The sequence below is a fragment of the Capricornis sumatraensis genome, chromosome 14, assembly GCF_032405125.1.
Source record: "Capricornis sumatraensis isolate serow.1 chromosome 14, serow.2, whole genome shotgun sequence".
Taxonomy (NCBI): domain Eukaryota; kingdom Metazoa; phylum Chordata; class Mammalia; order Artiodactyla; family Bovidae; genus Capricornis; species Capricornis sumatraensis.
The window spans coordinates 73,577,472-73,649,560 of NC_091082.1; the positions used below are offsets into that span (position 1 = coordinate 73,577,472).

Here is a 72,089-nt window from a genome sequence, read left to right on the forward strand (position 1 = left end):
GGGTCTTCATTGCTACGCATGGGCTTTCTCTAGTTTCAGTAAGTGGAGGCTCCTCTCTAGTTGTACGCAGGCTTCTGTTCCAGAGCATGGGCTGTATGGTATGCGGGCTTCAGTAGTTGTGGCTCTTTGGCTTATTTGCCCCTTGGCATGTGGTATCTTCCTGGACCAGAAATTGAACCCAAGTTCCCCTGCATTGACAGGCAGATTCTTAACCACTGGACCACCAGGGAAGTCCTCAGTCAGTCAGTCAGTTGTTCAGTTGCTCAGTCGTGTCCAATTCTTTGTGACCCTGTGGAATGCCTTGGGAAGGCATGCCAGGCCTCTCTGTCCATCACCAATTCCCGGAGTTTACTCAAACTCATGTCCATCAAGTACGTGATGCCATCCAACTATCTCATCCTCTGTAGTCCCCTTCTCCTCCTGCCTTCAATCTTTCCCAGCATCAGGGTCTTTTCCAATGAGTCAGTTCTTCGCATCAGGTGACCAAAGTATTGGAGTTTCAGCTTCAGCATCTGTCCTTCCAATGAATATTCAGGACTGATTTCTTTTAGGATGGACTGGTTGGATCTCCTTGCAGTCCAAGGGAAGTCCTGGAGTATGTTAATTCTTGATAACTATTTGGGGGTTGATTATATAGGGACAGGAAGCAACAAAACAATTATAAAATATTGTTTTGGTGGTCAGGCCAGATTCCCTTCCAGGACAAATTTCTAAGAGGGTAATTTGGGCTTTCTCTTTCAGAGGCAAGTCCTAGGAGTGTTACTGCTGGGGTGTGTGTGTGTGTGTGTGTGTGTGTGTGTGTGTAGGTTCTCTCATGTGGTTGCAGTTGCAGTGTCTTCCAGGGCAGCAGTTATCTGAAGGCTTGGCTGGGGCTCAAGGGTTTACCTCTAAGATGGTGTATCACTGGCTCAAGGTAGATCATTCACACGGCAATTGGCTGGAGGCCTCAGTTCCTTACCTTTTGCCTTCAACCTGTCAGTGGGCCTTCTTGAGTGATCTAACAAGATAGCTTCCTTCAAAGTAAGTGATCTAAGAGAGAAGATAGGACTGTCATTAATATGGCTTTTGGAAATGGATTTTTGAGTTTACATGATCTTGGTAGTACTAAGTTACTTCATTTCTTCATGCCTTAAAACCACAATAGTTGAAGGTAGTGTGGATTTCACAGGAGTGACTAAGTTGCTTTAACATGGGAAGCAGATGAATCCATGTTGAAAGATGTGGAAGGTGGAAGACAGCTCTGGCACTGAGACCCAGAGGAGTCTTTTATTTATATATATATTTATCTATATTTTGGCTGCCTTGGGTCTTTGGTGCATCTTGTGGACTTTCTCTTGCTATGCAGCATGGGCTCTGGAGGATGAGGGCTCAGTAGTTGTGGCCCGGGCCCTCTAGTTGCCCTATAGCACATGGGATCTTAGTTCCCTAATCAGGGATGGAACCTGCGGTGTTCCCTGCACTGACAGAAGGATTCTTAACCACTGGATCACCAGGGAAATTCCCCAAGAAGTCTTTTAAATAAATGACTCCTATATTGCTGAAAGCAGTGGTAAATTATCCTTTTTTAATATTTGGAATAGACGGATTTGAGCACATGGTTAGCCCAAACCTTCCATTTCAAAGATGGTAGTTGAGGGCATGAAAAGGATAATTTTACATAAATATTTCAGAGCATTTGTATTTGAGTCATTTTCTTTAATTAACCTTTGTTTATGGTAGAATGGAACTTCCCTGGTGGCTCGGCAGTGAATGATCTCCTTGCAATCCAGGAGCCACAGGAGACGTGGGTTCGATCCCTGGGTCAGGAAGATCTTCTGGAGGAGAGCATGGCAATCCACTCTAGTATTCTTGCCTGGAGAATCCCATGGACAGAAGAGTCTGGTGGGCTACCGTTCATAGGGTTGCAAAGAGTCGGATATGACTGAAGCAACTTAGCATGCACACATGTGGGTAGAATATTTTGTAGAGTATAGAAAAGCCATCTCTGGACTTTCTGAGTTCATTGTGAACAAAGACAAAGTAGTGGCTAGCAACGAGGAAACCAGAACTACCATTCTTAGCAACCTTGATTCATGTGAATCTGAATGTAAACAGAGCTCAAGATTTTAAACCCAATTCTCCCACGCATGAGTGGGACAGTGGGTTGCTGAAAAATTGTAAAGCTTCGTCTGAGTCTTAAAGGTTTTTGAAAAAGTAATGGAACACCTTAACTGGCTTAATGTTGTTAGCAAGACCTATTTCTTCTTTTGCCAAATGAGGCTGATGATAGCAACCTTGTAGGATTATGGTGATTAGAAATAACCTAAACTGAGTGAGTGCTCAGTAAATGGTAGCTGATTTTATAATTATTACAATCATATTTTTTCTTCAAGGCATTAAGCTTATAACCAATAGGCTTGGAGAACCTAGGAGAACCTTTATCCCTTTGGTTCTCAAAACTATATCAGAGTATCTGATAAGTGATGGGGGGAGAAGGGGAGAATGCCTCAGTCAACTGCAGCCATGTGGCATAGTGCTTGCCCCAAGGCCACTTGTTGTAGAATTACCTGGTTGTTTGTTAAAAATACAGATTCTTGGATCTTGCCACAGGTCTACGTCAGTATATCTGGGGTTGAAACCATATAATGTTTTTTTTTTTTTTTTAACCAAGCCACCAAAATGATTCATGTGCCCACTATGATTTGAGAACCACAGGAAAACATGTTTTGAAACTCTTGTGGGGCTCACAGAAGGCAAAACCACTGAATTGATCTCGACCAGAAGTTTCCAACTTTTACAAAATTATGTACCTCCATCAATAAAACCTTTTGTATAATGATATCCTAATGTTTATATGCTCATACTTACACCTTAATTCATAAATTTTTACATATACCACTATGCTAAATATCCTATACATTATAAGGCAACATAAACATTTAAAAAAAGATGATATAAAAACTTTCTGTATAAATTTTAATATTTTCTTTTCATATCCTACTGGATCATATGGTTTAACCCCTGGGATTCATACTGCCTAACCTGGAGACCTCTGGTTAAAGCAAAGTGGTCCCTATGCTTGTGTTTATTCAATCACTTATTTAAGCAAACATTTACAATGTTCTTTCCAAATGTGAAGCCTGCTGTAAACTCCAAGGGCTCACGGCGAGTGAGTGGCTTCTTCTGTCATATGGAAGTGCTAATAACATGACTACCTCATCGTGTATAAACACTTTATTTCCAGGGTCTGTGGGTGGGAGCGTTCAGTTCATCTCCTTCGGGCAGTAGAGTGGTGCTGCATCTAGTCACAAATATATAGTTTAACAGACTATTTGGGAATAGGGGGAAGAGTTTTTCCAAGAGAACGCACTGTCATAGCAAACACCCTCTTCCAACAACACAAGAGAAGACTCTACACATGGACATCACCAGATGGTCAACACTGAAATCAAATTGGTTATATTCTTTGCAGCCAAAGATGGAGAAGCTCTATACAGTCAGCAAAAACAAGACTGGGAGCTGACTGTGGCTCAGATCATGAACTCCTTATTGCTAAATTCAGACTTAAATTGAAGAAAGTGGGGAAAACCACTAGACCATTCAGGTATGACCTAAATCAAATCCCTTATGATTATACAGTGGAAGTGAGAAATAGATTTAAGGGACTAGATCTGATAGAGTGCCTCATGAACTATGGACAGAGGTTCGTGACATTGCATAGGAGACAGGGATCAAGACCATCCCCATGGAAAAGAAATACAAAAAAGCAAAATGGCTGTCTGGGAAGGCCTTACAAAGAGCTGTGAAAAGAAGAGAAGCGAAAAGCAAAGGAGAAAAGGAAAGATATACCCATTTGAATGCAGAGTTCCAAAGAATATCAAGAAGAGATAAGAAAGCCTTCCTCAGTGATCAATGCAAAGAAATAGAGGAAAACAACAGAATGGGAAAGACTAGAGAGCTCTTCAAGAAAATTAGAGATATCAAGGGAACATTTCATGCAAAGATGGGCTCGATAAAGGACAGAAATGGTATAGACCTAACAGAAGCAGAAGATATTAAGAAGAGGTGGCAAGAATACACAGAACTGTACGAAAAAGAGCTTCATGATCCAGATAATCACAGTGGTGTGATCACTCACCCAGAGCCAGACATCCTGGAATGTGAAGTCAAGTGGGCCTTACAAAGTATCACTACGAACAAAGCTGGTGGAGGTGATGGAATTCCAGTTGAGCTGTTTCAAATCCTGAAAGATGATGTGGCAAAAGTGCTGCACTCAATATGCCAGCAAATTTGGAAAACTCAGCAGTGGCCACAGGACTGGAAAAGGACTGTATTCTTGCCACCTCTTCTTACTATCTTCTGCTTCTGTTAGGCCCATATCATTTCTGTTCTTTATTGTGCTCATCTTTGCATGAAATGTTCCCTTGGTATCTCTAATTTTCTTGAAGAGATCTCTAATGTTTCCCATTCTGTTGTTTTCCTCTATTTCTTTACATTGATCGCTGAGGAAGGCTTTCTTATCTCTCCTTGCTATTCTTTGGAACTTGGCATTCAGATGCTTATTCAGATTCAGATGCTGCATTCAGATTCAGGTTTCATTCCAATCCCAAAGAAAGGCAATGCCAAAGAATGTTCAAACTACCGCACAATTGCACTCATCTCACACGCTAGTAAAGTAATGCTCAAAATTCTCCAAGCCAGGCTTTAGCAGTACATTAACTGTGAACTTCCAGATGTTCAAGCTGGTTTTAGAAAAGGCAGAGGAATCAGAGATCAAATTGTCAACATCTGCTGGATCATGGAAAAAGCAAGAGAGTTCCAGAAAAACATCTATTTCTGCTTTATTGACTATGCCAAAGCCTTTGACTGTGTGGACCACAAAAAACTGTGGAAAATTCTGAAAGAGATGGGAATACCAGACCACCTGACCTGCCTCTTGAGAAACCTATATGCAGGTCAGGAAACAACAGTTAGAACTGGACATGGAGCAACAGACTGGTTCCAAATAGGAACAGGAGTATGTCAAGGTACATGTATACAAGGAGGAGTACGTATATATTGTCACCCTGCTTATTTAACTTGTATGCAGAGTACATCATCAGAAACGTTGGACTGGAAGAAGCACAAGCTGGCATCAAGATTGCGGGAGAAATATCAATAACCTCAGATATGCAGATGACACCACCCTTATGGCAGAAAGTGAAGAGGAAATAAAAAGCCTCTTGATGAAGGTGAAAGAGGAGAGTAAAAAGTTGGCTTAAAGGTCAACATTTAGAAAGCGAAGATCATGGCATCCGGTCCCATCACTTCATGGGAAATAGATGGGGAAACAGTGGAAACAGTGTCAGACTTTATTTTGGGGGGCTCCAAAATCACTGCAGATAGTGATTGCAGCCATGAAATTAAAAGATGCTTACTCCTCGGAAGGAAAGTTATGACCAACCTAGATAACATATTGAAAAGCAGAGATATTACTTTGCCAACAAAGGTCGGTCTAGTCAAGGCTATGGTTTTTCCAGTGGTCATGTATGGATGTGAGAGTTGGACTGTGAAGAAAGCTAAGCGCTGAATAATTAATTGATGCTCTTAAACTGTGGTGTTGGAGAAGACTCTTGAGAATCCCTTGGACTGCAAGGAGATCCAACCAGTCCATTCTAAAGAAGATCAGTCCTGGGTGTTCATTGGAAGGACTGATGCTGAAGCTGAAAATCCAATACTTTGGCCACCTCATGCGAAGAGTTAACTCATTGGAAAAGACCCTGATGCTGGGAGGGATTGCGGGCAGGAGAAGGGGATGACAGAGGATGAGGTGGCTGGTTGGCATCACCGCCTCGATGGACATGGGTTTGAGTGAACTCTGGGAGCTGTTGATGGACAGGGAGGCCTGGAGTGCTGCAATTCATGGGGTTGCAGAGTCGGATACGACTGAGCAACTGAACTAACTAACAGGACGGTCAAGGTGAGCCACAAGTGAAGTGGGTAGAGCCCTCCCTGAATTAAACAGAGCCTCATCTTTGGAGATGTTGTGTGACACTGTGGATACAACACTGCATTTGGTTCTGGAAGTCCTGTATGTCTGCACTTCATTCCTTACAGGCTGCATGGCCTTCTGTAAATTACTTACCAGTTGAGCTTCTGTTTGCTCTTTGGTAAAATAAGGATAATAGCATCTTTTCTGCTTACTTAACACAATTGCTATCACAACCAAACTCGCCTCATCTTTGATAATAATCCTATTGAATGCCAGGTTTGATCAATCAGCTGTCAGTCACTGTTTTATTGAGTGCCTGATGGGTATTCCAAAGCACCACCAAGTAATTAGAATTTCACTTTCCTGATTTTACTAGAACAAGCAAGTTCTTATTCTCTTGAATTTAATAACTAACTCACCTTCCATCTCTCACCCTTCTGCTCCCACAGAAGTTAAGAGAAGTGACTTCAAAGCTTGGCTTTGCTACTTTGACATCTCATTTCCTTCAATATAGCTTTCTTGGGGTTCCCTAGTGGCTCAGATGGTAAAGAGTCTGCCTGCAATGCAGGACACCCAGGTTCAATCCCTGGGTTGGTAAGATACCCTGGAGAAGGAAATGGCAACCCACTCTACTATTCTTGCTTGGGAAATGCCATGGACGGAAGAGCCTAGTGGGTTATAGTCCATGGGGTCACAAAGAGCCAGACACAACTGTAAAATGAGGATAATGATATTTACCCCCTAAATTATTGTGAGGGTTAAGTGAGATAATTTATGTAAAATGTTTGGCACAATTGGAGCATAGTAAAAATTGAATAAATGATTGTTACTTAAATGGCAAATATGATGAGGTACTCTTTTAACATTTTGGTAAATGCAGACTACAACCTGATACATGGTTCAGAAATGGATTTTACATGGTGATTCTGAAAGAAAAAAGTGATTTGCCCTTATATTTTGTGTATGATTAACCTTCTTAACTGGTTATTGAGGATGAAGCTAAGAGATAGATTTCTTTTAAGATTCAGTTGGAGAATGAATAATGACTAGTTTGTCAGAATGGAAATTTTTACTGTTTTAGACTGGCCTGGATTTAAGAACTGCCCCAAACATGAAGACTTAATATTTACTAGACATAAAAATAAAAGGAAAAAATTTTACTAGTAATCTTATTTCAGAGAGATGTGCTCAGGAAATAATGAACTGGTAGTCTATAATATGGGCCACAACAAGGCTTTGAGTCAGACGTTTAAATTATGTGATACAAATCTTTCCCTATTGTTTAATAACAGTGGATTTTTTTTTCTTGTTACACAAGCTATTGATATAGCTTAAATCACTTAATGACTCATGATGTAACAGACTGGCATTTCCTTCATCCGTACTTATACACAGATGATTTGATTATACAGGAAAATTTTAACCTACCTTCATAATACACCTGCAATTTAAAAAACACACAGAGGACAGACCAGTATTTGTTCCTATGTGAATTTATATGCCAGTTTCCCTTAAATGGCCTAACCATAAACCTAATCTTTAAAATGGGGGTTCTTCTCCTTTTGCCGGAGTTTGAAGCTGATCTTCTGTGTTCTGTTTTCTCTTGATAGCTTAGAGTGCTGCCCTAATCATTGTAGACTCATGAGACCATCAGGTATTTGAACAGGAGAGAACCTTGAAGGTTTTCAACCTCTATTTTCTCATTTTTTTAGATGTGAAACCAGTGAAAACCATGGCAAGTCAGTCATTTTCATCAGTTTTAGAGTAGAGAACTGATTCTGGGTCAGGACTCTCAGCTCTGTTCCTGGTTTATTTCTCCTCAACTCAGCTTCTTTCCATTTCTCTGACTTCTGGTATGATTGTTTCTTTCAAGTATATAAAAGTGTGGTAAAATCAGATTTGTCTGAAACATTGTGTGCATTTCTTTCCCTAGAACAAGCCTTGGTATGTGAGTGGAAACACTGGTATTTCCAGGTTTTAACCAGTGAGGTGTGGCACACTGGAACGTGGATGTGCCCCTGGATCTGGTTGTATTCTTTCCATTATGTCTTTAGTATTGTGACTCATAAATTGAATATAACATTATCTACATTTTTAGTGAACATTTGCATGGAGAAATCACGTTTATTTCTCCTTTTTTCACTGCAGTATGACTTAGATGAAGTACTTCAGGATTTTACATATCCTAAATAGGTTTTTGAAAACCTAAAGTATTGATTAATACATTAGATATTGAAGAACCAAAACTCATTATTGAGCTTTAATTGAAGAGAACCATTATGAATGTTAATCTGATATTCTTGGAGTTGTAAATATTGTTTAATAATGGTATGTTTTACATTATTGAAACAGAAAATCTATTTAACGCAAGTAAAAGTAATTAATTTAGCTGAAAAGGAAAAGTAGTTGTAAGAGATGTCATCAAAATAATGTAAGACAGGCTCCCAGAATTATCTGTGTTTATAGAGAAAAACAGTATAATGGCAATTTGGATATACCAGAAGGACATAACCAGAAATTGCAATTTCAGGATGCATAATTGTGAACAAAGACATAATCCCAGAACCAAACATGCGTTATTATATATTAGGGAGAGGAGTGAAGTGTGAGGAATCTTAGATTTTTAGAAATATGTAGATTGCATCCATTCCCTTATTTCCTTAGTCTCTGTGTTTAAGTTTCTGCTCCACCAGTCTGCTGAAATCACTTGAAGGAAAGTCTCCAGTGAATTACAATATGTCAAGTCAAGGAATATACCTATCTCAAGGAATACGTCTGTTATCCATCTTCCTGGACCTACTCTTCTTTTTAGCGTCCATGATGATGCCATTGAAAGTTTTCTGCTGCTCCTCCCCCTTCCTTCCCTTGTTCCTTGAATATCAATATCCAATATTCCAAAATCAGTCCTTTTCCTTTTCATACTATCAGAAATGATGAACATACAGTATGGTCCAAATCACGCATGCCCATAACAGACATTGCTAATTGATTTTGGCAATTTTCTCTGATCCTGGATGCTATCCTAAGGATTCTCAAAAATACCTCGGGCAACAATCACATGATCAGAGTTTGCAGATGAGAAGAATCTTTTTATACAAGACTTTATAATTATTTTCAAATAAGTAAACTTAACATCTACTCAATAATAAGAAACACCCAAAGGAACTGTGGAAGCTTTCATTTGGGATTTAAGGAGTTGGTAGCAAGTTAATCTATTAGGGTATTTTCCTCAGTGTTATAAATTTCAATTCAATGGCTAGTGAGAATAAAATGTGATTTCTATTTATTCCTAGACAAGGTTAAAGTGCTGCTGTGCTGTGCTTAGTCACTAACTCATGTCCAACTCTTTGCAACCCCATGGACTGTAGTGGAGCCAGGTTTCACTGTTCATGAACCCACTGGAGTGGGTTGCCATTTCCTTCTCCAGGGGATCTTCCTTACCCAGGAATCAAACCTGTGTCTCCTACAGTGGCAAGTGGATTCTTTACCAGTGAGCCACCTGGAAAGCTCCAAAGTTAAAATAGTAGCACATAATTTTGTACTGTACTTTGTAACTGTTTGAAATAATTATAAATCCTCAATAATCAGGGTTGCAGACTGCTATGTTTTCTGAAAATTAATAAAGTCAACAAATCTCAACTATTTACTACAAAGATGCTTTCAATAAAAATTGTTTATGAAAGTAGAAAACTTTGAGCTTGATTTTTCTCCTTCCTCATTTTTTAAGATCCAACCAATCCATTCTGAAGGTGATCAGCCCTGGGATTTCTTTGGAAGGAATGATGCTAAAGCTGAAACTCTAGTACTTTGGCCACCGCATGCGAAGAGTTGACTCATTAGAAAAAACTCTGATGCTGGGAGGGATTTGGGGCAGGAGGAGAAGGGGACGACAGAGGATGAGATGGCTGGATGGCATCACGGACTCGATGGACGTGAGTCTGAGTGAACTCCGGGAGTTGGTGATGGACAGGGAGGCCTGGTGTGCTGTGATTCATGGGGTCGCAAAGAGTCGGACACGACTGAGCAACTGAACTGAACTGAACTGATGAAGGAGAATTATTAAGCAATAGGGAAGTATTTTCCACTAATGTAACACTGCCTAGAAGTTATTTATTTATATATCACTGTTACCAATTTTTCTGTATTCTTATAAAAATACAATAGTACCTAGCATGCAGTGCTAAATAAATGTTAGCAGTTATATAATTGTATACTATCAAAGATGCTTGGCTTAAACTGAGGGTAAGAAGTGTACATTTTTCAAGGCATGTAATAATGTGATTCAAAGTGTGATCTATCAGCTCATACAGCATTTATGGCAGTGCACATTCAATTTCAAGGTAGAACAGGAAACAACAGGACAGGAGGGCCAGCTTGTTTATAATGGATCTATTTTCTCGAGCAGGTATTGGCCCCCCTTAGTAAATATTTGGGCTTTTTAGCCACATGGATTTGTTGTGACTACTCAGCTTTGCTGTTACAGCGCAAAAGCAACCACAGATAATACATAAATGAATGGATGTAACTGTGTGCCAGTAACATTTTATAAAACTATGTGGTGTCCTGGATTTGTTCCAGGGATCATAGTTTATAGACCCCCCCCCCCCCCATACACTATGGTGGTAGTTTTGGCGCTCAATTCGTTTTTTTAACCCTGCAAGTTCTTCTTTCATCGTATTTTATTGTTTCATCCTCTGTGAATGTGTTTGTGTATTGGCCATTGCAATGTGATTCATTTTTATCTCATTCATTTTTAATGTGGACTGAACTTCAGTTTGCTCTGATGTAGGTAAGCTCTTTTGGACACTTGCCACCTTATCTGAGATTTGTTTTTCTTCCATCGAGTATGGTTTATAAGCTGCATATTGAGATGGGAGCTACATGCAGTCTTTATTGGAAGACCTGAGCTCTGTGCTCTAATATAAGATTGTGTTCAACATTCTATAATAAAGAGTAAACTCGTTAGGAATGTATTTTATTTTTGAACATATTGTCTCAGGCTTTAATTCAACTTCCCCTTTTTCACAGAGCCCTGGAAAATGGTGAAGTCAGGAATGTTACCTCCTCCTGACATTGCCTCTACACTCCTTTGTTTCACTAATCACCAGCTTTCTTTGTGGGGGTGTGAGCAATAATTTTCCGGATTTGTTTGATTCAAAATGTTAATTCAGTATTGTTTCTGGTAAGTGGGAATAGGATTAGTGCATATTCTCAATCCTTTTTATTTCTTTCTTAATTTTTTTAGATGCCTCTTTTCAAAGTTTATGGCATAAGCTTAGATTCTTTCCTTGAATGGCAACTGAGGACTCTTTTTCCTCTTGCTATCACATTGCTTGTTCACCCGGTTTCTCTGTTTGTGAGGAGAATAGTATGGTGGTTAAAGACAGAAGCTCTGGATTTAGACTGCCTGTGATCATATCTGAGGCCTACCAATTACTAGTTAAAATCTGTACTTCAGTTTCTACATCTATAAAATGTGGTAATAATAGTATTTTTTCATAAATGTATTATGTTACAGAATAAGATAATATGTATGAAGTTCTAAGAATAACACCTGGTACATACTAAGCACTATTTAAATTTCAAATATTATTGATATATGTTTTTGATTTTTGTTTTCTCAAATATTGGGATAGGTGCTTTTGCTATTTGGTTTATTTTGCCATATTGATCTTCAGCTATACAATTTTTATAGCTCTATAGTCATTTTTTATTAGAAATTAAACCTAAAAGGCTTACAACAAACTATTTATAATCACTTATGGACAGCAATAGAAGCAGAAAGAAAGGGGCATTTAATATACTTAACAAGTAAATAAATATGAATGAGGTAGCCTTGCAGCTCTGTTTGCAAATGAAATTGGTTCATTTTCAGCTCCATGTAGACTTGACTTATTCTGCCAGCCTGGCTCATATATGACTTGACTCACTTCAGACCATACACTTTCTACTTTGTTTGTCTCAGATCAACTCTCTTCCAAATCCTCTTTTCTGACCTTGTCTTTTGGCCACAAATTTCCTTTCCTCATCTCTTGCCACCTGGAATGATGTTGTTTCCACTTTTCCCATTATTTCCCCTGAAAAGGAAGCCTCTGTGCTCCTGGCTCTAAACAGCAGAGAGGTTGGTCATTGCTCGCTTATGTTTTCACCTAGAATGTTAGGTACAGACTCTGTTCTTCCTTGGGCTTCCTTGGTGGCTCAGCTGGTAAAGAATCCACCTGCAGTGTGGGAGACCTAGGTTTGATCCCTGAGTTGGGAAGATTCCCTGGAGAAGGGAAAGGATACCCACTCCAGAATTCTGGCCTGGAGAATTCCACGGACAGTATAGTCCATGGGGTCGCAAAGAGTCAGATGCGACTGAGCGACTTTCACCTTCACTTTCTGTCCTTCATTAAATTTGAACGTGGTGAATGGATTCTATCCAAATCAGGGGCACTACCTCCTTAGAAATCCTTTAACTTGTAAAGATTAATGAAACTTTTTTCAACTGGTTGCCCTGGGGCTAGGGATTTATGGATAGGCCTAGTTTTGTGCAGATTTTTTTAAACAATTCCTACAAGAATCACAAAATATTCACTTAACATCCAAATTCAACATATTTAAAAACAGGTAAAAAACTGCACAATATTTGATTACTCCTGATTCTGTTTAAAAATGGTAGTTTCACTTCTCCTGAGACTTTCATTGTCTCCAAAAGAGAGGAGTCCTTGCAATTTTGGAGAGTTTTGGCTTCACTGAAATGGCACAGAATGAGATTTTTTTTTTTTTTCCATTCCAAGTGACTGTATACAAATTAGGAAAAGTGATAAGGCAGAAGTTTGGCCTCAACTTCATATTTCAAAGTTAAATCATAAAAGGCCTTCCTTCTAATTTAAGTTAAAGTTTTTTTCTCTTTAACTTTTAATTTTGTATTGATGTATGCTGCTGCTGCTGCTAAGTCACTTCAGTTGTGTCTGACTCTGTGCGACCCCATAGACAGCATCCCACCAGGCTCCTCTGTCCACAGGATTCCCTAGGCAAGAATACTTGAGTGGGTTGCCATTTCCTTCTCTTGTATTGGTGTATAGCCAGTTAATAATGTTGTGATAATTTCAGGTGAACAGTGAAGGGACTAGGCCATACATACAATATGCATTTTTTTTTTTTTTAGATTTTGGAATTATATTGCAACAAACTGAAAATAATTCTGTTCAATAGAAGCAGCATCACTGGATGGGATGCACAATTAATTTTTTGATAAAGTGAAGATCAGCTAGAAACACATTTTATCTCAGTCTTTGATGAAAATATTTCTCAAAAGTGTACAGCCATTCTCCTATCTTAATATTGGTGCCAACCCCAGGACTTAATCTAAAAATTAAAGAATATCTTTGATAATAGCTTGTTTTAGTTTTCTTTTAAAAATAGACTTTTTCCATGAAAGAAAATTTGTTTCTTGAGTTCTGATTAATTGAGGGCTTGATATTTTTCTTAACTCTTGTTTATATGCTACCACAGATGAGGTGTAACCATAATATTTGGTCAGTCTGAGTTAAATGGCTCATGACGTCAATTACAAAAGTCTAGATCTAATATTTCCAAATTTCTGTGTAGCCAGTCTACATGAGAACCACATGATGAACCAGATCTTTTAGTCATGTCTCAGTTCAGTTCAGTCGCTCAGTCATGTTTGACTCTTTGTGACCCCATGAATTGCAGCATGCCAGGCCTCCCTGTCCATCACCAACTCCCAGAGTTCACTCAAACTCATATCCATCGAGGCAGTGATGCCATCCAGTCATCTCATCCTCTGTCGTCTGCTTCTCCTCCTGCTCCCAATGCCTCCCAGCATCAGAGTCTTTTCCAGTGAGTCAACTCTTCGAATCAGGTGGCCAAAGTACTGGAGTTTCAGCTTTAGCATCATTCCTTCCAAAGAACACCCAGGACTGATCTCCTTCAGAATGGACTGGTTGGATCTCCTTGCAGTCCTAGGGACTCTCAAGAGTCGTCTCCAACACCACAGTTCAAAAGCGTCAATTCTTCAGCACTCAGCCTTCTTCACAGTCCAACTCTCACATCCATACATGACCACTGGAAAAACCATAGCTTCTACCATATTCATATGACAAAAAAGGAAAGAATGGTAGCATGCTTCTTTAAACCAGTTAGGCAATATTTCAGATTAATTCTAAAACTAATATAACAGACCCCTGTGTTACTGTTGTCCAGATTTATCATAGGATTTGAGGACTTCTAAATCCTGAAGAAAGTAAGTGTAAAAGGTGAAGGTGTCTCCCTCCCCTTCATAGTCTCCCTTTCCCTCTCTCCTTTGAGGTCATTATACTGAAGATAACATATGCATCCCATATTTACTGCTGTACAGAAAAATTACCCCTAATTCTTAGTGATGTAAAACAACAACCCCTTGTTATTGCTCATGAGTCTACAGGTCAGCTGGATGATGCTACTGACCTGAGATAGGCTGGGCTGATCTGACCTAGGCTTGCTCATGTGTCTGTGGTCATTTGGCAGGTCACATGGGTTCTTGTTTGTCTTACTACAGCTCTACTCTTGAGTCTAGTGGTTAGCTGATTGTAGCCGAGGGTGATAGGGCTGACTGCACCATGGAGTGCTCATCACTCAGCAGGCTAGACCAAGTTTATTCTCTAGATACTAGGAGGTTCTGAGATGAAGAGCAGAATGGAAGTGCGTTTAGCCACTGGCAAACTATTGCTTCTACTGCATTCTGTGGGTGAAAATGAGAGTCACGATGACATGAGATTCAAGGGGTGGGAAAACAGACTTCACTTCTTGGTGGAAGGAATGGTAAAGTAGCCCTGTAAAAGTGGATCTCTAGGAGGGGTGGGAAGTTATGGCTATTTTTATGATTCACTGCAAATCATATGTATTTTATCTATTTATGTAGATGTATTTATATTTAAAAATAGTATTTCCTATTTTTATAAAAATTAACATAGTTAAAAAATTCATTAAATATATGGCTTTATAGATAGATTTTTTTAAAAAATTGTAATTATGTTTTTGAAATTTGCTGTTTTGATAAATTTATTACATCACTACTTATCTATACCTTCTCTTGCTGGGCATTTAAATTATTTCCCTTTTTTTTTTTTTGCAATCACAAGCAAAGCTGCAATGAACATGGTATACACAGTGTTGTGTGCATATAAGAGGGCTTCTCTAGGTTAGTTTCTAAAAATGGTTGGATTGTGTGGTACAGTACATAAGTTTTCAACTTTATTGGCTATTGTCAAATTGTTGTCCAAATTGTTACACACCATCAGGGAGTATAACAGTTTCATTTCTCCTACATTCTTATGAATTACAGTTTGTATTTTCAGACTTTATATTTTGTGGAGCCACTAGGAGAGTATCATCATTTTAATTGCATATTCATTTAGCAAGTTTGAATATATTTCATATGTATACTGGCCAGATAAATTTCCTTTTCTGTGAATTAATTGCCCATTTATATATTCCAACATTTAAATTTTATTTTGAACCTTGAAAGTGTTTCCATAAAAATTCTTTGTTTTTTAATTATTACTTATGGTTAAAATACATATAAATAGTGGAAACCAGTCCTTTCATTTGAAAGTGGTTTATTGTATCTACTATTATACAGATGCTTTTATATAGTAGAATAGTCAAATATTCCTATATTTTCATGGTTTGTATGATTTTTTGTCTTGTTTATAAAAACTTTTCCTACCAGGATGTCATAAGCATATTTTCCTGTATTTTCTCTTAAGGTTTAAGTGTTTCTGTTTAGTTTCTTAATCCATCTGGGATCTCTTTTGTGTGTAATGTAAAATAGGGGTCTAATTTTATCTTTTTCCAACTAGAAAGCCAGTTGTCCTGGTACAAGTTATTAAATATATAATCTTTTCTTTCTCAATGATTTGTGATGCTAGCATGTCATATCCCGAGTTCCTATGTTGATGTACATTTATTTATGGGCCCTTTATTCTTTTTGATTGGTCTCATTTTTCCATCTCTGCACCCTTTTGCATTGATATGCCCTTTTAATGGCTGGCTGGTGGCTCCCTGGTGGCTCAGATGGTAAAGTGTCTGCCTGCCGTGTGGGAGACCTGGGTTCGATCCCTGGGTTGGGAAGATTCGCTGGAGAAGGAAATGGCAACCCACTCCAGTAATCTTGCCTGGAAAATTCCATGGACTGAGGAGCCTGGTGGGCTACAGTCCATGGGGTTGCAAAGAGTCGAACATGACTGAGCAACTTCACTTTCACTTTCACTTTTTTTTTGTTTTGTTTTTTGAATGTTGAGTTTTCTTGGTTTTTTTTGTTTGTTTGTTTTTAAATTTTTATTTTTACTTTATTTTACTTTACAATACTGTATTGGTTTTGCCATACATTGACATGAATCCACCACGGGTGTACATGCGATCCCAAACATGAACCCCCCTCCCACCTCCCTCCCCACAACATCCCTCTGGGTCATCCCCATGCACCAGCCCCAAGCGTCCTGTATCCTGCATCAGACATAGACTGGTGATTTGATTCTTACATGATAGTATACATGTTTCAATGCCATTCTCCCAAGTCATCCCACCCTCTCCCTCTCCCTCTGAGTCCAAAAGTCTGCTATACACATCTGTGTCTTTTTTGCTGTCTTGCATACAGGGTCATCATTGCCATCTTTCTAAATTCCATATATATGTGTTAGTACACTGTATTGGTGTTTTTCTTTCTGGCTTACTTCACTCTGTATAATCAGCTCCAGTTTCATCCATCTCATCAGAACTGATTCAAATGTATTCTTTTTAACGGCTGAGTAATACTCCATTGTGTATATGTACCACAGCTTTCTTATCCATTCATCTGCTGATGGACATCTAGGTTGTTTCCATGTCCTGGCTATTATAAACAGTGCTGTGATGAACATTGGGGTACATGTGTCTCTTTCAATTCTGGTTTCCTCGGTGTGTATGCCCAGCACTTTCACTTTAATGGCTGCAGCTTTACAATAAGTTTCCTGTTCAGTGGGGATAATATCCTTTCTCATTCTCTAATAAAATTGTTTGGCTCTTCATGGCCCTTTGCTCCTTTATATTAAATTTAGAAGCAGCCCTTCAAGTTAAAGGGTGGAAAGTTCCGTATAACAAGAAAAAGCAGAATAAGGTAAAAGGAGAATAAGGTAAGAGGGATTAAGACTGGAGGGGGAAATTTATAGCCTTAAATAGGGTGATGAAGATAGGATTCATTGAGAAGTAGGTTTTGAGGGAAGACATGTAGGAGATAAAGAATTTAACTAGTTTTCTGGGAAAGAATCTTGTAGGCAGAAGGAACAGTCCTTGCTAAGATTCTGAACTAAATGCGTCAGAAAGAACAAGGAGGCCGGTGAGACTGAAGCAGAGTGAACAAGGAAGAAACTAGTAGGAGTCAAAGTCAAAGCAGTTATGGGGGCAACTGAGAAAGCTGAGCACCGAAGAATTGATGCTTTTGAACTGTGGTGTTGGAGAAGACTCTTGAGAGTCCCTTGGACTGCAAGGAGATCCAACGAGTCCATCCTAAAGGAGGTTAGTCCTGAATATTCATTGGAAGGACTGATGTTGAAGCTGAAACTCCAATACTTTGGCCACCTGATACTAAGAACTGACTCACTAGAAAAGACCCTGGTGCTGGGGAAGATTGAAGGCAGGAGGAGAAGGGGACAACAGAGGGTGAGATGGTTGGATGGCATCACTGATGTGATGGACATGAGTATGAGTAAGCTCCAAGAGTTTGTGATGGACAGGAAGGCCTTGCGTGCTGCAGTCCATGGGGTCACGAAGAGTCAGACACGACTGAAGCGACTTAGCAGCAGCAGCAGCTATAGCAGGAGTAGTGAGGACAAACAAGAAGTTCCTTGGCTTGCTCACTCTCTGGGGGAGGGCGAGCTTGTTTCTCACGTGGGGCGAGGGTAAGAGTGTGGCCAGGTGTCCGGCAGAGGAGTGGCTTGGGTGTTTTGCCCACCCCTCTCGTGGGGTTGAGTGCAGAGGGCATGCACTGTACCCTGCTTTTGCTCCCAACATTCAGTTTTTGCCCCTGGCTTTTCAGAATCTTCAGAAGCAGCAGCAAAATTTTTTTTGTTTTTTTGATATTTTTTGTCCGAAATTTGCCCCAATGCTTCTCCTCAAGCAACAAAATACAAAAAAACTATATGGGACTAAAAATAGCTGCACTGTAGAGTTTTGAGTAGAGTTGTGACACAATCTGAATAAATTTTAAAAGAATTACTCTGGCTTCTGTGTGGAGAATAGAAGGCAGAGAGTAAGCACAAGGGCAGGAGACCAGTCAGGGAACTACTGGCAATAACCCAGGTGAGAGGTGTGGTGGCAATTAGACACCTATTAGATGTTTAGGAGATGAGTCTGGAGTTCAGGGGAGAGGTTCAGAGTGGGGATGTAGATTTGGGATTCATTAATATATATCTGATATTTAAATTGTAGAGACCAGATGAGATCATCCAGGTAGTAGCAGTCTGGGTATGACAAGTAGCTGGATTCTGCCTCTGTTTTACAGGTAGAGTCAATAGGATTTCTTGATGGATTTTGTGTTGGGGTGTGAAGACAGTCAGGAGTCGAAGATGACTCCAGGGGTTTTGGCTTGAACAAATGGAATAAAAAATTGCTATTACCTGGCTAGGGAAGACTGGGAGGAGCAGTTTTAGGGAAAGATCAAAACTCAGTTTGGAGCATACTGAGTTTGAGACGCCTGTTAGATGTTTAGGAGATGAGTCTGGAGTTCAGGGGAGAGGTTCAGAGTGGGGATGTAGATTTGGGACTCATTAATATATATCTGGTATTTAAAATGTAGAGACCAGATGAGATCATCCAGGAAGTGAGTATAAAGACAAGTGGTTCAAAGACTAAGCTCCCTGCTAAGTCAAAGAAATACATACAAGGGACCTTTTTGAGGAAATGGAAATGTTCTAAAACTGTATGGCAGTGATGTGGTTGTGTGACTTGGTAAATTTACTGAAAATCTTTGAACTGTGCACTTAAAACGTGAAGTTTGTGCATAGTCGCTCAGTCGTGTCCGACTTTTTGCCACCCTATGGACTGTAGCCCACCAGGCTCCTCTGTCCATGGGGATTCTCCAGGCAAGATCACTGGAGTGGGTTGCCATGCCCTTCTCTAGGGGATCTTCCCAAGCCAGAGATTGAATCCAGGTCTTCCACATTGCAGGCAGATTCTTTACCAACTAAGCCACCAGGAAAGCCCAGTGAAGTTTATGGTATGTATATTATGTCTCACTTTAACAGCCTCATTAATATACGTTTTCTAAAAAAAAGAAGTCAAAGAGATGAGAAGGAACTAGTAAAGGCTATTTGAGGAGTGGCCAGTGATAAGGGAAAAAAGCCAAGAAATTGTGGGCAAACCAACTCACTATAACTTCAATTATATTTGTTTGTTCTTCCCTGTATTATTTCTCTACTGTATTTTTTCACAGCTAAAGTTGGATAAAAGAAATGAAAAGTCATTTGCTTGACTACATTCTTAATCCAGGTTCACACCCCTGTTCTGCCAGCTTCTTCTTTTTTTTTTCTTTTTTTGGATCAAGTAGCAAACTTTAAAGTTTTGCTAGACAGTTCTTTTTTCTCTGCTAAAAGAACTGATGAATATTGGAGAACAAAGGTAAAGACAAGGAGAAAAGGTGACTTCACACAGAAGAATCTTTGCTAAGATGAGCTCTGCAGGTGTAGAAACAACAATGTGGAATGAAGTCATCTGGTCCTGAGTCCCGAGCCCTGGGCATTCTCCACAGGTGGTGGGCTTCTTGGTAAGGTGAGAAGCAAAGTTCACAACTGGTTAAAATGACATTAAACAAATGTGAAAATCCTGTGGCTTTTCATGCTGTGATATGGAGCCTAAGACGTGGGTCGTACTTTGTGGCTTTAGGAGCTGATTGTGTAAGAGGCAATGGCAGATGGCTATCTTCTAATATAAGGGCTCTGGTCGCATTATACAGAGCAGTGTAGGGTTTAGTCATCATCCCATGGAAGCCTCCCCTTTATTTAAAGGGTGTGGTGTGTTGCAAGATGCATGAAGTCACTTCTTAGAGGTGTACTTAATAAGGGAGGATTAAAGAGAAGCAAATACAGTTCTCAGAATCAGAAGAAAGACTTGTGAGCAATTAAAACATATTTTAATCATTTTTTTTCTTCATGCTGAGAAATTATGTAAAATCTGAGGAAACTGAAAAATTAACTCAATATATTGAAACATAAAATGTAGCAGGTGAGGGAGTAACATCATAGGTAGCAAATGAAATTAGAACAAATTCATGGCAGCCTTTTATATCTTCTGCTAGATAATGTGCATCAATATGTTTCTTGAGGATGAAAATAAATCAGTTAAAGATCTCGAGTAGGAGTTGGATAAAATACCTATGATAGATTGGAGTTTGGGGCATTTTGCTTTCACTGCATTAGCATGAAAGATAATTATTTGTTTTAGCATGTCTCATCCAAAAAGCTCGTAACTAATATATGTGGATCATTTTGGTTAGAAAAAACACATTATTTTTTCCTAATAAACAACAGCTTATTAGACATGGCTAATCCACAAATCACAGAAACCTTTTAAAATTACTCTGAACACATTGCCATTTCATTTTTTTCTGGTGAAGAGGACCCACTATCAGGAAGGAGCAGGCGAGGTGGTCCACTGGCCTCTTGGGAAGGAGTTGGAGGGATTAAAATGCTCAACAGCGTTTCTGATAGAATGGTGGGAGTTGCAGAGAGTGGGTTCCCTCTGGCACGTGGTGAGTTCACTCCTGTTTCTGAAGCTGAGAGAGGGACAGTCGCCGAGAGGCTGCCCAGAGATGTGGCCCTTGGTTTCCTGAGGCAACAGTCCTTCTAGTGGCACTTGACTCATAAGTAGAATGTTTCCTCTGTGCCAAGCTGTAGGAACAATGAATAAACTGTCCTGTTGTGCAGGCTGCGGCTGACCACGAGTGAGTCGCCTGAGGCAGTCAGTGAGATCAGGCAGCATGAGCAGCCGGGTGGATGGGGATAGTAGCCATTTGCCCACGCATCCATTTAACACGTTTTACTGCGTGTCATCTAGATGCCAAGAATGGTAGTTTGGTAGTAGATGCTGAAATGTGACCATGAGCTCAGTAGACATGAATCCTGCCTCCATTAGTTTAGTAAACTGATACAGAATTAGAACCTGTGCTCAGTATAAAGGAAAGGCACAGGAGTCTGTGATAGAGTGGAACAGGGTGGAGTGGAACGGACAGGAGCCGAGGGAGTAGGGTGGTTAGGGTTTAAAAGGAAAGAGAAAGGGAGCAGTGAAATGGCCTGCTGGTCCAGCAGTTATGGTGGCATTGCCCAATTTTCCAGGAGCCGGAGGCCTGCCCTGAAGGAGCAGGAGGCCAAGAAGCAGGGCCACTTTGAGAGTGGAAGCTCACCTGGGCCACTGGCAAAAGGAGCATGGGGCTGGGAGTAGGGTGGTGCTGGTGAGGGGTTGGGTAGTGGGGATGGAGGTGAAACCCGGTCCTCAGAACAAAGCTAAGGCTCAGATGCATGGGGCAGGAAGGAGTGCTGTCATCCATGCAGCCTCGGGGATATTATGAAATGAAAAAAGCAATTATATGCTTACTTAGAAACAAAACCAACCCTTAACAAAATCAGCAGTCCCCCCTTGTCCACGATTTCTCTTTCTGCATGTTCAGTTACCCATCGTCAATTTCAGCCTGAAAATATTATGTGGAAAAATTCCAAAAGTAAACAATTCATAAGTTCTAAATTGCGCACTGTTATGAGTAGCATGATGAAATCTCTCGCTGTTCACTTCATCCCACCCAGTGTGTGAATTGTCCCTTTGTCCAGCATATCCAGTCCTTTAGTCACTTAGTAGCCATCTCTGTTTTCAGCTCGACTGTCTCAGTATAGTAGTGCTTGTGTTCAAGTAACCTTCATTTTGCTTAATATTGGCCCTAAAGCACAAGACGAGTGATGCTGGCAGTTCAGATATGCCAAAGAGAAACTAAAGTTCATTCTTCAAGTAAAAAAGTGGAAGTCCAGATAGAAATGAGTCCCAGTGTCTCTCTCCCTAGACAGGGCAGGATCAAATCAGATACACCCTTACTCTTGGGTTATCATTTTCTTTAACTCATCACGAATCACCATCGTTCAGTTAGCACCTTTATAATACATTTCCCATTAAAATGACCAAATACTTGGCTTTGTGGCTCTGTAAGGCAGTTTTAAAAAGTCAAAAGTAAGCAATGACTTGAAATCCTTTCTTTAAAGAAAAGGAATAAAAAGTTGTAGTTGTTGTTGAGTCCCTCAGTTTTGTCTGACTCTTTGTGACCCCATGGACTATAGCAAGCCAGACTCCTCTGTCCTTTACTATCTCTTGGAGTTTGCGCAAATTTATGTCCACTGAGTCAGTGATGCTATCTAACCATCACATCCTCTGCCTCTTCCAATGAATATTCAGGGTTGATTTCCTTTAGGATTGACTCATTTGATCTCCTTGCAGTCCAAGGGACTCTCAAGAATCTTCTCCAGCACCACAGTTCAAAAACATCATTGTCTTTTTAATTTTAACTCTTCACCCCCCTTTCTTTCTTCACTTCCTTCCCAGCTTTAACTGACTGCTATTTTTATGCAGGCATTTGGTTGGTAATAGACAGGCGTGCTGCAGTCCATGGGGTCACAAAGAGTCGGACACGACTGAGTGACTAAACTGACCTGGACTGCAAAACTCAGTTGGGATGTTTTCCTCTTTATTATTTAAATATTGTACTGTGATTCCATCTTTGGCTTGTATTTTTGCTCTTATTTTTCATAATTTGTCTCAAATCCCTTTGATACCTCAGGCCATTCAGGACTCTCACCCTCTCACTCTCCCTTTTTACTTTTTGAATTACTGAATGAGGTTTCACCAGTCACTCCTTCTTCCTCCACAGTGGTTGTGGCACCAGAGTGGAGTTGGACTTCGAAGAATTCACTGGTGCTTGAGTGGCAGCTCTCCTGAAGGGCAGTGGTCATCTTGCGCACTTCTTGTAGTACTCAGGTGTAGAGTGAGGGCATAGTCTTTCTCGTGTTTTATTGACAGATTGAAGTGATAAGATTAAACAGTTTCCTCAGGAGCAATGAGTCAATGATAAGTGATTTGCCAATTATCTATTCATTAGAAGTTGGTCCATTGCCAATATTCTTCTTCTATAATAAATCTCAAATAAACATAATAAATACTCTTATAAACACAAATAACAGCTTTGTGAAGATCTCAGTTGCAGGCTCTTAGAAGGGGTCCCTGTTGCTCTGTGCTCTATCCCCCTGAAGCACGCTCTTTTTCTCAACAGGCTCAGGTGTTCAACCCGACTGCTCTCCAGCCAAGTCTCCCCTCTAAGCTGAGATCCCGTGAACTATTTCTCCTCCCCTTTAACAAATGAAATATCAGAGATTAGAGTTTCCCAAAGGTTACTGAGCACTTAACTTGTTCCTACATGCTTTGCTTAAGGTCTCTGCTATTATCTCTAGTTTATTCATATTTAATACCATATATTTAAGGCCTGATTCAATCCCTGGAACTGTATCTCTTGGTCTTCTTGTTCAAATGTATAAAATCCCATAGAATACACCTTCATTTAACGTGTTTCTGGTTTAGATGTCTTGACTCTTGGTTGAAGTCAGTTCTGTTATATCTGGACCCTGGATATTTATGTGTGGCATGATGGGAATGTTGTCTAAGGGCTGGATGAAGCCTTCTCTCCAAACATCTCTGGATGGTTCTCTGCAATAAATTATCTTCCTTTCTCCCCAGGAAGCCCACAAAGACATTTTCCTTTTCTGTTCACAATGCTGGATCTATTTCTGCTGCATGGCATGAGGTTGTTTTATAAACTTAAAAATAGCCTCTTCCTTTTATTCTCATTCTTCTGTTACTCCACCCGCTGTTTGTTTTATCCTTGTTTCTTCTCTTAGTGAGTTGTTGTATTTGCTGAAGGATACAGAAGTCCCACCATGGGGGTGGGGGGCAAGGAGGTGGGACTCTAAATTGGAAACAGCTGCCAAATGGAGGGAGGTGAGGACAATGCTTTTGTCTAATTAGAAAAACAAAACCATTTCAAGTTTTCGATGCTCAGATGGCCTTGCTTATTAATCACCATCACAATGCAAATAATAGTTAACAAAGTGCCATGTGGTTTTACATGTATTCAATACTATATGATATTTAAACCATGTTCTTCCTTTTTTTTTTTAACCTTCACTTTACAGGTGAAAAAACTGAGGTTAGAGTTTGTACAGGTTGCCCAAGGCTACACTGGCAATAAATAATGCCCCAAGCTTCAGACCTAGGTCAGGATGACACCCAAGTCCACACGTGCTGCTTCTCTACATTCAAATGTGAGAGGTCCAGTGGGAAGAATTTGTTGCTATAAAATAAAACATACCTGATAAAAAAAAAAAAACAAAATCTGTGCAGCCTGCTGTGTTGCAGTACAAATGTAAATGGAGCACGCACAAATGGTTCTAATCAGTATCACTCTTATGCAGTCGAACCAGTTTTTTGCGGCTTATTTCCTCATCTTGCCAGTTTTCACATATCTCCAACCGCTTTTCCCTCATGCCTAGAAGGTCATTTCCTGTCCTCTAATGATGTGCATGTAATGATGAAATCAAGAGGTCCTTATGTTTGGGAGGTCCTGGGTGTTGCCAGCAGTTCCCAGTTCATCCTTTCTAAGATCAAACTGTAAATAATGATCATCCCTATCCACATGTATTAGGTTTTTCATGCTACCAGAATTTTATAGTGCAATGATTTAGAGGTTGAGCTTTGGCATTTCTTTTTTTTTTTTTTTTTGGTAGGTCTATTTTTAATATTTATTTATTTATTTATTTTTAATTTTTTACTTTTTTTTTTTTAATTTTAAAATCTTTAATTCTTACATGTGTTCCCAAACATGAACCCCCCTCCCACCTCCCTCCCCATAACATCTCTGTGGGTCATCCCCATGCACCAGCCCCAAGCATGCTGTATCCTGCGTTAGACATAGACTGGCGATTCAATTCTTACATGATAGTATACATGATAGAATGCCATTCTCCCAAATCATCCCACCCTCTCCCTCTCCCTCTGAGTCCAAAAGTCTGTTATACACCGCTGTGTCTTTTTTCCTGTCTTGCATACAGGGTCGTCATTGCCATCTTTCTAAATTCCATATATATGTGTTAGTATACTGTACTGGTGTTTTTCTTTCTGGCTTACTTCACTCTGTATAATCGGCTCCAGTTTCATCCATCTCATCAGAACTGATTCAAATGAATTCTTTTTAACGGCTGAGTAATACTCCATTGTGTATATGTACCACAGCTTTCTTATCCATTCATCTGCTGACGGACATCTAGGTTGTTTCCATGTCCTGGCTATTATAAACAGTGCTGCAATGAACATTGGGGTACATGTTTCTCTTTCAATTCTGGTTTCCTCGGTGTGTATGCCCAGCAGTGGGATTGCTGGGTCATAAGGCAGTTCTATTTGCAATTTTTAAAGGAATCTCCACACTGTTCTCCATAGTGGCTGTACTAGTTTGCATTCCCACCAACAGTGTAGGAGGGTTCCCTTTTCTCCACACCCTCTCCAGCATTTATTGCTTGCAGATTTTTGGATCGCAGCCATTCTGACTGGTGTGAAGTGGTACCTCATTGTGGTTTGAGCTTTGGCATTTCATAGGTCATTGTTTTAGATTTGTTCTCTGCCATTTTCTAGTTTTGTGACCTTGGCTGTATGCTTTCTAAATTTCAGTTTTCCTCTCTATAAAAGGGATATAGTGAGAGGACTTGGTGTGGTTATTAGGATTAAATGAACTAAAGCTAAAAAGTACCTAGTACAGTCCTTGATGTAATAAACAATAAATGTTAGCTGGTACTATTAAGAATAAAATACTAATTTCATACTTTTCTCTATTATGCAGTGAGAGAACACAAGAAATGGCTTAATGAATCCTCTGAACTGTGTAATGTTAATTTAGATTGTTTTCAGGGACAGTACAAAGTTCTATAAATCTTATAATCTTTCTAATTTAGGAGACTGAATATATTAGAAATGGCATTTAGATGGATTCAGTTCATTTGTTTTTTTGTATTTGTTTATAATTTTATTTCTATTCATTTCCCCCCAGTTTTAATATGCATAGTTGACAAATAAAATAATATATGCTATTTATTATATACTACAGATACAATGTGATTTTTTACAGCCATAAATTCATGTTATTTTTTGTTCATATTTATTAAGGTTTAGTTGACAAAATAGTAAGATATTTACAGTGTAATCATGATGATTTGGTATACATGGTAAAATATTAACCACAATTAGATTTATTAACACCTAATTACCATTTTGTGTGCATGTGTGATGAGAACGTTTAAGATTTATTCTCTTAGCAAATTTCAAGTACACAGTATAGTATTAATAACTTTAGTCACCATGCTATAGGTTACATCCCCAGAGTTTATTCATCTTATAGCTGAAAGCTGGTGCTGTTTGACAGCATCTGTCTGTTTTCCCCACCCTCTAGTAACTAATGTTCTGCTCTCTGTTTCTATGAGTTCAACATTTTTTTAAATTCCACATATAAGTAGAATCATGCAGCGTTTGTCTTTCTCTGGTATGTCTTTCTTATTTCACTTAGCGTAATGTCCCCTACGTATATCCATGTTGTTGGAAATGACAAGGTTCCTTACTTTTGTATGGCTGAGCAGTATTACACTTTATACATGTGTGTCTATATATCTTTGTCACATCTGTATCGCATTTTCCTTAGCCGCTTATCTGTTGACGGACACTTAGGTTGTTTCCATATGCTGGCTACTGTGAATAATGCTTCAATGACTGTGGCAGTGCAGGTGTCTCTTTGAGATACTGATTTTATTTCCTTTGGATGTATATCCAGAAGTAAAATTTCTGGATCATATGATAGTTTTTATATTTTTAATTTGTTGAGGAACCTTCATACTGTTTTCCATAATGACCAATTTACATTCCCATAAGCAGAGTACCATCTTTCTGGTGCGTGTGTCAAATATTTTCATGTGAATGTAAGAGGATTTAAACTCCGTTTTTAAGTCTGACTGAGCACTGCTCTTCTTCCCAGAGTTTAGGATTAACATGAGAAGAAACTGTATTTTCTATTCTGGATAAATTTTTTCTTTTTGGAGATGTTTCCAGAACTTGTTTCTGTGATTCAGAACCAGCCACAAATGTTGTCTTTCTACCCTCACAAACCAGCAGACGTCATTTCCCAGGCCACCTCTAAACAGGGACCTAGTGGACAATTTTGATGAATAGCTAAGCTCAGCTTATTAGTGTGGAAATATGCCTGAAGCTTTCAGGATGCTGTAGGAGGCACTTAAAACACAAAACTTGGATGACTAACGCAATGAGAAGAAGGCTGGCCCTTAAGCAGAAAAGGGAAATCTCTCTTCTAAATTGCAGTGGTTGTTTTCAGTGTTCTTTTTTTTTTTTTAATTTTGTTTATATATTTTATTTTTGGTCACATTTGGTCTTCCTTGTGGCTCTCAGACGTTCTCTAGTTGTGGTGAGCAGGGGCTACTCTTCCTTATGGTACTTGGCCTTCTCATTTCGGCAGCTTCTCTTATTGCGAAGCACAGGCTCTAGGTGCACGGGCTTGGGTAGTTGCTGCTCGCAGGCTGTGGAGCACAGGCCCAGTAGTTGTAGTGCATGGGCTTAGTCAGTGCCCAGCGGCATGTGAAGTCTTCCTGGACCAGGGGTCAAACCTGTGGCCCCTCTGTTGGCAGACAGGTTCTTATCCACTCTACCACCAGGGTAGTCCCTCAGTGTTCTTTTAATTTTACCATCCCAGATACTTGAAGTCTGTAAGTTCTGCCAGTCTAATACCTGAAAACGGCCGTTATAAGGATATTTGTGTCTGGTAAAAGATCACAGGCAGATCTTGAGATGAACTGGCAGAAGGGCATAACTCGATAAATTCTTTTGAGATGTTTGTTAAGAATTGAACTGGTTATCTAAAGTTGTTTTTTAAGGAAACATGGGCAACAGTATTCTGTAAAGTTATGTACTCTGTAAAGTTATGAATAACTCTTAAAATATGCTGTAAGATGGTCTTAGCCTTAAATAAATGATTAGACTTATTCTGAATAATCTTAGGGAGAACGCATAAGACTAATGAGAGAGAAAACTAGCATGGCCGAGATAGGAACTCTATAGAAAGGTTTTGGAGGGAGCAGTGGGCTTTCTTGGGAACTAGTGAGTTTCCAGTCACTGAGCATGTTTAAGCATGATTGTGCGTCTACATGTCACGGGTGTTACAGAGAATGCTGACAAGGTCAGTGACTTTCATTCTTACTCTCTTACCAGGGTATAGTGGAGTTTACAGAAGCTATAAGATCGGTAGTTTCACAAGTGTTTAAATACAAAAGTCTATGTAAGAATAGAGTTATCTTCCATTAAAGCAAACATAAAAAAAAGATTTGTAAAAATGTAAAGTGATGCCATTCTTCTAAACAATTTTTGTTTGGAAAAATATTTTTCATAAAATACTATTTATGCTAACATACTATATTTATTAAGATTATTTTAAATGAATTAATACACAAATATTTTGAACTTCTCACTTTTTATTTCTAATACAGTAAATATAAAGAGTTATGATTCACATAAATACAAACTATCTGAGATCCTCATACTTGTTATCTGTTGCTATGTAACAAATCATTCCAAACTTAGTGGCTGAAAAACAACAGATATTTATTATCTCGCAGTTTCTGTTGGTCTGGAATTTGGGAGCAGCTCAGCTGGGGAATTCAGGGTCTCACGAGCTTGCAGGCAAGATCTTGACCATAGTTGCCATCATCCAAAGGCTTAACTGGGGCTGGAGGGTCTGCTTCCAGAAAGGTCCCCTCACTGGCTGTGGGCAAGAGGCCTCCCTGCATTGTCTTATGTGCATGCTAAGTCTCTTCAGTCGTGTCTGACTCTTTGTGACCCTATGGACTGTAGCCCCCCAGGATTCTCTGTCCATGGCGTTTTCCAGGCAAGAATACTGGAATGGGTTGCCAATTCCTACTCTAGGGGATCTTCCTGACTCAGGGATTGAACCTGTATCTCCTGCATTAGCAGGCAGGTTCTTTACCATTAGCACCACCATATCCCAGAGATGGAAGAGCCTGGTGGGCTGCCGTCTATGGGGTTGCACAGAGTCAGACACGACTGAAGTGACTTAGCAGCAGCAGCAGCAGCAGCGCCACCTGAGAAGACTTGTCTTATGAGTCCTCACAATATGGCAGCTGATTTCCTCCAGAATGGGCAATCCAAGATAGGATAAAATGGAAACCATGGTGTATTTTGTGACCCAGCCTCAGAAGTCAGGCTTTATCATTTTCCCACATTCTCTTCATTAGAAATGACTAAGTTAAGCCCACATCCAAAGGGAAATGCATTAGGCTCCACAGAAGGGATGAGCGTCAGAGAGTTTGTGGACGTATTTTAAAACTGCAGCAGTCCTCTTTAAAAACTGCTGGACTGGATGATCCTAAAGGGTATTTTTAACCCCAAGTTTCCGTGGCGAAGGGAAATGAGGTAAATGTTTAGGTCAGAATAATGATCCAAGAGGCCTTCTTGAAAGGATTTCCCTTATTAGCCACCTGGCAAATTTCCATTAATTCTTTAAAACTAAATTGGGAAATTACTTCCTTCCGAAAATATCTAGGCCTCTTCCTCTGTACTATCTCTGCACTTATGTATTATGTCTGATATTATGCTTTTCACACCGTATTGCAATTATTTTGTTTCTTATTCTCTCTTCTTATCAGATGGTGAGATTTGGAGGTCAGAGATGTTATCCTATGTCATTCTTTCTCCGATATTTAGCACCATGTCATCCTTATCATCTTCTGAAGTCACATTTATTCTTGTTTGTTCATTTATTCTTTAATACCGTTTCATCTTTAGTGTCTTATACTGTGTTAGGTGTTGGAACAAGATTCCTGTTCTTACGGTAGGAAGACAGACAATAAATAAGTAAACAAACCAAGCCAAAAGATAGTTTCAGAAAGTAACCCATGCTATGAAGAAAATAAATGCAGACTTAACTATGTGGGTTGCGTGGAGTGGGGGTTACTTTAGGTAGGGTGGTTGGGGAGCACTCTAAAGTCTACATATCTGGCCCTCACTGTCCCAGCCCAGTTCCCCCAATATGAGACAGACCTCAGAGTTCTGGGTGTAGTGGCCTTAGGACGTTCAGAAAATGTCAAATCCAAGCTGCCATGTAAAAGCAAGAAACAGATCTGAGGTGAAGACTCTGTAGGGTCAGTGTGGCCAGAAGGGATGCATCTGTTACTCACTTGTGGCTGTTTCTTCACCCACAGAGTTAGCAAGTTTCCTTGGGCAGAAATGTGAGGACAGAGAAGGTTGCCAGTCACCCAGGGTCACTCAGAGCCCACAGTATACGTAGTGAAATTGAGCCTCAAACCCTGATCCAGCCACGGATTCAATACAATTACATTCTTGCTGGGAAGAAATGAATTCTTCTCAGTTCCCATAAATTCTGGGAACTTACTGGAGGGAGAGGAGATTGCCTATTTCAGAGGACCAGAGAGCACAAGTGGAGGTGTCGTTGCAGTGCGTGTGGGACACAGAAATGCAAGGCAAGGAGATGAGTGTGGGAGTGGCAGAGATGGTTCTGGCCTTTCATGCTCACACTTGCCCCATCCCTTCAGGCCAGGTACCCTCATGTTCTTTTCTTCCCCATCCAAAGTTGCTCTTGGGAAAAAATTCCCAGACCAGGAAATACTCAGTTGGTGTGTAATTCAGGTGTGGTTCAGCAGGTTTCTACACATCAGACTTGCTCAGTTCTTGGAATTTACTGGGGGAAAGATTCCAAAGATTTCTTGTGAATTTGCAAATATTTAAAAAATTTAGTCTTAATATCCAAAAACCCAGCAATTAACAACGTAACTAACAAAAAACGCTCCAAATTCTCAGATGTTGACTCCTCCATGAAACTTCCCCTGAGTGGTCAACACTGTCTACTTTTTATGGTCATAGCATTTTGTATATGCCTCTTTTTAAATCCTTATCATATTTTATGCAATTAATTGTTTACAGGTCTCTCTTTTGAGGGCAGGGACTGCCCTGTACTCACTTCTGGTATATTTCACTTGGGTCATATTCTTATTTTTCTTTTTTTCCTGTGCTCATTTTATCAGGCGTACGTACTTGTGTGTGTGCTTAGTCACTCAGTTGTATCTGACTCTTGGTGACCCCATGGACTGCAGTCTGCCAGGCTCCTCTGTCTGTGGGGATTCTCCAGGCAAGAATACTGGAGTGGGTTGCCATGCCCTCCTCCAGGGAATCTTCCCAAGTTCAATAAAGGAAAAGGGAATCTAAAGCCATGAACATGAAGGTGCAAGGGGCTGGTGACTTCTTGTGATATTGTCCCTTCCCCCAGACAGTATCAGTGTACTGCAACAGTGGGCTTGTTGGCTGAATGATGGCTTATCTTTCTTACAAAATATCCCTAATAAGGGAAATACTTATAATATTAAATGATAATAGAGCCAATTGAATTGAATGTAATATATAATAAGGCTTAAGAAGAAGATCTGGGAGGAAATGAACCAAAAGACTGAAATAGTAATCTCTAATTAGCAGCATTATTTATTATTTTATTTTCACCTCTTTAATTTTATGTACTATCTGAAGTTTCTAGAACAAGTATGTATTAATATATGTGATATAAGGGAATTTGATGCCCCCTCCCAAATATCGCTCAGTAAAGCAGGAGTCTGTTTACATTCTAGTCCTTCCAGAATCCTTTGCATTGTGGAATGCTCTCTCTGACATTTTTTGATCCACAAAATACTATCTGGGGAAGACACATTAGCTTTAAATGACCTCAAGAAATAATAACATTTTAGATGATTATGGTGATATTCTAAATAAAAAAAAAGAGCAAATACATTTAACATCAATTTAATGAATTCTTCCTTTGGGATCAGATCCCCAAATTGCAAGGCTTAGATGTCATTTTAAGTCAGTTTTCTAGAATTCCCTTTACAAAGCAATACTGTAAGTGGTTAAATTATTAAGATTATGAATATACACTTGTACAATAAATGGAAAAACAGTTGTCATAGTGTTTTGTGAATAAGTACTTGTGGCTTGAGATAAAAATTCCAGTGGCAGCATCATAGTTAAAACACACTAGATGAAAGAAAAGATTATGTCTGGAAAACTGTCAGATGGCTCAGGAGTGTCTCTCATAATATGAAGGAGGCTTGCCACTAAAGACACATACACCAACTTTCAATCTATGCCTTAATGAACGGAAGAGTAGGAGAAACAGTATTTCTAAATCGAATGTTATTTATACGATTTTAAATATGTATGCTTAATTAAATTAATTTAAATATTTAAATTAGATACATAACCATTTCATCTATATCCCTAAATGTTTATATTTAAGTTATTCAAAACCATTCAATTTTTTTTTTCCTCTTTGGGAAAGTGACCTTATGTTAAGGTCACTTTCTATTCCTGTACACTTTTATAATAAGAGGAAAATCAAAAGCACAAACTTGTTATCCCTTCCAGGTACTCTTAAAATTTAATAGGCATTCGTGCTTTTATGTAAGTAGTTAAACTTTAATGGTGAGAGCTCAGTCATCAGCTGGTGGATGGGGAAGGGATTTAGGGACACAGCTGGGTCTCAGTGACTGCAGAATAACACAAGATGGGGCATTGACTTAAACCTAAGAGAGGCTGGCTTTGCAGAGAAAGTTTCCACCAGGGGAAACTGGGAAACTTGTTGGAGGAGTGGCTTTGGAACTCACTCTACAAGTGGATGGAGGACTTATAGAAAGAAAGGAATAAAAAGGTATGTGTTAGTGATCTACTGCTGCATTACAAACCACCTAAAACAATACTCATTTATTTATCACTGTTCTTTGGCTTGGCAATCTTGGCAGAGCTCAGCTGGGACCACGTGTCTCAACTCTGCAGCCTCTGGTAGTTCAGTGGGTCATGGACAGCCTCGTTCACCGCTCACAGCCTGGGGCCTTGGTAAAGAATCCTGTGATGGCTGGGGCGCTGGGCTTCTTTCCCCATGGGGTCTCTTTCAGCCTCACAGATGGGCTTGTTCATATGGCAGCAGTGTTCTAAGAGCATGAAGGCAGAAGCTTCAGGGCTTTTAGAAGCCAAGGCTTGGAATTCATAGGATGTCACTTGTGCCACAAACTATTTGGTAAGGCAAGTCACAAAAATCAGCTCAGATTCAAGGCACTGGGGAAATAGTTTCCACCTTTCAATGGGAGTTGCTGTAAAGAATTTGTGGCCATATTTAACTTATTAGAGGGTATTATATGGGCAAGGGAAGCTTCTAGAAGGGAATAGAGACAAGAAAATGTCAACTGTGTAGTAGGAATTTTAAGAGGAAGCTTTTTAGTGAATCAGTCATAATGATACCAGGTAGGCATCCTGCAGGGCCCAAGGGCTGCAAACTCAGAACCAAGACTTTGGTGTGAAGGTTAGCAAACCTCAGTGCATGTGCTCTGTCCACTGCTTCAAATGATCCCTTTTGTAATTTGTTGTCAGTATTGTTTTCGCTTGAGAAATACTTTTGCTTTGAGATCTTAGAAGACCCTATGTCCTTAAAGTGCCGTGTCCAGGAATGGGCTTTTTGTTTTTAAAAAAGGTTAATTCTTTGTTTATTTTTGGCTGCACTGGGTCTTTGCTGCTAGGCAAGGGTTCTCCCTAATTGCAGCCAGTGGGGGCTACTTTCTAGTTGCAGTGCAGGGGCTTCTCATTGTGGTGGCTTCTCTTGCTGCAGAGAAGAACTCTAGAGAAGAATGGGTTCTAGAGCATGCTGGCTTCAGGAGTTGCAGCTCATGGGCTTAGTTGTCTCGTGACACGTGGAATCTTCCCAGACCAGGGATCTATCCAATGTCCCCTGCATGGGGAGGCAGATTCTTAACCATTGGACCACCATGGAAGCCCCAGGAATGGACTTGACCAAAGCCCTTATGAACTTTCAGAAGACAAGAGAGCACAGAAGCAGTAAAGGACCTGAGCTCTGGAGCAAAACAGACCTTGGTTCCAATCCTGTCTTCACCACTTGGAAACCATATGACATTTGATTTGTCATTTAACCATCTGAGTTTCCTCCAATATCAAATAACATAGTACCTACCTCACAGGATGGCTGTGGTGATTAGATAATAGGTTTGCAGATTTTCCTTAGGGTTTTAAGCATTAAATATGTAAGTTCTCAGTTACTATCAGCTGTAATTACTGCCTTTGGATTTTTACTCTTCATCTGTAAAATGAGATACTACCTCTGAAATTCTAGTCTTATTCTTAACACAGCTAATGAAATTGAGCATGAAGAGATTTGCAAATATAAGGGGAGGAGAGTGCTCTTTATTGTGATCTGCATTTGAAGAAGGTCTGTTCCAAACTAATTCCTTCTCCTCCCTGAAAGAAAACTGAAATTATGGCAAGTGTGTTTTACACAGAGTTGATGCTTTGATGAATAAATGCATTTATTCTCTATTTGAATGTATTATATAAGATGATCAGGATGCTGGAGCCTGCTTACTTTTAACCAAATAGGTTTCCCCTATTTAACAAATATTTAAAATCTCCTACTATGGTACAGGCACCATGCTGGGTTTTGAAGATAAAACGGTGAGAGAAATCAAAATCATTTTTCTCAACAGTGCTGCATTAAATAAAGCTTAAGTGAAAAAAATATGCAATTTTTCCCCCCCAGGGAATATTTACAAATAGATCCCTTAATTTTTTTGTCCTCAATCCTGGGCCATTGTTCATATTTACTAGAAGTAAGTTAACCTATTTTGAAAAAACCACAGTTATTTTGATAGAAAATTCTAGAGCCATCCCCTAGTCAGACAGTCCATCTGTTTGGCAAGTAGAGTGAAAGCTCTATTGACTAAAAAGTGTATGGCTTCCCTGAGTCCATTAACCAGGGAAAGAGAAGTTTTCCCAAGGCTGCTTGGACCCCTTATCATTTTGGTGGCACAACATATAGTAAGGAAGATCTTTAACTACAGGTACATTAAGAAAAATAATCCATACTCATCCAAGTCAAATCAGTGTCTCCCAGACCATGTGAGTTGGAATTTATGCTTGGTTGTATTCATGTTTTTCACATATCTACAAACATGAATAACCTTATTGACTCAATAAATAGAAATCATCTTAGTCATATGTAAGAGGCCCAGTTTAGGTTTTAGAAGACTTAAAAGTCAAGCTCAATGTCAATGAAACATAAACCATTTGATTGATTGTGGAACTAGCTCCAGCAGAAAAATATGCCATGTCTGGCTTCATTTCTGTTCCAGGAAAGCACATGGTACCTAATTGTGGATGAATCTTGGTCCCAAACTGGAGGTCACAGCCAGAGAAAAGCGCTCCACTTCTTCCTGATTATTTCATTTGGAGCATCTGGAGAAGGCATGTGAAATACCTTGCCTGTCCACTCTGTCTCACTATCACTTCATTTTCCAAGCATCTGTGTGTGTGTGCTTAGTTGCTCAGCCGTGTCCAACTCTTTGTGACCCCATGAACTGTAGTGCACTAGGCTCTTCTGTCCATGGGATTCTCCAGGTAAGAATACTGGAGTGGTTGCCATGCCCTCCTCTAGGGGATCTTCCCCAACCCAGGGGTCGAACCCAGGTCTCCGCATTGCAGGCGGATTCTTTACCATCTGATACACCAGGGAAGCCCTTCCAAGCCTCTATTTAGAAGCATATACTGACCATTCTTCCATTCTTTCCTGTACTCCTGATTTACCCCTATAATTCTCCTTTGAACCACTACCCAGGAAAATAGTTGAATCAGTTACATTATCTTATGTCATATGTTTTAATTATAATCCCAAAATCAGAAAATGGAAAGTTTTGGGATACAACTAATTATCAGACAAAAGAGGAATGTTTCTTCAAATGTGGTGAATAGAATAGCATATAATCTACTGTCAATTAGCTATGAATGTGCCCACTCCAGCACTTTTTAAACGAGTCCCACAAGAAAACCGAGAAATACATTTTTAATGAAGCCATTTGTGCCTCCAGGCCTTGGGAACTTTAACAAGGATCACTCTATGAAAAAAAATTGCTATAGGCATGTATAATAAATTAAACATGAACTTTAAATTATCCACTGAGTCTTCCTAAGGGATTGAGAGGCTGTAGGGATAATGAAAATGCAATGTTAATAAGCAATCAGTAGTGATTTTAAAAAGGGACTGAAAAAGAAGGGCCCATATAAATTTCACCTTTGCTGAAAAATGAACTAAAAGGATAACTTCAAACTAGTAGTACTAATTAATGTAAGCTTGCAATGCAAGGAATTACTTTATTTTATCTATTAGTGTAGTTTCATTGATTCGTATTGTTACATGTTTAATCATGTAAACAATTTTAAGAAAGAAAATAATAATAATAGTATTTATGAGTTACTTTGAGGGACTTTTTGTAAATTTTCCCCAGATTGTATAGGAGACAACTGAGTATAGAGAGATTAAATAGCTTGCCCCATGGTCATTGAGCTAGGATCTGAACTCTGGCTTCTGTAAATATTCCTTGTGGTTCCTTCCAGCTTTGCTATTCTAGCCAAATCCTATTGCCTCTTAAAGGTGGATTGATGAAGAGAAGTAGGTAAGGGCTCTGGTGTCAGAGTTCTTAGTTCTCATACAATCTCTTACTCTTGCTAGCTGTGTGGTCTTGGATAGTTTCTTCCTATTTAAAATAAAGCTAATAATGTAAGGGTTGCTGCTGCTGCTGCTGCTAAGTTGCTTCAGTCGTGTCTGACTCTGTGCGACCCCATAGACGGCAGCCCACCAGGCTCCCCCATCCCTGAAATTCTCCAGGCAAGAACACTGGAGTGGGTTGCCATTTCCTTCTCCAATGCATGAAAGGGAAAAGTGAAAGTGAAGTCGCTCAGTCGTGTCTGACTCTTAGCGACCCCCTGGACTGCAGCCTACCAGGCTCCTCCATCCTTGGATTTTCCAGGCAAGAGTACTAGAGAGGGGTGCCATTGCCTTCTCTGATGTAAGGGTTATGTGGACTTAAAAAAATATTAACAACCTAAAAGTTGAGAGTTATGTTTTATTCAGTGGGAATTTTTAGAACTTCAAATCTGGGAGATAGTATCTCAAGTAACCCTGAGAGAGCTACTCTGAGGAGGCGAGGAGAGGAGCCAGGTTATATAGAACTTTTGTAACGAAGGGCAGATAGTCTGATCATCAAAAGATTATTATTAAGTAAAGAAAACCAGATATCCCAAGTTAAAGAATTTAGCACTTTTCTATGTATAGGAAGCTGCAAGAATCTGGGTTCATGGAAATCATTCCTTTGATATGCACCTCAGCGATTTGGGGCCAGTATCCTGTGTTTTTACATCCTGAGTTTCTTCAGGGCTCACCAGAGGGAGTGGCTGCTGTCTGATGGCTGTTCAGCTTAGTCATGTCCAACTCTTTGCGACCCCATGGACTGCAGCACACCAGGCTTCCCTGTCTATCACCAACTCCCTGAGCTTGCTCAAACTTCTGTCCATCGGGTCAGTGATGCCATCCAACCATCTCACCCTCTGTCATCCACTTCTTCTCCTGCCTTCAATCTTTCCCAGCATGAGGGTCTTTTCCAACAAGTCAGTTCTTCGCATCAGATGGCCAAAGTATTGGAGCCTCAGCTTCAGCATCAGTCCTTCCAATGAGTATTCAGGACTGATTTTTTTTAAGATTGACTGGTTTGATCTCCTTGCAGTCCAAGGGACTCTCAAGTATCTTCTCCAACACCGCAGTTCAAATGTTCACAGTTCTGATGGCTGCTGGCAGCAGGTATTCTTTCCTTCCTGAGTTCCCTCAGGGCTCACTAGCTCACCTTCTGTTGTGGCTACAATTGCTGATGACTGTGATATCCTTTGTTTACTGATTTGGCAGGAAATATTCCATTTCTCAGTTAAGTGAGAAAATGCATACAAAGCAATCAACCCTATGCCTGCTATGCAGTGAGAGTTCAATATGGGTTATAGTTATTGTTACGGAAAGTAAACAAAAGGAAAAAGAATGGTGCGGCTGCCTTAGATGACAAACAGTCCCAAAGTAGTGCCATATGTTCTTTCTGGGTGTGGGAAAACAGCAGACTGCTCACTCTGTTGAGTCATCAAGCCTGGGTGATCACAGCCTGTCTCACTCACGGTTTAGGTCCGAAGTCCCTAATGCATCTGACTGGATGGTGCTCGCATCCTGCACTATCTGGTGACAATGAAGAAGACCCCTCAGCTCCCTTTGGGTAGTGTCATGGCAAGTTCATGGTCAGGGTGGTTTCTTGTTTTCTTCTCATGTTCTCCTCCTGGAGCTGAGTCAGCTGGGAACTTTCCAACAGGTTTCTTCTTTTTGAAATATCTCTTCCATCCCTTAGCTGCTAGGGCTTTTTCCCTGTAAAGGAAGCCTGATTTAACATTCCTAGCTATATTGAAGAACAACAGCTTTATCCTTCTGTGGCTTTTTGAAATTCTTTTCTGAAGATGTTTTAAGGAAGAGTAAGATGGGTTGAACTGTGTTCTTTTTTCCCCTCATTTCTGTTTTTTAATTCATTTTTCAATTGGAGGAAAATTGCTTTACAGTGTTGTGTTGGTTTCTGCCATACAACGCAAATCAGCTATAACTATACATATATGAACTGTGTTCTTTTAAAACTCATATGTTGAAGCCCTAGCTCCCAGGACCTCAGAGTGTAACTGTATTTGGAGATAGAGTCTTTAAAGAGGTAATTAAGGCAAAATGAAACCATTTCAGTGAGCCCTAATGCAGTATGACTCATGTTTTTATAAGAGGGAGGTTAGGACAGGGAGACGACCATGGGAAGGCACAGCCAGAAGGTGACCATCTATAAGCCAAAATCTCAAGAAAACAGACCTGTCAACACCTCAGTGTTACACTTCCAGGCCCCAGAATTGTGAGAAAATTAGTTTCTGTTTAAGTCACCCAGGCTGTGGTGTTCTGCAATACAGCCCTGGCAGATGAATACAGGTAGAATGGTTCTTAGGTGGTCTTAAAGCAGGAGATCCTACTCAGGTGCTCTCTGGTGAAGTCTGGATCTGAGGAGGAGTGCTCACTGGCAGGTCACTGAGGACCTCTGTTTGTGAGGGGCAGCGGAGGGACAAGATGCTGGGAACTTTGAAGTGTCTCTCTTGAGAGGGTATTCCATCTTAAATATCTTTCTCCACAGGTCTGGAATTATATCATTAGGAATTTATGTGGAAGTTTTGAAACTTTTTTTTTTAGTTCAATAATCTCATGAAAAAATAAGAATGGGATCACTGGGGACGCTGTTGGTAGACTACGGATGTGGGATGTGGCTTTTGGAGAAAGGTTCCAGGAAAGGGGCAGTGAAGGAGAAGATGGAAAGGCACAGATCACCAAGTCCTTTCCCTCCCAGCTCTGCCCAGGGCCAGCCTCTCTAACTGGGCTTACAGGAAGAACGGGGGAGTTTTGTTCCTTCCTTGGTACCTCATTACCGGAAAGTGAGGCTCTCTGGGCTGGGGGCACAGGGCTGTGGTGATTGCTTCATGGTTGATGGTTGAGATGACCATCCTTTGAAAACCTTCTTTTGACCTTGTAGGTGCTGCAACATTTTGATCAGAAATTTCTGCTTTAAGTGTAAGGGATGTGTTACAAATGAGGAAGGAAGTAGGAGAGCAATCAAAACAAAACATTCTGGCCCCAGTTCAGTAAAGCAGAACACATTCCTGCCTCCTGCCCTCCTCCAAAGTATTTAACAATTTTCCCTTTTTGTTCTTACTTCTCACCCTAGTGTGGTATCATTTATAAGCTTGGTATTTTTGTCATCATTTTGCCTTAAACATGGGCACAAAGATGACTTCAATAGCAGTAAACAGTAGCTTGTGGAAATGCTTTTGTGTTTAAAGTTTGATTCAATTTGTCCTTCAATAAGATTTCTGGTCATGCCCACTCTCTCTCTCTTTACTTTCCCGAAATTTCCCCTCCAAAACTGCAGCCCATCTCCACACCCTCAGGGTGTTAGCAGATTTAAAGGAACAGAATGTACCTTTTTATGACTGCCAAGACTGAAAAAAGCCATTAAGACTGCATGATGAATTTCTAAGGATATAGTTAATGATCAGTAGGGCAGATTTTGTGAGGCAGGAGCTGTTCCAAAGTTTCCGATAGGTTAGTCTCTGTACACATTGAGAGTTTTGTGTGTGAGATGGGGAATTAGGAGATGTTACCTTTCTTTATCCTGCTTATTTGCATATTTTTAATTGTATAGTATAAATAGAGCTTCCCAGGTGGTGCTAGTGGTAGAGAACCCACCTGCCTAATGCAAGAGACCAGGATTCAATCCCTAGGTGGAGAAGATCCCACCCAGATCCCACCCATGGAGAAAGGCATGGCAACCCACTCTAGTATTCTTGCCTGGAGAACCCATGGACAGAGGAGCCTGGTGGGCTACAGTCCATGGGGTCACAAATGCTGGACATAACTGAAGTGACTTAGCATGCACGCATGTACATACCATAAATAATCACTGTTTCCTAACGTGTATGTTCACACTTAACCTTATAGCAAGGACAAAAGACAAAAACCAGCCCTATTGGCAACCCACTCCAGTACTCTTGCCTGGAAAATCCCATGGACGGAGGAGCCTGGTAGGCTGCAGTCCGTGGGGTCGCTAAGAGTTGGGCACAACTGAGCGACTTCACTTTCACTTTTCCCTTTCATGCATTGGAGAAGGAAATGGCAACCCACTCCAGTGTTCTTGCCTGGAGAATCCCAGGGACGGGGGAGCCTGGTGGGCTGCCGTCTATGGGGTCGCACAGAGTCGGACACGACTGAAGCGACTTAGCAGCAGCAGCAGCAGCAGCATACCTGTTATAAAAATTATCTCATTATTTGTTACATTATTTTAAATGATTTTTTTTTCATTTCATATACCATACTTTATTAAACCATTTATGTCCATTTCTTAACATTTCAGTTGCTGTCATTGTTTTTGCCATTGTGCCTGTAGCACCCACAGCTGTGACTTCATGGGGGTGTTGGCTGCATTCAGGTAAAGGGGAAAGCTTGAGTCTGGTTTGCAGATGGCTCTCCTGATACCAGCTGACATGGACTCCTGAGGTGCCTGGAGGCAGCTGGAGGTTGGAAGAGGCAGGTGAATGATACCCTTGGATTGGGCTCCAAGGTGAGACCCGCACGTGTGCTGTCCAAAGAGCATCTACTTCAAAGGAGACTCTCTGTAAAAGGGTGGACGTGGTAAGCTGCTGTATGGATGTCTCTCAGCCTCATCTCCAGCTACACCAGTGTGTTGTAAGCAAGGTAGGAACAAGGGCTGAAGACTACGAATAACTGCAACAACAAAATTTCCCCTTATAAAGACTGACTTGGTCATTGGCCGCTTTGAGTGCCAAGTTTTCTAAGCAATGTCTAGTCCTGAACATTTCATATTGTAGCATATACTAAGTGAGGCATGGAGGGGTTAACCACAGTGTGAATCCTTTCTGACCCAGCAGCACGAGCTCCAGTTGCAGAATTGAACTACCAGGACCTGTATCACTCTTTGGAAACAGTGGCAGGGCTCACTGAATGGGGTGGTTTGGTTTTTTAGAAGGATTTATCTGTTGTCCTGATTGCTTCTGCTCTCAAGAGCCATTCCTAGAGCAATAGAACACTCTGAAGAATCTGTAGTGCATTCCAACACCATTCTGTAAGTCTTCTGCACCAAGTGAACTGGTGATGACTTTTGGCTAGTAGGGCTAAGAGATAAGTTTTGACCATCATCTCCTATGGGTTTCTATTTACTCTTATCCAGGTTCACCCTTGTGGGAACAATTGTGTCTTTCTCTAAAGCATGGATGACTAACTGTAGTGATGTCTTAGGCTATGCATATGTTCTTCCTCAAAGAACAGGCTTGGAGGGCAGAGGATCAGTTGATTTCTATGGAAGGCTTTGATTTTTTCTAATGCACCCCACACAGTGCTGGTTCCCTTGCACAATACTGACTTGTTAATCCAGGAAATGGTTACATATTCTTTGACTTAAGTTTTTTTTTTTAATTGTAATAAAATACATGTGCCATAAAATTTACCATTTTAGCACTTTCTAAGTTTATAATTCTGTGACATTAAGTCCATGAATTTTTGCTTCTAAACTTGAGCCCACCTTTCCTTTCTGTTCCTTGGACTGCAAGGAGATCAAACTAGTCAATCCTAAAAGGAAATCAGTCCTGAATATTCATTGGAAGGACTGATGTTGAAGCTGAAGCTCCAATACTTTGGCCACCTGATGCAAAGAACTGATTCATTGGAAAGGACCCTCATACTGGGAAAGATTGAAGACAGGAGGAGAAGGGGATGACAGAGCATAAGATGGCTGGATGGCATCACTGACTCGATGGACATGAGTTTGAGCAAGCTCCGGGAGTTGGTGATGGACAGGGAAGACTGGCATGCTTCAGTCCACGGGGTCACAAAGAGTTGGACGTGACTGAGCGACTGAACTGACTAACTGACTTCCTTTGTGTGCGGAAGCTTCGTTCTCTCCAGTGCCATGACCATGTGTCCTTCATGCCAAGGTGCCATCAACTGAAAAATAAACTACCATCTTAAGAGAAAAATTTCTTTAAAAAAGGGTATTCCTGGCAAGTTTCTGTGAATATCACTTACAAGCCACATTCCTATTTCAGAAGTTAATATGTAGAAAATGCAAATGACAGAATTGAATATATATATATATATATATATAGTTCTCTGTGTCCTGTGGCAATGACAGGAGTTTTAAAAAATGTTTCGGTGGGGAAGGACACTTTCTGTATGGCATCTATGACAAGCTGGAAACCAATCGCTTACTAGGGAGTGACAGGTGCACCATGACAACTCTGAAATAAAAAGGATGTTTAGGTTTGTGGAGAATAACAGTCTGTTATGACAATCACAGAAAAAGTTTTTATTGAAGAATAAATAACCACTACCACAGGAAAAGTTTTCATACTTACTGAACAGCTACTTTCTGCTGAGAACTTTACATACATTTCTCACTTTACTTGCAATACAATCTTGGGAGGCAGGTTTGATCCACGCTTTACAGAAGAAGATAAACAGGCTCAGAGTGTTTCAGTAATTTCCAAGATCCAATGCCTGGCAAGTGGTGGAACTGGGGTTTGACATTTGGTCTGAATGACTCTAGGGCCTGCACCATTTAACTCCTGGGCTCTCGCCACTCTGTAACGTGATAGAAACAACTGAATTCCCTGGCTTCCTTCTGTGCTTGCAGTCTTAATATGATCTTCTGCTTTAAACCCTCTGGAGGCCATTCCTATAGAATCATTTGTTAACTGATCTACTACTACACATCACAGATACTACTCTGTGATGTGTTTCTATTTTTTGACCCACATTTTAAACTCTGTTATTGAATATTCTATATATTTTTGTCATTTCTTTTTCATAGATTATAAACCCTGAGAGGACACTGACTTTGACTCTTGTATCTCTCACAGCATTTTGTGAATCACTGATGCTCAATTACTACCTATTGACTTGATTTTAATGAATGTTAGGGAGACATTTTCTGATATAGTTCATCTGAAATAAAAGTCATTGTAAAGATCATTTAAGCAATTAAGATATGGTGCATGGGATTTCTGACAATTCTTACACCCTCAGTTCAGAAGATTCAGGGAGACTGATGAGTGAACAAATTGAATTTAAAAATTTGAGGATGGCTTTTTCATTAAGAGATTCTAGAAAATATTATTATTGCTTTCCATACTTGTTGTTAAAATTGCTTTAGATTTCAGTCACTTTCTCATTATATTCATATTTTGTTGTCAGTCAGATTATACTCCACCTCATCAGGGAAACTTCCCTTACCAAACAGACAACATTATCAATATTATTATTTTTTTTTGAGATTTTTTTGTGTGTGTGTGTGGACCATTTGAAAAGTCGTTACTGAATTTGTTACAATATTGTTTCTGTTTTATGTTTTGGGTTTTTGGCCATGTGGCAGGTGGGATCTCAGCTCCCGAACCAGGGATTGAACCTGCAACCCCTACGTAAGAAGGTGAAATCTTAACCACGGGACCACCAGGGAAGTCCCTATTACTAATATTATTAATTTTACCTCTGAACTTTACCTTTTTGAATATTTCAGAAAACTAGTGCTGAAAATTTTTCATGCTGAAATATTATCAAGATCAAAGGAGGGCAGGAAAACAAAAGCTAATTTTACTCAGAAGTTTCTGTTCTCTCATGGCTTTGGCCATTGTTGCCTCCTTGGGACACTTCCCTTGAGAGGGAGATACTGGGCAGCAGCCTTGAGTGTCAGTGAGAATTGTCTCAATGAACAACAGAAGAGATAAGCAAACTTTCTTTCATTCCATGGTAGTACTTATTTTGCACTGGAAAAGTACATGTAATTCAAACTACTATAATTCCCATTCTTATGCCAAATGTAATCCTGGAGGAGACTATTGCTGGCATGAGGTTTTACTGCCTGAAAGCCAGTAGCTTGGTTTTTCCATCTGGGCTAGGCATAGATTTTGCAAGCTTCCCCCCCACCCCCGCCCCCCACCCCACCCCCCCAGTTACTTATTCTCTGGTAAATTCCAGCGCTGGGCTACTGTAGGATATATGCAAGGCTTTGCCCCGAGAGCTGGAAATGTACTATGGCCCTTGTTTAAAAATGTTTTGCTACTGGAAGTACAACTAGTTCTACTGAGGTTTGTGTTGGCCACCTCAGGTTTGTGGATTCAGTTCAGAGTTTTGATTTAGCTCTACAAGGTTTTATGGCTTGGCTACCTGAGTGAATGGCTCTCACACTATTCCTTCCTCCAAACTGGGAAGATGTGTTGGAGTACTTGGCTAAAGAGTAACACATTTTCCTGTGGAACAGTCATAAGGGTGGCTCAAGTGTCCTTGGAGGGTGTTTGTGTTTGGAATTCCCCTGTCTGGTCTGACACTTCTCCAGTGGTTGCCCTTTCCTGATGGGGAGGCGTTTAAGTACTCTGTCTTATGTAGTATTTGTTGCATTGAATTAATTTATGTAGATTTTCTCAAAGTTTGGAGCCTGTATTTTGTCCCTGTTGCTACAGCAACAAATTATACAAACAGTGCAAATTATTTTCTGGTGTTCTAGTGTTCAGAAGATCAAAAGACATCTAAGAGGCTAAAAGCTAGATGTCAGCAGTCCTGTTTTTTTCTGGAGGCTTCAAGAGAAAATCTGTTCCTTACCACTTTCACTTCTCGAGTACCCTAGCATTCCCTGGATATATCGCTTTAAACTCTGCCTTCAAGGTTGCCATGCCTTTTCCTCTGTGGGTGTGCTTAGTGCCCAATCATGTCTGACTCTTCATGACCCCATGGACTGTAGCCCAGCAAGCTCCTCTATCAATGGGATTCTCCAGGCAAGAATACTGGAGTGGGTTGACATTCTCTTCTCCAGGGAATCTTCCTGACCAAGGGATTGAACCCAGGTCTCCTTCATTGCAGGCAGATTCTTTACTGTCTGAGCCACCAGGGAAGCCTTTTCCTCTACTGTAGACAAATGCTTTCTTTCAATTACAAGGGTTCTGATTACATTTAGGGCCCACCAGTAATCCAGAATAACATCCAAATCTCACATCCTTAGTCACATCATTTTTGCCATATAAGGCTCTAGGGGGTTGGACATGGACATTTTAATGGAGGTGGGGGTGGGTGGGAGAGGGGCTCATTATTCAGCCTACCACAGATCCTGATGGATCTGAACTTGAATCCTGTCTCTAACAATGTTAAGCTTTCTAAAGCTTAGATTGCTCATGTCTAAATGTTGATAATAACACTTATCTCTTACTAGGTTGATGTTAAGATTTTGATGACTAAAGTAAGTATGGTAGGTATCAGGAACCCCATAGGCTTCCAGCTAATTTTTTTTTTTCTTGTCTCCTCTTATACTATCTGAAAAATTAAAGATTTCAGTTGAAGGCAAGTGACTCAGCTTTATAAATACTGTAGTACCCATACAAAATAGTAAAATTAATTCTGCTGAAGTGATTATCATGCAGACAAAATACTGGTTAACGTCTAGTTAGGTGTCCAAGTCAGCTTGAAACTGTAATAGAACCCAAGAGAGAATGTATTATTATGTTGAGAGATGTATATATTGTAATATGAATGAAATTAGAAGCTCTCCAACTTAAATACCACTTTGAGGATTTTCCCCTTTTAATATCTACTCTGATTTGTCTCAACAGATCAGCCTACTTTGTGTTCAGGGGACAAGGAGTGAGAGATATATCATTGAAGTGTTTCATTCTTCAAATGCTAATATGGTTTTTATTTAAGTATGGGATACATTAAAGCAATGATTATTTGTTAAATGAGTATTAATTGAGCATCTCTGATAAGGTCAGACAGTGGTCAAGATGTTGATAATGTAAAGCTGAAAAGCCATGATTTCTACCTTTAAATGGTTTATAATCTAATGGGGAGATAGAAATAAATAACTAATTTCCATAGATTCAAATAAGAATTGTAATGGGTACAATGGAAGCACAGGGGAAGAAGTACATGGAGGAGAGATATTCTTGAGCCGACGCTTTGTTTGTTTACTTTTATTTGCATTTATTTTTGGCAGCATTTATTTCTGGGCCATAAGTTTTTGTTTCTTCAGTTTCTTCTGGGATATCTTTTTCTTCTGTGAAGATATCTTCTGTGAAGCCTCCTCTTCTGGTTTAGGAACAATCTGTTCTTTTTCAGGAAGGATCATCTCCATGTGGCAGGGAGAGCTCATGTATGTGTTGATCTGACGATGAGCTCTGTAAGTCCCGCCCTGCATCTTAGGGGTTTTGTTCACCTGGATATGCTCATTGATTAGAGTATCTACATCTAAGCCCTTAAGTTTATCATTACTCTGCATTTTTGAGCATGTGCAGTAAAAATTCAGCTCTCTTGCTGGGTCACTGACCCTGTGTCCAGCCCCACTGTTTGGCCTGTGCAAAGCTACCAAATCCACCGTTGTAACGACGGAACGGCACATGTTGCTTCTTTAAGGTGATGGCCTTTAGATACTTGGTGGCTTTTCAGATTGCATATTCTTAATGGCCTGGGAAGTTTCACAAGTATTGTTAAAGTGAACACGAAGATCTGAACCTCTTGATTTGCATGATTTTATGGGATTTTCTGGGTCACGTGAATACCGTACCATTTTTAGAGGTCACCTCAGGCTGCTTACTAGAAAAGCTTGAACCAACTCTTGAGGAAGGGAAAGGCTATTTTCCAGGTGAATATGGGGATGGATTAATCTAGGCAAAGGAAGCTGTATCTGAACATGTATGAAGGACCATAATATTACATGCTCACAGAACCATCACTAGCTTAATGTGGTAGGAGCAGACAGGTGTAGAAATTTATTTTAATAAACAAACATCTCTGACATTAAATTCAAGGGAGAATTCAGGTTCATTTTGTGTGGGTAACCCTGGATAACATATATTCATTTATTCAACAAATATTCCTTGGGAAGTTACTATATGTTCTGGGCATACAAAGTTTAGAGGAGTACATTCTTCTTGTTATTTAGTCAGTAAGTCCTGAAGCTCTAATATAAGAACTTGTGATCAATGTGTTCAGACTAGAAATTTGAAGAATTTGCAGTTAAATGCAAGTGATATTTCTTATGCTGAACCTTTGTGAAAGGTGAGAGTCATGAAAACTGGAGTTATAATAGAACTTAAAGCCCATTTGTTTTATTATCCAGGGGCAGTAGTGGTGATTGACTCTTCACCAAATATTTGCATTCCCTTTTCAGAGTGAGGAGTAATTACTGGGCAGTGGCTTCTTGGAAGTGGCCAAGGGCTGCATTTCCCAATTCGTCTTACACTTCAGTGGGGACATGTGACTATCTCTCACTAATGGAATCTGGCACACATAGCTTATTGGCTGAGGTGGTTAAGAAGTAGGTACCTTTTCCATCTTCTGTTTCCTCCCTCATCTCTGGCTGGATTACAGAAAACAAAAATAACCCTCTATGTTTCTGAGGATGGTGATAGTGGAGGCACAAGACAGGACTTGGGTTTGTGGTATGAAGGAACTTCCTTATTACATCATTGTAGAGGGAAGAGTCAAGTTTCAGAGGCCAAGTCAAGCTGGTAGACATGTTACCTGGAAAAGGATTTAAGAAAACAATCAAGGTGAGAACAGTGTGGTTATAAACAGATATGGTTTTGGGAAGGGCCATCTAAAAGCTCAAAGTGAGCCTGTGAAGGTCAAGAAGACCCTTGTGTGATAAACACCACAAGACTGAGAGTTCACCTGAATTCAATGATAGGCTCGAGGGACTGTATGTATCTTTCTGTGTATGGGGAGCTTGTTTCCTGAAGGAATCACAGTAAATGAGACAGTAACAATGGAAAACAATTTATCCTTCTCTTTATGTCCTTCTTCAGTTTTATCTTTCCCAACCTAAGCAAACCCTCCTTTCCCTTGTTTTTCTTATAGAGTTTATAAAATTATTTTTAGTTTCTTCTGGATTCATTTCAAGTGTGTAGAATTAAATATGGTACTTCTTGTGTAGCAAGTTTACTGCAGAGTCAGTGAGGTGGTTATTCTAATATCTGGATGTTATACATTTGATGGTAGTGTTAGGAGGCTGAGCTTTGAAATGAAATAGTTTGGATTTGACTTCCCAGATAGGCTTAAAAATTTGGTGCTTTTGGGTAAAATACTTCTTTCAGCCTCCGTTTTTGCTTTTATAAAACAAAACAAAAAAAAATGCAGTGTCATATGACTATTGCCATGTCAACAAACAGCTCAAAACTTAATGACTAAAGCAATAACCACATGTTATTTCTCAAGAGACTATGGTAGGGTCGGTTAAACTTGGCTGACCTCTCTTATATCTGAACTCAGTGGGTTGACTGATCTAGGATGACTTCAGCTGTGATGACATAAATGGTCTCTTATCTTCTAGCAAGTGAGTCCACACTTACTCATAGGGTGACTAGCAGGGTTCCAAGACAGGCAGCGTGGAAGCACACAGGGTCTTGTGAGACGTGGAGTCAGCACTGGCGTGATGTTGCTTTGGTTGCATTCTTTGGCCAAAGAAAATCCAGCTGAAATTCAGAAAGTGAAGATTCTACCGCTTGATGGGGCAGCAGGGGGAAGGGAAAGGAAGAAAGAGGTACAAAGTCACATAGCAATGCATGTGGATGGAGGGGAGCCCCTGAAGCCAATGATGAGACCAGTCTCCCACAAATCCCTTCCTCCAAAGACATTAAATTGAGATTTATATGGAAATGACAACCCACTCCAGTATTCTTGCTTGGGAATCCCATAGACAGAGGAGTGTGGCAGGCTACAGTCCGTGGGGTCGCAAAAAAAGTAGGATACAACTTAGTAATTAAGCAACAAACTCTCTCTATATACAGACTACCTAGCACCCAGTAGACAATCAATCACTTTTAGATTTTTTCCCTTTCATTCCTCTCCTTTACTTCTTTTCTATTAATGAAGTCTGAAAAATTATTAGTTTTCTTAGCTGCTGCATTTTTATTCTTGGACTTGAAATAAATCCTCAACTAATTTTTTTCTGGCATGAATCTGTCTCTCTCACCTTCTATATTTATTTAACATCTTATATTTTCTGGTCCTCAATTTAAGGTTTAAAACTTAGCCTTGCTCTTGTTCAGTTGCTAAATCGTGTCTGACTCTTTGCAACCCCATGAACTGCAGCATGCCAGGCTTCCCTGTCCTTCACTGTCTCCCAGAGTTTGCTCAAACTCATGTCCGTTGAGTCAGTGGTGCCCTCCAACTATCTCATCCTCTGTCACCCCCTTCTCCTCTTGCCCTCAATTTTTCCCAGTATCAGGGTCTTTTCCAGTGAGTTGACTCTTCACATCAGGTGGCCAAAGTATTGGAGTTTAGCTTCAGCATCAGTTCTTTCAATGTGTATTCAGGGTTGATTTCCTTTAGGATTGACTGGTTTGATTTCCTTGCTGTCCAAGGGACTCTCAGGAGTCTTCTTCAGCATCATATTGGAGAAGGAAATGGCAACCCAATCCAATATTCTTGCTTGAAAAATTCCATGGGCAGAGGAGCCTGGTGGGCTACAGTCCATGGGGTTGCAAAGAGCTGGACATGACTTAGTGACTAAACAGTGACAGCAACAATGGTCCATATATTGTGCAAGGTGTTGTACATAATGGTGTGGTGACCCAACCAGGAGACAGACTTCCTGGGATAGAATCCCAGTTTTGCCACTCAGTAGCTCTCTGACCATGGGCAAGTCACCTCACCTATTCTTTGTAAAGTGGGAATAATAATAGTATATTGTATCATATGATTATTGTGAGAAAAAGATGATATTAAATATTTCTGAAGCCTTTAGCATGGTGCTTGCACATAGGAAACTCTGTATAAGTAATTGTTAAATAAAAATGAGTGAATAAAGAAATCTACTCTTTCACCTTCAGGTTTTCACAGTTACCGTGTGATCTCAAATGTACAGTTCAACATTGTTGAGCGATTTAGCACTTTCCCCCTGAATACACAGGGCTTCCCTCGTAGCTCAGTTGGTAAAGAATCTGCCTGCAATGCAAGGGACCCGGGTTTGATTCCTGGGTTGGGAAGATCCCCTGGAGAAGGAAATGGCAACCCACTCCAGTATTCTTGCCTGGAGAATCCCATAGGTAGAGGAGCCCGGCAGGCTACAGTCTACAGGGTCACAAAGAGTCAGACACGACTGAGCGACTAAACTATCACCACCACCCTGAATACTAGGAAAATTATAATACATATAATTATATATACATATTTATATATACATACATATATTATACATTATATTATAAATAAATGAATGAGTGAATAAAAATCCTTAACTTCAAGATATTGTAGCAGTACACTGTTGAATGGATGTAGCCACCAGATATTGTTGATTGAGTCAAAGCTCTTCTCCCCGAGCCCTATGTATCTTTTGAATTCCTCTCAACACAGTATTGCAACAACTTTTACAAATGATTCCACGCAGATACCCAAGGAGCAAACTGTTTTTCCTAACTAGTCTTCTGGGTTGCTCCTTCTTTTATGGAAGAATGCTATCCATGCTGCTTCATAGCTTAAAAAAAATTTTTTTTTACTTAGCAGTCAATTATTAACATATTCCTATGTTATTAAATATTCTTCTACAACATCATTTTTGATGGTTGCATACACGTTTGCTTTATAAATGTAACATAATTTAATTAGCAATCTCTATTTTAGGACATTTGTTTTTAGTTTTTTAATTTCCTGTGCTGTGCTGTGCTTAGTCACTCAGTTGTGTTCGACTCTTTGTGATCTCATGGACTGTAGCCCACCAGGCTCCTCTGTTCATAGGGATTCTCCAGGAAAGAATACTGGAATGGTTTGCCATGCCCTCCTCCAGGGTATCTTCCCAACCCAGGGATCAAACCCAGATCTCCTGCATTGCAGGAGGATTCTTTTCCTTCTGAGCCAATAGGGAAGCCCTTTTTGATATTATAAATATTGCCATTTGAACATTTTTATGGATAAAATTTTCTGTACAATCATGATTATTTTATTAGAATGGATTACAAAAAGTAGATTTGTTGAGTCAAAAGATGAATCATTTTTAGCTTCTTAATAAATTGTCAAACTCCCTCCCCCCAAATATTATTGTTGTTTCTATCTTACTGTCATTGTTCTAGGCATTAATATTAAATTTTTTTTAGCAACTTTGGTAGGTACAATGTTTTCTAGTTTCTATAATTTGCATTTTATTTGACTAATAGTGTGGTTTAACTTTTAAAAAATAAATATGGGCCCTTGTAATTTTCTCTTTTGGGAATTTTCTACATATTTCCCTTGTCTGCTTTTCTATTACTGTAATCATTTTTTTCTTATTTATTTGTACATGCTTTATATTTTAATGTCAGTGACTCCTAGTCTGTCATTTATATTAACAAATTTTAAATTGTATGTAGCCAAATCTAGCTACCACTTGGAAAAATTGTTTTTGGTGTTGTCTTCCAGTAATTTTGTATACTTAAGTAGTTAAACCTCCTAGAATTGATTTTTTTGTGTGTGTATTATTGAATCCAGGACTTCACTGGATTGGTTTCTATTCCTATCCTTCCACATTCATGCCAGTGAGAGCAATCATGCTCAGGGCAGGAGCCTGAATCGGAAATAGCATTTTTCGTCTAGTCAAGGCTATGGTTTTTCCAGTGGTCATGTATGGATGTGAGAGTTGGACTGTGAAGAAAGCTGAGCACTGAAGAATTGATGCTTTTAAACTGTGGTGTTGGAGAAGACTCTTGAGAGTCCCTTGGACTGCAAGGAGATCCAACCAGTCTAAAGGAGATCAGTCCTAGGTGTTCATTGGAAGGACTGATGCTAAAGCTGAAACTCCAGTACTTTGGCCACCTGATTCGAAGAGTTGACTCATTGGAAAAGACTCTGATGCTGGGAGGGATTGGGGGCAGGAGGAGAAGGGGACGACAGAGGATGAGATGGCTGGATGGCATCACTGACTCGATGGACATGAGTCTGAGTGAACTCCGGGAGTTGGTGATGGACAGGGAGGCCTGGCGTGCTGCAATTCATGGGGTCACAAAGAGTCGGACACGACTGAGCGACTGAACTGAACTGAACTGGACTAGTGCAGCATCTACAGCATACATATCAGTGAAGCCAGAGGAACGTTCTGATAGACTTTGTGTTTGCTCTGGTCTCATCTTATTTTCTTCTGCGTTCTCATCATATTGTTTTTTGCAGCTGAAATAACCACTTCCTTCCCTTTTCTCTGAAGTTCACTTTAGTAAGCTCAGTGCTGCTACAAACTGACTAAATCGAGTTTAAAAAATCTAGCTGAGTCCACAAGCATTCCTTCCTATTATAATGGCCTTAATATTTTTTATTATTTTAGCTGAACAATATATATATATATATTTTGCTTGTTAATACTAGTTTATAGGAAATAGTCAATTACCCAGAATACAGGATTGGAACTAAAATTTGTTTTCAAAATGTGAACTTTTGACACTTGGAGGATTGCATTCCAGACTCTCAATTATCTAATTATAAAGAAATCCATGTTTCAGGAAAACATACTGAATCTTAACATAAAATTCATGTCACTTATCACAGAGTTAGATAGTCAAGAAAGGACAACCAACCAGTGTTCAAGCTATTTAGTCAGTTAGTTCCCTATGAGTACAAAATATCCAGAAATCACTGAAGGGGACACAAAACAGTAGCAGTATTTACAAATTTAAACTACATAAGACATTGAGAAGAATCTTTTGTTAGTAAACAACGCAATAGATACTTTTACAAACCGCCCCTCAAAAATGATGCATCTGTGAACAATATGATAAGGTCATAGTGTTGAAGACTTAAATTCAAGGTTGGTAGAGCTGAAGACCAGATTCAAGGTCAAGTACTGATAGACTTTAAAGCAAGGTTGTTGTGATGAAAACTCTAAATTCAAGGACAAATTGTCTAAGAAAGAACAAACAACCAGGTATTTCTGCTTCATTTTAAATCCTTATTCAAAACAATTTCCTCCCACTTATATGTTTTTATAAGTATAAAATTTTTAAACAAAGAAATGTCTGTTTCTTAGTAGAGAACTATTCTCCCATTGACTTCAAGAAGAGGAAAAAAAAATTCCCATTTCCTCCTCTACCTCAAAAACACAAATCCAATTCCTAAAGTAGTGTTGCTTAGAACCCAAGGCCTGGCACAACATTTCATGCTAGTTTTTATTGCTATAAGCTGAGAACAGTTTATTTACATTATTGAGAATTCACCCCAGGTCTTCCATCAGCAGTGGAAGTATTAGCATTAGTTGCTCAGTCATGTCTGACTCTTTGCGACCCCATGGACTGTAGCCCACCAGGCTCCTCTGTCCATGGAATTCTCCAGGCAAGAATACTGAAGTGGGTAGCCCTTCCCTTCTCTAGAAGATCTTCCCAATCCAGGGATCAAACCCAGGTCACCTGCACTGCAGGCAGACTTTTTACCATCTGAGCCACCAGTGAAGTCAATTTGCTTAAAAAAAAAAAAAAGTGAGAACAATGATGTCTTCAAATGATAACATCAAAGACTTTTCTCTGTCTCTCCTCCTGGTCATCTTCATAAGATTCATCCTTATCTGCTGATTCTTATCATCATCTTCCTTCTCCCCCTCTTCTTCCTCTTCCATCTCTTTATATTCATCAGAACCCATTTCCAATTGAGTTATACATACCCAGAATGTCAGACATGCCATATGTAATCGGGAATGACAACATTAAAGATCTTGTTCTTCAAGTAAAGAAAATGGAAGGTATAATATCCCTTCATATAGCCTGATGTTGTAGAGAAATGTGGTACAGCTTGTGAATTCATATACCTGGCCTGGACTGATGATTGGAAATTCACCAACTACTCCAGGTCCTTGAACTTCTTCCACATCACCTTCAGCATTTGTTATCCTCCAGTAGCAATGATCTAACTGACAAGTCTTCTCAGGAAGTGCGTCTTTTGACATTTCAATTCTGATTTGGTATATGAAGAAATAGTGGGGTGGATGTAAAGAACTAAATTCTGGCAGAGACAATGTGGAAACTGAAACTGTAATATCCACAGTCATTGCTACACATGCTAGGTCATGAACATAGCTGAAAATTTGGTCTCTGATGATAGGGAAGCCCTCTTCGCAGTACAACATTGTTGACATAAGAAGTAAACCAGTCAGTAAAAGTTGCACTGAAATATGTCAATAGCAGCTGGATTCTGAGCCATTTGGTCTGGATATTAGCAGAAGATTTCATTTTTGTTTTGGCCCTCTGCAGTTTCCGTTGCTATATATACTGACTGAAACCAGTATATATGCAAAAAGTTAAAGGGAGATAATATTTCAGTCCCTATCTCTGCTAGAAGCCTCCAGAAGTTGTATCAAAGTATAAAAATCCTCAGAATAATAGTGATTAGATAGCACCATGCTTCCCAACAAACCAGGAACTACTGACTTTTGCCCATTGTGGATGATAATCAGGAAGCTTGCAGCTCATCTGAGCTTCCACAGCATCTATTGCTTGCTAAGTTGCTTAATCGTGTTTGACTCTTTGCGACCCATGGACTATGGCCTGCCAGGTTCCTCTGTCCATAGAGATTCTCCAGGCAAGAATACTGGAGTGGGTTGCCATGCCCTCCAGAGGATCTTCCCAACCCAGGGATTGAACCAGAGAATATATCTTCCTTTTTGATTACCCACCTTCTTTTAGAGAATAAACCATCTGAGGACATGTGGGTTCAAATATTTCTTGAGACCATCCCAGGCCTTTTAAATAGCATCATTATGGTCATTATACCTTCCTACATTAAAACAAATATCAGTGAAGAGGAATTGCCAACACTGACTCTTCTGTGTTTTGTCTTCCTCAGAAATCAGCCACTATTTTTTGCAGTGTCTTTTCCACAGCAGATCATGACTTGATAGCTAACTAAGACTTTGACTGACATTGGAACAATTGATTAGGTCCCTGTAGTCCAAGAAGGATGGAGAAGGCAGTGGTACCCCACTCCAGTACTCTTGCCTGGAAAATCCCATGGATGGAGGAGCCTGGAAGGCTGCAGTCCATGGGGTTGCTGAGGGTCAGACACTACTGAGAGACTTCACTTTCACTTTTCACTTTCAAGCATTGAAGAAGGAAGTGGCAACCCACTCCAGTGTTCTTGCCTGGAGAATCCCAGGGACAGGGGAGCCTGGTGGGCTACCGTCATGGGGTCGCACAGAGTTAGACACAACTGAAGCAACTTAGCAGCAGCAGCAGCAGTCCAAGAAGGATAAAATGAAGAACCGATGGGTGGGCAGCAATACCGGGATCAGGGACACCAACTCGGTCTCCACACCTGCCATCTTGCCTAGCCTCTGCCCAGCCCTGGCCCATTCCCACTGCTCCCACTGCCTCAACAGCATTTGTAAGCTGTGCATTCTATCCATTAAATGGATATAAGATGGAGGTTCTTATCATTAGCTCCAAAGTCCTAGAAATCTTTTTGTCTCTAAAGAGGCAGCACATAAATGAATACTCTTGTTGAGTACCCATGTGAATCAGTAAGCAGTTGTGATATGATAGAATCTGCCACTGATTCCTGATTTAAATTTATGTAAGGGAAAGGAACTAACATTTATTGGGAACCAGATACATACATGTATTTACATAATTAAGTCCAGACTACAGTTTTGTTTAGGTTACTTATCAGCACTCTGATTTTCAGAAGAAGAAATTGAAGCTAAGGGATTAATCAATTTGTCTGAAGTCACATAGCTGGTATAAGGTGGCACTGACATCTTAAAACATTTAGGCCACTCAGGATCATGACTGCCTTTATTATATTAACAGTCCACTAATTAATTCCAAAGAAAGGCAAAGCCAAAGAATGCTCAAACTACTGCATAATTGCACTCATCTCACACGCTAGTAAAGTAATGCTCAAAATTCTCCAAGCCAGGCCTCAGCAATACGTGAACTGTGAACTTCCTGATGTTCAAGCTGGTTTTAGAAAAGGCAGAGGAACCAGAGATCAAATTGCCAACATCTGCTGGATCATGGAAAAAGCAAGAGAGTTCCAGAAAAACATCTATTTCTGCTTTATTGACTATGCCAAAGCCTTTGACTGTGTGGATCACAATAAACTGTGGAAAATTCTGAAAGAGATGGGAATCCCAGACCACCTGACCTGCCTCTTGAGAAACCTATATGCAGGTCAGGAAGCAGCAGTTAGAACTGGACATGGAACAACAGACTGGTTCCAAATAGGAAAAGGAGTACGTCAAGGCTGTATATTGTCACCCTGCTTATTGAACTTCTATGCAGAGTACATCATGAGAAACGCTGGACTGGAAGAAGCACAAGCTGGAATCAAGATTGCCGGGAGAAATATCAATAACCTCAGATATGCAGATGACACCACCCTTATGGCAGAAAGTGAAGAGGAACTAAAAAGCCTCTTGATGAAAGTGAAAGAGGAGAGTGAAAAAGTTGGCCTAAAGCTCAACATTCAGAAAACGAAGATCATGGCATCTGGTCCCATCACTTCATTGGAAATAGATGGGGAAACAGTGGAAACAGTGTCAGACTTTATTTTTTTGGGCTCCAAAATCACTGCAGATGGTGATTTCAGTCATGAAATTAAAAGATGCTTACTCCGTGGAAGAAAAGTTATGACCAACCTAGATAGTATATTCAAAAGCAGAGACATTACTTTGCTGACTAGGGTCCGTCTAGTCAAGGCTATGGTTTTTCCAGTGGTCATGTATGGATGTGAGAGTTGGACTGTGAAGAAGGCTGAGCACTGAAGAATTGATGCTTTTGAAGTGTGGTGTTGGAGAAGACTCTTGAGAGTCCCTTGGACTGCAAGGAGATCGATCCAACCAATCCATTCTGAAGGAGATCAGCCCTGGGATTTCTTTGGAAGGAATGATGCTAAAGCTGAAGCTCCAGTACTTTGGCCACCTCATGTGAAGAGTTGACTCATTGGAAAAGACTCTGATGCTAGGAGGGACTGGGGGCAGGAGGAGAAGGGGACAACAGAGGATGAGATGGCTGGATGGCATCACCGACTCGATGGACGTGAGTCTGAGTGAACTCCGGGAGTTGGTGATGGACAGGGAGGCCTGGCCTGCTGTGATTCATGGAGTCGCAAAGAGTTGGACACGACTGAGTGACTGAACTGAACTGAATTAACTGAACTCATGGCTTAAGAATATACGGTAAATGCCAAGTACAAGTAGCAAATCAATGTGGTACTCTGGACAAGGCTGTGTAATCTGTATCTGTAGCCTGTGTAATCTGTATCTGTAGCCTGTGTAATCTGGACCCAAAGTGGGAACATAGTTTCTGTGGTACCTTGCTCTGTGCCTAGTTCAGTGATGGTCAGTTAGGCTCAGGAATCTGACTGCTCCAGTACTTCTTTCTATTGTAGTCTCAGAATTTCTGATAAAAAGGAATTAATACTTACTAGCCACAGATCTGATGGACATGAATTTGAGCAAACTCTGGGAGATAGTGAAGGACAGGGAAGCCTGGCGTGCTGCAGTCTGTGGAGTCGCAAAGAGATGGACATGACTTAGTGCCTGAACACACACATGGCCACAGATTTATAGTCCTAGAACCACTGACTTCAATAGATTGTTGAAATAATCTAATTTTTAATTTTTAACACCCATCCTAGCCTAACGGGAAAAAAGTTTACCATACCAAAATTCATTGCAAGACATATTTCTTGAATAAGATGGTAATGAGGCAATTTCTGGTTCCTGTTAAAAATCATAAATGAATCATAACCCAAACAAAACTATAGACTTCATAATAAACGTAATCGCTACCCAAGACATTGTCAGTAGAACATGCTTTGAGAAACATGAAAGGAGGCCTTTCTTTATGCCTTATTTTAGTTTAGTTGCCACTTGAACCCTTCCTGTGGAGAAGGCAATGGCACCCCACTCCAGTACTCTTGCCTGGAAAATCCCATGGACAGAGGAGCCTGGTAGACTGCAGTCCATGGGGTCGCTACTAGTCGGACACGACTGAGCGACTTCACTTTCACGCATTGGAGAAGGAAATGGCAACCCACTCCACTGTTCTTGCCTGGAGAATCCCAGGGACGGGGGAGCCTGGTGGGCCGCCGTCTATGGGGTTGCACAGAGTCAGACATGACTGAAGCGACTTAGCAGCAGCAGTAGCAGCAGAACCCTTCCTGACAGTTTAGAATCTGACCTTTTTAAAGTGGCTAGAGAAGGAGAGATACATTACTCACAATTTGAAAGAGCTGCCAAATGTACCCAAAGTTCACACCAGGAAGGGACCAATGTGTTGTTTATTTTGTTCATAGTTACATAGTTTTGTTTCCATAGAAGTTTGAATTTCATGCTCAGGATTAAAAGTGGTAAAGTGCCAATAACCGTCACTGTTTCTGGGAAAGCTATGTAAAATTTCAAATCTAAACCTCGTTTCCCTTGACCTGTTTTCCCTTCCTGTGGAAACCAGCTTTTGTTTTGAAATCTGACATAGTAATAGATTGTTGTGAAGGAAAACAGGAGAAAACAAATCTTGTGTTAAAATATTGCTGATATGCATGAGTATAACATGTTTATTATTTTTAAGACAAGCTTTTTGTTTTACTTGTTTAGAAAAACAAACTCTATGCCACAATGCATAAGAGTGTTATGGAGCCATGCATGAGTGGTCAGTTATTTTGGTGGAGAAGGGAGGGTGGTGGGTGGAGGATAAGAATTTCATGCAAAAGACCTACATAGAGTAACATAAAATGAAACTTATCAGTAAGAGTCTGAGAGGCAGCCTGACATACTAGAAAAAAAATCCTGGATGCAGAGTCAGGAGATCTGTGTAAATTTGAAGTGGCTGTGTTGGGTTTAACTTTGAAACATTCTGCGAGAGGAAGTGGACTTGGGAGAGGAAGGAAGAGGTACTTCCGGAGCTTTAGAGTGGAACCATGAACACTAAACAGAAAGGACAGGTCTGAACAAGCCTGTGTAATGTCCTAACTAAGGAAAGAGTATTACTCGGGGAGAAGTGGGCATGTGAATGAACCTGGGAACTCTGTCTGGTTTTGGTGGGGAGTATGCTTGATTAACTGCAACTTAATTTCTGCCTGGAATCATCCTTGCTTGTCTCTTTAAAGACTATGAAGCCAGTCAGGGATCTATACTCTGCTGGTAAAAGCGACTAGAATGAGAGACTCAGGTGAAATCACCTGGGAAATAAATGTAGGTAAAGAAAAGGGAAAAAATCCAAGATCATTCCAAAGTTCAGAGATTGAGTAGAAACAAAGGGGTTTAAGAGTGGAATAAAAAAATCCAGTGAGGTATGAAGAAAATTAGGAAAGTAGGTGACACTAAGGACAAGAGAGGAAAGTGTTTCAGGAAGTAACTGTTGATCAATAAAGCTAAGTGTTGCTAAAAGTCCCAGTAGGATGGAGGCACAGATGTGTCCATTGGATGTGGCAGCATCAGATTGATGACCTCTATGAGAAAATGGAAAAGTTAGAAGCTTGAGTGAAGTGGTCAAGATGAGATTGGGAGGTAAGAAAGTGGAGACTGGAGATTACTTAATAGTTATTCTTTTGAAGTTTTTGCTGTAAAGGGAAGGAAAAAAATGTGATGAATATTAAAGGGTATTTTGGATCAGGAGGGTGAGTTTTAAGATCAGATGAACTGGACATGGAACAACAGACTGGTTCCAAATAGGAAAAGGAGTACATCAAGGCTGTATATTGTCACCCTGCTTGTTTAACTTATATGCAGAGTACATCAGAGTACATCATGAGAAGAAGCACAAGCTGGAATCAAAATTGCTGGGAGAAATATCAATAACCTCAGATATGCAGATGACACCACCCTTATGGCAGAAAGTGAAGAGGAACTAAAAAGCCTCTTGATGAAAGAGGAGAGTGGAAAAGTTGGCTTAAAGCTCAACATTCAGAAAACGAAGATCATGGCATCTGGTCCCATCACTTCATGGCAGATATAAGATGGGGAAACAGTGGAAATAGTGTCAGACTTTATTTTGGGGGGCTCCAAAATCACTGCAGATGGTGATTGTGGCCATGAAGTTAAAAGACGCTTACTGCTTGGAAGAAAAGTTAAGACCAACCTAGATAGCATATTGAAAAGCAGAGACATTACTTTGCCAACAAAGGTCCATCTAGTCAAGGCTATGGTTTTTCCTGTAGTCAAGTATGGATGTGAGAGTTGGACTGTGAAGAAGGCTGAGCGCCAAAGAATTGGTGCTTTTGAACTGTGGTGTTGGAGAAGACTCTTGAGAGTCCCTTGGACTGCAAGGAGATCCAACCAGTCCATTCTGAAGGAGATCAGCCCTGGGTGTCCTTTGGAAAGACTGATGCTGAAGCTGAAGCTCCAATACTTTGGCCACCTCATGAGAAGAGTTGACTTATTGGAAAAGACTCTGATGCTGGGAGGGATTGGGGGCAGGAGGAGAAGGGGACGACAGAGGATGAGATGGCTGGATGGTATCACTGACTCGACAGATGTGAGTCTGAGTGAACTCCGGGAGTTGGTGATGGACAGGGAGGCCTGGTGTGCTGCGATTCATGGGGTCGCAAAGAGTCAGACACGACTGAGTGACTGAACTGACTGACTGACTGAAAGTAGATCAGATGAGACTCAGAAGAATGGGAGAAATGGATGATGTAGCAGAAAGAATGCATAATTGCAAGATAATGATACGACATGGTTCAGAAGATCCCAGTGGAGCAGGCAGTCTTGTTTAGAACAGACACATCGACCTTGGTAATGGCAGGAAAAAATGTAGAAGACTAGGTACAGAAGGAAACAGACTAACAGAAAGACAAAGGAACTCCATTTAAGTTGCCGCTAATTTCTCAGGAAAATATGAGGTTGGGTCAAGGGTTAAGGTGATGTTTGAAGAGAGAGAAAGAAGTACAAAATAATTGCCTATGTGAGTTGGAAAGCAAACATACTGGGGAAGTGTAAATAGGGTTAGGAAGTGTCAGGTATCCATATGTGACCGAGTCTTGAATTTATTGTGGGACTAATTAGGGATATCATATGGTTTTCTTTCTTTTCTTAATATTTATTTATTTGACTAAATGGGGTCTTTGTTGTGGCACGTGGGATCTTTCATTGCAGCGCAAAAAGTCTACTTGTGGCCCTTGGGCTCAGTAGTTGTGGTGTGTGGGCTCCAGAGCGCATGGGCTGAGTTGCTCTGAGGCAGGTGTGATCTTCATTCCCCGACCAGGGATCAAATCCATGTCTCCTGCACTGCAAGGCAGATTCTTAACCATTGAACCACCAGGGAAGTCCCGAAATGGCTTTCTTTATCAAACTTTAGTTACTAGAATATGGCCAGAGTTGAGTTTAAGGAGATTTGGTGATATTCCAGGCAAGTAGGAAGGAGGAAGAGAAGGGGAGAATACAAGAAGGAATTTGCATGTGAGTGACTTTTCTGGGCATGGAGGATAGTGAGGACGTCATGAGTGATGGACTGAGAATAAAGTCATTGGTAAAGGCGGGAGTGATCAGGACACTGATATATGTGCTCTCTCTGGAGGTGGAAGTGAGTGAACTGTAGTCCAATGGTATGGACTTCAAAGGAGCTGGATGTTTTGAAGAAGGAGAGGCCAATGAAAGCTTTGAAAGTGGCACTGGGAGCTAAGAGGACATCAGCCAGGATCTGAAATCCACAGGCTATAAAGGAAAAAGCAAATGTTGCTTGTGTCCTTAGGAAGAATAACATTTCAGTTAGAGAAAGAAGGTGAAGGAACCATTCAGAGAAAGGGAAGACAGACTGGGGGTTCCATATCATCCTGTGAAGAGGAGGGTAGAGAAGGATGGAAGGGGTGGATGTAGGAGTCTGGGATCTGGACTGGAGGGCAAGGGGTGGATGAATGATAGGGTGGGAGAGTTCTGAGAGTAGCTGAGCAGAATGGGATATAGAGTGTGAGAGGTCAGGCCTGATGTCCTCTTAAAGGAAGGGCCAGCTGTCCACATTTCAGTCTTATAACTAGAAGGAACAAGGAACTGCAGTCAAAAGATTCTGTACAGGCTTCCTTGGGTTTCTGGACTCTCTTGGTGTTCTTGTTACTACTAACTAGCTGCATACCTTAGTTCTGCATGGGCAAGTTCTTGTCTGGCTCTCACTCTTTTCATATATAAAGTGAGTCACTTCCCAGGCTCATGTGATGTTTTCATTTTCTGAAATGACCCCTACTTCCTTGCCAGGCTGTTGAAATCCTTCCCATTCTTTAAGAATCCTCTTAGAAGCCATCTATACTGTTAGATTTTTCTCAGTTTAATTATCCATTTCAACCAGATGTGACCTTTCTGTTCTCAGAATCACTTTAACACTGTCTGAACCATCCTAATGGCAGATATCAATCTTTCAAATAATACAGTTATTTATGTTTATGTCATCCTTGTCAAAAACTCCATGAGAATAGGACATGGGATGCATTCTTTTTGCCCAAATATGTGCTCAGTAACTAACTTTTGAATGAACTAGTAAAGCATACTTCTGGAGGATGAAACAGTATTGAAGTAACAGAGACTATTAGATAAAGAAAAAGTGAGAAATACCTTGTATGGGCATCCCTGGTGGCTCAGATGGTCAGGAATCTGCCTTCAATGCAGGAGAAGCGAAGCGAAGTCGCTCAGTCATACCTGACTCTTTGCGACCCCATGGACAGTAGCCTGCACCAAGCTCCTCCATCCATGGGATTTTCTAAGCAAGAGTACTGGAGTGGGTTGCCGTTTCCTTCTCCAGGGAATCTTCCCAACCCAGGGATCGAACCCAGGTCTCCCTCATTGTAGACAGACGCTTTACCGTCTGAGCCACCAGAGACCTGGATTCTATCCCTGGATCAGAGAGATCCCTGGGTCAGGAGGAACCCCAGGAGAAGGGAATGGAGACCCACTCCAGTATTCTTGCTTGGAGAATTCCATGGATAGAGGAGGCTGGTGGGCTAGAGTACATAGCGTCGCAGAGTCGGACATGACTGAGTGACACACACACACACAGGATACTTCAAATTTCTTGGGACATTTAGGAAAGTAGACAGTGTGACTTTATTAGATCTAAGAGTAGTCTGTGTGCCTCTTACTTCAAACTTAAAGCAGTTACAGATACAGTAAAGCTATCCTTAGAAGACTAAGGAACCTGCTCATGTTAAATGGAAAATAACAGAGGAAAAAAGGAAGAGGTGAAAAGTAATAGATTTAAAAACTATTGAAAATACAAGGCAAGTTAACTGAAAGAAATAATATGATTCCTAGACTTTAAAAAATGCAAATGTAAAATTTGTACTAATATGAATTAGTGAGGAGTTTCTCTGGACTAATGGTTGCCTAAAAAATATCTTTATTGGGAAGCATATTAGGTATTAAGGAAGTGTATTAGTTATTAAGGAAGCCTGACGTGCTGCAGTCCATGGGGTTGCAAAGAGTCAGGCCTGACTTAGTGACCGAACAACAACAAATTAGTTATTGGTCTATGAAACTGCATGACATGATTTGAAATGTGATGTTGCTTTGTCTGTTAAGTAGAATAACTTTTAAAAATATCTGTTAACAGGCTACATTTTAAAAATGGAAATATATATAATTGACAGTATGTTTCTGGTATATGATTTGATGATATAATATACATGTACATTGTTAGATAATCATTATAATCAAGCTAATAACATGTCCACTGATACAGGCTACCCTTGCTGCTGCTGCTGCTGCTAAGTTGCTTCACTCCTGTCCGACTCTGTGTGACCCTACAGACAGCAGCCCACCAGGCTCCCCCATCCCTGGGATTCTCCAGGCAAGAACACTGGAGTGGGTTGTCATTTCCTACTCCAATGCATGAAAGTGAAAAGTGAAAGTGAAGTCGCTCAGTCATGTCCGACCCTCAGCGACCCCATGGACTGCAGCCTTCCAGGCTCCTCCATCCCTGGGATTTTCCAGGCAGGAGTACTGGAGTGGGGTGCCATTGCCTTCTCTGAGGCTACCCTTGAGCCAAGGCCAAATCTATCCTTTTTGGAGGAGGGTTCAGTTTGGGCTTCCCTGGTGGCTCAGACAGTAAAGAATCTACCTGCAATGCGGGTTTGTTCCCTGGGTCGGGAAGATCCCCTGGAAAAGGGAATGGCAATCCACTACAGTGTTCTTGCCTGGAGAGTCCTGTGGACAGAGAAGCCTGGCTGGCTACAGTCCATAGGATTGCAAAGAACTGCACATGACTGAGTGACTAACACTTCAGTAGGCTTAATATTGACAAAAATAGGGTTAGACTATGGAATTTTTAATACAATTTTTAAAGGTTACACTCCATTTACAGTTGTTATAAAATAATGTAAATGGAGCATTTTAGTAGTAGCTGCATTTTTTTTGAACCCAGCATTGAGTCACAGAATCTGACTAAAAAATAATGTACTTATTGGAGCCATTGAGACATCATATTGGAAACTGGAGGTGTTGGGAAATTCTAAAAGTTTGTTATGTAACAATTCTACTACCTTCACTACCACCATCACAAACAATAAAACGAGTAACAAAATCTTTCTGAGCCTTACTATGTGTCAGTCCCTATTCCATATTTTTATATGTTGTACCAGTTAGGGTTCAACCAGAGACACAGAACCTGTAGAGGGTATCTATCAAGAGATTTATCTTGAGGAATTGCCATATGCGATTGTGGGGATCCATAGGCTGGGTTGTTAGGAAGGACAAGCTACATCTTGGACATAAGCTGAAGCTGCATTCCACAGAGTTTCTTCCTCTCTGAGATGACTCAGCTCTGCTCTTAAAGCCTTTCAGCTGATTAAATCAGACTTATTCAAATTCTCGAGGCTAATCTCCTTTTCTTAAAATCACTTGGTTATGGACTTTCTTCAGGGCTTCCCTGGTGGCTCAGCAGTAAAGAATCTGCCTGCAATGCAGGAATTGCAGGAGATGCAGTTTGGATCCCTGGGATGGGAAGATCCCCTGGAGGAGGGCACAGCAACCCACTCCAGTATTCTTGCCTAGAGAATCCCATAGACAGAGGAGCTTGGTGGGCTATGGTCCATAGGGTTGCAAAAAAAGTTGGACGTGACCGAATCAACTGAGTATGCATGCACATATGGACTTTAATCACATGTACAAAATGACCTTTAGAGCACCAGGTAGATTGTTTGCTTGAATAACAGACACTGTAGCCCAGCTAAACTGATTGATAAAACCTATATTGTTTGATTTAACCCTCAAAAGAATCCCTCTGAAGCACTTCACATGAATGATAAATCTTGGAGCAAGAGTTTGAACCCAGGAATTAATGTAGGACCCAGGGATTGTGCACCATGCTGGAGTGCATTGTAGGAGAGAAACTAAAGCCATGCCCGGTTTCTCCTCCAAAGTGTCTCCTGTGACAGGTGCCTTGTATTTCCTAGAGAGCCATCAATCCCTTATAACTAGGATTGCTGGATGCGCTCAGGCTGTCACATGGAGGGTATGATCCCACACCCAAGTGACAGTGATAAAAAGAAATTAAATTCATTAGCTTCCTAGAAAATTGCTTGGTCCCATTTAGTTTCATTCAAAGGGTAAAAGGAAAAACAAAGCTGTTTGTCTTTGTCATTCTGTTTACCCCTTAATACATTTTATTAAGACAAGGAATGTAAAAAATGGTATTGAGACAAGTATTAAACTGAAGTCAAAACCTAGGTGATGACTATAGAGGGTTTATTTTAATCTAAATATTTCTCAGCAATGGTAAGAAAGAGCATGGGACTTCCCTGGTGGTCCAGTGGTTAAGACTGTGTCCTTCCAAAGTGAGGGATGTGGATTTGATCCCTGGTTGGGGAACTAGGATCTCACATGCCTTACATAAAGTGTTACTATCAAGTACTTCTATACACTCTTAGTTTGAATAAAACAAAAAGAAAGAGCAGATCATCTGGTATAAAGAATAGAGCGAGATGGAAATGCAACTGAACTGTGAACAGGAAGGGCTACTGTAACTGAGCTGTGAATGGGGATCGATGAATGTGTTGTCATGACTGTCTGTGTTTGAACCTCTGGTTCCATGTGAGTCCTGGGGCTCCTGGTGGACAGGCTAAGATCGCTGATGTCACGGCAGACATGATGAAACCCATAGGCAGATTTGGGGACGTACTATTGATTTCCAGCCCAGGATCCTGCTGAGCCTGGGATCTCTTGTCCCTGGGCTTTCCTGGGACCACACTCCTCTTTTCCAGATCCTCTGCTGATTGGATTTTACCTCTCAGTGCGTCCTCCAGGCTCTCAGTCAGAAACTCTGACAAACAAGAGCAACAAAAACAAAAACATTTTGTTCCTGTGTCCGTGACAAACTCTGCATGCCTACTTAAAAGAAAACAACTTTTTATTTTATATTGGGGTATATCCGATTAACAGTGTTGTGATAATTTCAAGTGAACAGGGAAGGGACTCAGCCATACGTATACAGGTATTTATTTTCCCCCAAACTCCCCTCCCATGCCTTACTTCAACTGCAAGCTTTCTTGAACACTAGCGTACATGCTAAGTAGCTTCATTCATGGCCCACTCTTTGCGACCCTATGGACTGTAGATCCCCAAGCTCCTCTGTCCATGGGATTCTCCAGGCAAGAATATTGGAGTGGGTTGCCATGCCCTCCTCCAGGGGATCTTTCTGACCCAGGTATCCAGTCGGCGTCTCTTATGTCTCCTGCATTGGCAGGCAGGTTCTTTACCACCTGGGAAGCTTTTTGAAGACTGCTCTCCCCCAAATGTTAGAATTACATGAGTAGACTGAATGGGGACCCCCAAAGAAAGAAGATCCTGATCTCCGGAACCTGCAAATGTTACTAGAGATGGAAAAAGGGTCTTTGAAGATGTGATGAAATGAAAGATCTTGAAATGTGAGTTTCTGGATTATCTAGGTGGGCCCTAAGTCTGATCAAAAGTGTCCTTATAAGAGAGAGAGAGATGCGAGCCAGACACGGAGAGGACAGGGTGAACACAGACAGACAGGAGGTATGCAACCACTGACCAAGGAATGCCAGCAGCCACAGGAGGCTGGACAGGCAAGGACAGATTCTCCTCTAGAGTCTCTGGAGGGCTCTAGGGGAGATTTTGCTTAAGTAATAATAATTTTGAACTTCTGGTCGTCAGAACTGTGAGCAAGTAAATTTCTGTTGTTTTAAACTACCTCGTTTGTGGTACTTTGTTACAGCAACCACAGGAAACCAATATAGCATCCTAACTTTTCCTTTCAGATGACTCCTAATATCTCATCATCTCTGTTAAGCCCTCTGTGAAAAATACAAAGAATCCCTAGTAGCAATTCTATATATCATCCAATGCTCTATTTACTTGATCTTCAGAAGAAAACTCAAATAATTATTGGTTTGTTGTATTTATTCTTGGTTTGTTATAAGCTAGACATAGGAAAGGAATTGCTCATTTGCTTTGTGAAATAGCCAGCATAATGCTCTATAGATGCTGTTTTAATGATAAGAATATATAGAAGACTTTAAAAGAGAAAGAATTATGAGAATAATGGTGTTTGACCTTCAAATCAATATCTGGTTCATTAGTGGGACTCAAAGGCCATCTGTCTCCTTCTTATTGTTGCTACTGATTCCTGGCTTTGTAATTTATACTGATGGAAAGGCTTCTATTGTTCATCAATAATTACAGCTCTTCTGGGTTAATGGCTTGTTTAGTGTTACAATTCTCTGTATTAAAGGCCTTTAATCAGTTTTTAGGCCAATGACCCAATGCTAAGAATAACCACCATCATACTAATAATGTGGAAGTGGGTTTTATATTGTTTTATGTAATTTATCAGGGACTTCCCTGGTGGTTCAGTGGTAAAGAATTTTCCTGACTCAGTTTCAATCCATGGGTTAGGAAGATCCCCTGGAGAAAGAAATGGCAATCCACTCCATCTTGCCTGGGAAACCCCATTGACCGAGGAGCCTGGCACTACAGTCCATTGGGTGGCAAAGAGTCGGACACAACTTAGTGACTAAACAACAACAGCAATAGTGTCATTTATCATCACAACAACCTATAAAGGAAGTGCTCCTATAGATGAGAAAACTGAGGTTCAAAGCATTTAAGTGACTTACCCAAGGTCAGAGCTATATGCTTAACAATGATACGATGCAGTTTTTAAATCTTAAATCATTCAATATCATTTAATAATGATCACAAGATCCCAGATACAGCTCAGGCACTTCAACTCTCTCCACTGGAAAAATGGTCCCCCAGTCTCTCTTTCCACCTCCACTTTCCAGAAAGGCTGGGGAGGCCTCTCTGAGACCTAAACCAGGTTCCAGGCCTGAGGTCTAGGGAGTCTTGGGAATATGATATAATTTGTAGTAACTGGTCCAGTCCTCCCCTCACCCTCCTTTTCTCACCTCTGCTTAAACTTCTTTTCCTGAGGATTTGCATGTATCAGTGTACATTACGATTTCACCTGAAGTGTTCTGCAGCTGAATTTAGAGCTAGAAAAGGCCTTAAAATATCTAATTCAACCACTTCCTTTGACAGATGAGAAAGACCATATTTGAAAAACACATAGAAGACTTTCAGAGGAAAAGAATTATGAGAACAAATAGTTAAAAGAAAAATCCTCCCCTCTTTAATTACCACAGATTTGGGATCAGAATGGCTTGCTTGTCTAGTTGCTAAAGTAAGTTAAAGTGGTAAATGCAAAGTAAGCAAGGTTATTCTATGACATTCAGGGTTTTCTGATTATCAGTACAATCTTTTTTTTTTTTCCGGTGCACTTTAGTATTTTATTACAACATTTGGAGTGTACGTAAATCCTTTTAATTATTGAGCTTATCTTAGGCTCTTAGGCTTTCAGGATACAGATCTTTAGAACACCTAATTTGTACACCAACGATTTGGTTAGAGTCTTAATTGAGAAGATAGGTTCATTGGAACTTCCGATTTACAATTTAAAGTGTCTTAATTGGTAAAATTCATGATACTTTGGCTTTTCTATTCTCCCAAGTTAAATAATTCAGAAGAGAAGGGAAAGTCAAACAGTATATGTTAAATACACAAGACAATATTAAAAATCAGTTCTGTTTAACAGTAACATTGAGAATTTACAGTATCAGCAAATAACATATGTTATTTTTCTCAAATCTGGATTTGATAACTATGTGTACAGCAAGTCTTACATAAAAGGATAACTGCAAATGCTAGGAAATTGCCTGAGTACTCATTAATAAGGAACTGGTCAAATATAAATCTATAAAATGAAGCAGTCCATTAAAATGCAGTAGCTATATATATGTATATATAATATGTATGTATACATGCATGGTGTAATCTTTAAGACATACTTTAAGTGAAGAGTGAAAGATGAAGAATAATATATACAGAACTCTACTATTTGTGTTTTTAATTAAAAATTTACTTTTCATTTTGAAGTGATTTTGTATTTACCAACATTTGTAAAAGTAGCTCTAGAATTCCTGTTTATTCTTCACCTCGTTTTCCCCAGAGTTAACACCTTATGTAACTTCAATGCAATGATCAAAACTAGGAAATGAACACTGATGTAATCCTGTTAAGTACACTGCAGACTTTTTGCAATTTTTTTGCAGTTGTTCCACTAATATCCTTTAGTGTACTTTGATCTGGGTTGGCACCTCTAGTTCATCAGTCTTTGCCTTTCATGACCTTGATCCTTTTGAAGAGGATTCATCAGACATTTTGTAGAGTGTTCCTCAACTGGGTCTTTCCAATGTTTTTCTATGATTTGACTCAGGTTTCAATTTTTTTGGCCAAAAAAATTGTAGAAGTGGTGTTGTGTAATTCATAGTGCATCTCAGGGACACCTCTCTTTGCTGGAGGTGTCAACTTGATTACTTGGTTAACGCAGTGTCTTGCAAAATTTTCCATGATCAAGTTATTATATTTTCCTCTTCTAATTAATAAGTATCTTATGGGAAGTTAATTTGAGACTATGTGAGTATCCTGTTACTTATATTTTCTTGTCTGCTAACTTGAGCATCTATTGATTTTTGCCTGAAACAATTGTTACTGTGATGTTTTCATTTGTGTTTTTAGAAATGACATGTAGAGCTATGCCTGTGTCTGTGTAAAGTGTCTTGGGAATGATATATCAGAAACTGCAAAAAGGATTAGCCTGGGGAAGAGGACTGGGGAAGACTGCAGCTAGACAGCCAAGTCAGGGAGATGTTTCTACATGTAAACTTCTGTGCGGAGTGAATTTACCAGGTTCATAGCTTATGATTTGGCGGGGAAGAGAGGTAGGATCTGGAGAAGGCAATGGCACCCCACTCCAGTACTCTTGCCTGGAAAATCCCATGGACGGAGGAACCTGGTAGGCTGCAGTCCATGAGGTCACTAAGAGTCGGACATGACTGAGCGACTTCACTTTCACTTTTCACTGTCATGCACTGGAGAAGGAAATGGCAACCCACTCCAGTGTTCTTGCCAGGAGAATCCCAGGGACAGAGGAGCCTGGTAGGAGGCAGTCTATGGGGTCGCACAGAGTCGGACACGACTGAAGCGACTTAGCAGCAGCAGCAGCAGCAGAGGTAGGAACAAGTTTGTTGATTTAAAAAGTAAAATTATCTTTCATGTGACACAAGAAAACCTTTTGCCATCAAACATTTGATAAAAATTGCTGGGAGAAAAGCAAAATTCTGCTCAACAAAAAGGATTTTGCTATTTTTCTTAAATCAAAGACTGTTTCTGATTGGGTATGTGTTCTAGAGCTGGATCTAACTGGTTAATTTTATCCTTAAATTATAAGTTTTAAAATTTTACTTGTTGCAGCTTGTGATACATTTTTAAACTAGGTTTGCATTATATAATCTGTCATTTGGCATAAATATTAATTCTAAAGAAACATCAATTCAGCAACAGAATATGGCACTCCTGCTACTGAGAGAATTATGCTGAGCAAGTGCATTAGAATTGTACTTGAAACGTTCTGATATATATTTTGTAGAACTAAGAGAAAAATTGCTTTAAAATTCCAGGTCTTAGAATTAACTATGATTTCTTATCACAATCACTATTCTAAGAGAAGTTTTGGAACTTCTCAGAAAGCTTTGGAAGCACTTTATCTTCTCAAACTCTTCTGGTCACATATGATGTCTGTGAACCGCTTCATGAGGGTGAAAGAGGAGAGTGAAAAAGCTGGCTCAAAACTCAGCATTCAAAAAATGAAGATCATGACATCTGGTCCCATCTTTTCATGGCAAATAGAAGGGAAAAAAGTAGAAGCAATGACAGATATTATTTTCTTGGGCTCCAAAATCACTGCAGACAGTGACAGCAGTCATGAAATTAAAAGACGCTTGCTCCTTGGAAGAAAGCTATGACAAACCTAGACAGCATATTAAAAAGCAGAGACATCACTTTACTAACAAAGGTCTGTATAGCCAAGCTATGGTTTTTCCAGTAGTCATGTACAGATGTGAAAGCTGGACCATAAAGAAGACAGGATGCCAAAGAATTGATGCTTTCACATTGTGGCGCTGGAGAAGACTCTTGAGAGTCCCTTGCATAACAAGGAGATCAAACCTGTCAATCCTAAAGGA

At 40.2% G+C, this 72,089-nt stretch overlaps 2 pseudogenes; both read right to left on the bottom strand.

Annotated features, from left to right (window-relative positions):
* Positions 1–46,617: 46,617 nt before the first annotated feature.
* On the bottom strand, positions 46,618–47,184 carry LOC138090130 (large ribosomal subunit protein uL22-like; annotated as a pseudogene).
* Positions 47,185–54,067: 6,883 nt separating this feature from the next.
* Positions 54,068–59,571, bottom strand: LOC138090294 (F-box only protein 3-like; annotated as a pseudogene).
* Positions 59,572–72,089: the final 12,518 nt, after the last annotated feature.